Source organism: Cryptomeria japonica, chromosome 5 (assembly GCF_030272615.1).
Source record: "Cryptomeria japonica chromosome 5, Sugi_1.0, whole genome shotgun sequence".
In the NCBI taxonomy this organism is placed as follows: Eukaryota; Viridiplantae; Streptophyta; class Pinopsida; order Cupressales; family Cupressaceae; genus Cryptomeria; species Cryptomeria japonica.
In genome coordinates, this window is record NC_081409.1 from 737602660 (window position 1) to 737674748 (window position 72089).

Genomic DNA, 72089 nt, shown 5'->3' on the forward strand with positions numbered 1-72089 from the left:
AACCTAGTCATCCTCCAAACCTCCATATGTGCACATCCTTACCTCTTTTCCCCTTTTTGGGGAAAATATCCTATTTTTGGGTGGCTTTGCCCAAAATAGACATGTGTCCTCATGGACACTTGTCACCCCTTCCCCTCTAGTTGAGCCACTTGTACATTTTGAGGACAAGTGTCTCCTCTTCACACCCCCTCTCCTTCCTCTCATCTTCTATATAAACCCTCCATTTCCTATGCAAAGCATCCACTTTCATTCACTTGCATCGTTACTCTGTCGAAATCACTACTCATCCTCATTATCACTTTTATAATCACTCATATTTGCATCCATGGAGCATAATCGAACATCTGTTAACGTCATGAGCACACATCAAATCCTGGAAGAATTGAATCAAAGTGAGGATATTGGTTTGCATTGCTTGTTATTTGTGTTCTTCGTTTTGATTTTAACATTCTTATCTCGAAGTGTTGATTTTAATGGCTTGTTTGGTTGTTTTCTTCGTTATTTCAATTATTTAGTTTACCACGCACATTTTACCCTCACACATTCTAGCATGCCCGGTGGGACCCACTTCACGGGTCATTCTAATGCTTTTGTTGTTTCAGTGCATTTTTTGACAGATTTTGAGAACTTGTAGGCAAAAAAGTGGATCTACAACCTGATTTCCGCCTAGGTGGAAGTCAATTTTCTCAATCATGTGATTTCACAAAATAGCGGGTTTGCACCCTGAAACAGCGAGTTTGCGCCTTGAAACCATGGGTTCGCTATTAATATTTTCACACAACAACGGGATCACCATTATCATTCCCACGTGGAAGGTAAAATTTCCATTTTAAGCTTCGGGTTTTTATAAATGATTTTTGGCATCTAAATACACAAGAGCGGGGTCACGTTTTAGACAAGTGGGATCGCGTTTTAGACAAACAACAGGAACATGTTTTAGACAACCAATGGGTTTGCTTAAACCAGTGGTTTTGCGCCTTGAAATAACAGGTTTCCACCACACAGTGATCGCTAATTATCATTTACATGATTTTCCCGATTGCTATTTTGGTACTAATCAGCTAAACTGTGTGTTAGCATTTTAGACAAACAACGGGAATGCGTTTTAGACAACCAACAAGTTTGCTTAAACCAGCAAGTTTGTGCCTTGAAACAACGGGTTTGCGCCACACAGTAGTGGGATTGCTAATTATCATTTACATGGTTTTTCCATAATGCTATTTTAGTTTTAATCAACTAATTTGTGTGTTGTTGGATGGTTTTTCTAACATCTGTGCAACATTTTGAGCTCTAAGAAAACCCCTAAGCGTTTAAACACTAACATTTTGCTTGTAGGATCGCTAAAGATAAGGTTTCGTTGGAACAAATTTGCTCATTTCATTTGTTTCATTTCCTTCTTTATTTTGTGTCTTATTGCATAATTAGATACACTTCAATTCAATTAAGAGAAGGACATTTTATGTCCTTTGAGTAATTAGGCACACTACAATTAAAATAAAGGAATAGACCCCATGTCTTTCGTGTCTTGCACATTTGTACATCTATAGAGTGGTCCTACTGCTAACACAGACTATCCTCTCCCTCTAACTCTTGTGGTCATAGGTGCAAGAGAAAAGCATTAGCGACACTTGATTTTACTTTCTGAGTAGGAGAGCTTGTCCCCCCGAGTAGCCTATACGGTCGGGTGAGGGGAGAATGACCCAAGAAGTACTTTCTTTCCGTCCGCTATATAAATATTTATGATTTTAGCGAAAGCTATAAATCAACTGGTAATGTTGTGTTATACCGATGATTTCCCTCAGTATCATTATGTAAATACCTTTGTGGTCTTGACGCAAGTCAAAATCCCTTGGGGCTTGTGTGGTAGATGCGTAAAATCCATGTTCTACGACCTAGGATATCTCTTAAATGAGCTATCCACTGCATGAATGACTACCTTATTCACCCTGAAAGTTCCCCCACTACGAGCCAATTGTTGTTTAGCATCCAAAAATCCTTCTATGTGTTGACTCAGGTGTTGTAATACGCACATACCGAAGAAACTCCTCATGTAACCCCCAATTCGAGATACAAAAATCACTTGAAAGTGATTACCCAGGAATTTGAAGCTTGAAATGCCTAAGAAGTGTGTGCCGAGGGTGGAGCCAGTGTTGTCAGGCTTCTATCTATCCAGTTGGATGTGGTATTCTGGGGAAGGAGATTTAACACATACTGTCACTTGACTATCCATAGGGTTGTACTTAATTGATTTTATCTGTTTTATGGTCAGATCTTCATGCTTGATGTGTTTGGTGTCAATTCTTTTGTCAAAATACCAGTCTAGCGGGTTTGAAGTCAGTTCTAACAGGTCTGTGGTCTATTGCAGCAAGTTTGCAGTCTTGCATTAGCGGGAATGCTCTCAACTTTGAGCTAGAATTGACATACTTAGCGCAGCCATTGTCATTTTCTCAACCATCAGGTTTTCTCTTTGTTCTAGCGAGTTTGCACCCTGAAACAACAGGTTTTCATTTTTGGTGTTGTTATGTTGTCCAAAAATAATTCAATCTTGCCTATCTTGTTCTAGCGGGTTTGCACCCTTGTCCTGGCAAGTTTGCTTCATCTTGTCCTCTTTGGTTAGTTTGGTCTCATTATGTTGTCGGATTTTCGTTTCGTTGATTTTCAATCTTACATATCCCCAACAGTTAGCATCTATATTTTATGATCTTAGTCTTAGATGTCTATTGCATTGTCGTTATGTTGTCTACATTACATTATACACTTCTTGATATCTTGGCAGTTTGCATCTATCTTTTATGGTCTTGGTCTTAGATGTTGTTATGCTATCAAAGTGTTGTCCGTGTCATGTCAAATTTTCCTTGAGCTATTAACATTCAGAGTTCACCTTGTTTGACCTTGGTTTATACGTTTTTACCTTGTCGTTATGTTGTTCACATTGCATTAGACATTTCTTGATCTTTCAGCAGTCATGACTTATCTTTCGTGGTCTTGTCCTTAGAAGTCATAGCATTGTTGTTATTCTATCTGCATTGTCTTAAAAACCGCTTGATCTACCAGCTTTCAAGATCTATCTTTTATGATCTTGGTCTTTTGATGTTGTTTCATTGTCATTATGTTGTCTGCATTGTGGTGGAAATATTTGGATTATCAACAATTGATATCTTTATTCGTGCGTTTCTCTGGTCCTAGATGCCCTTGGTCTAGGTGTTATGATGTTCGCGAGTCTCTAGATTCTTGTTTGTTTAGTATCCTTTGGTTCTTGGCTTCGTGTGGCGTTCAATCATTATGTTTCATTTGCATCCAGATGCTGCTGATTTTTTATTAGATCACTTTATGTCTCATATCTCCTAGCATCAGGATTATTGTCTATCGCCATATCTTGTCTCCCAATTTGCATCATCATTTCCTTCTTCCTAAGTTAGAGGTTGAACATCAAATTTCATCCTCTTTCCAACTTCTTCAAATTCAGTCCCCATCTCATCTTGGTCTTTGGTCTATCGTCTATTCTCATCTTTCATCTCTCCAACTCATCAACTAATCATCACATGTTGCAATTTTATTATGATGAGTTTGGTCCTCTTTCATTTTCTTCCACTTCTCCCTATGTCAATGATGACAAGGGTATGGTTTATCAACGTCATGACACAGATGTCCAAGTCATATCTCAATCCTACTATGATGAGTATGGTCATCCCTCATTTTCTCCCACTTCACCCTATGTCGATGATGATGAAGATATGGTTGATTAACCCGATGAGATAGAACTCCAAGTCACATCGCAATCTTATCTCACTTCTCCATCCAGTTCTAATCTTCCATCTTATCTAAATTCTCCATCCAATTCTAATCTCCCATCTTATCTCACTTCTCCATCTAGTTCTAATCTTCCATCTTATCTAAATTCTCCATCCAGTTCTAATCTTCTATCTTATCTAAATTCTCCATCCAATTTTAATCTCCCATCTCATCTCACGTGTCCATCCAGTTCTAATCTTACATCATATCTAAATTCTCCATCCGATTCTAATCTTTCATCCTATCTCAATCTTTCATCTAATCCTAATACAGAATCATTTGTCACACAAGTTATGACTGGGGGCATGAATTACACAATGACATTATCATTTGTACCCCCACCCATCGAATCAGTGCCACAAGTGGTTAGTGCCCCGCAACATCAACCTCAAGTAGCATCACAACCTACTGTTTCACAACCGCGATTCAGTTATCTACAAGCACCACCTTCATCTATTATTGTGATGAACATTCAAGAATTGGCAAGTGGCACCAGTCACATTCCCCAATCATGTCTCAACTCATCATCCAATTCATCCTACCTTAGTTTGCCTTCTTCCACCCCATCTTATCTCAATCCACCAACTTCACTTCCAACCCTCGCATCTATCATTCCTCTCCCACATCCTAACACCATCAAAAACGTCCCATCCATTAAGATTGTCCACCCACAATTCCCATTACCTACTCCTACCATCATTCACACTCAAACCAATGAACCTCCCATCCTTCCATCCACTCCATCTCTCCCAGTTGAGGAACTTCCCATCCTTCCATCCACTCCCAGTTGAAGAACCTCTCGTCCTTCCATCCACTCCATCTATCCTAGCTAATGAACATCCCATCCTTCCATCCACTCCATCTCTCCCAGTTGAGGAACTCCCCATCCTTTCATCTACTCCATCTATCCCAATTCAAGAATATCTCATCCTCCCATCCAATCCATCCACCCAAGTCATTGAATCTTCCATCAATACTTACATTCCCTCTGAAGAGTCTACCCAATCATCCCTTCATCCCTCATCCTTTCATTTCCCAACCACTTCCATAGTGCTTCCATCTGCATCTTTTTCATCCTATCCTTCATCCTTTCATCCCTCCTCTCATATCATTCCACCTACCTCTTTCCTCCCATCTCCATTTCCATCACATCCGCATCTTTTCAGCGCAGTATCCCATGGTACTTGCATTCTAATCAATTTGTATGCTCCTAGCAATCTACCATCACGTGCAAATCTTATCCATCTTCCATAGTTATCTGATATTGTCCATTTGATCATCCAATTGCATCCTTGGTCTTGTTCTCAAGCCTTGATCGCAATCGAGCATCATCATCATCTGGATGCATCCTTCCCAATCATCATCATCAGTATCTCATCGCTTTTCATCTTGACTGGGGAAACATAATGTCTATCCCTGGGTCTTCTTCTATCATCCATATCCCTTGTACATCTTGTATATAGGTATTGTTTTGCATAGGCGTGCATCGGTCCGGTCCTTCGAGATCATATCCTATCAGTTGGTTCTTCAACAATCATCCTTGAGCATCTTTGTCATCCTGATACTATCAGATCCTTTTGTCGATCATGATTAGTCTTTTATCCTGGGGTTATTCCAAGATGTATCCTTCTCACCAACACCCGTGATCTGTCTATGTAGGATGTATCCTTCCTCAAGTCAAACATCATCAAATCCTCATCCAATCAATCATCCTTTTCGCAAAATATATTTGAGGCCCTCGTGTTGGCTTTGATTCTTTTTTATCTTTGTTTATCTTTTTAAGCTCCTAAGGGTTCTTTTTCCTCTTGGTCGCTACGATCTTTTATATCATGGTGTGCTAGGAATAACAAGGCTCAGGATGTGATCTTGTTGCTTTTGGTTTTGCTTGGCGTGTCTTTTGGATGTGTCCCTTGTTGTACCCTCATGGGGTCTTTGTCATCTCATGTTACATTGGGGCGTATCTTTTGCTTGTGGTCATTCTAGCATCGTTTCCTGCAGGGTCTTTGTAACTCTATGTGATGCTGGATTGGCCTACGTGTCTGTTTATACGTGTCAGTCCATGCATTGGTTGTGAAATTCCACCTTGGTTCTCTATACCTTGGTTGACTCATAGATAATGCTATATCAAAATAAGTGCTCACTGCATGGCATCTAGTTTTGTGGGTGCTCGCGCTCCATGATCATTTCATCCATATCATCCCCATATCCATCGTATCTCCTTTTGCATTCGCTCCCTCCATTCCTTTTTGGGATGTGCACATGTTCCCTTGTCAACGACAACTTGTCAGTCCTTTGCCTTTCCTTTCCTCAGCCCCTTGTTCGCCTTTTTGGCAACTTGCTTTCCCTTCTTCGGCGAACAGGTGTTTTTCATCAGCCCATCTAGTAGTCCCTTTTGCGGGATCGCATTTGCCTATGAGGAAAAATTTCTTTTCCCCGCTCCCGTCTTTTTCTTTTTTCTTTTTTGGCCCACTTTTTTTCTTTCTTTCGAACCTGTGAGACGACTGTCTCGTTGGGTCCTTCACCTATAGGGTTGCGTCCCTACTTTTGTGGGGTGGCACCCCTACGTCAGCAGGGTTGCACCCCCACATTTGTAGGCGGCATCCCTGCTTTGGCGAGGTTGCGCTCTCACCAACCCCCGGGTTTTTCTCCCCCCCCACCCCAAACCTTAAGTATTCTCAAAGTAGGAAAATTTCATTAAAATTCATGTGAAGAGTTCTCTAGACCTCGTTTTTAGGTGTCATTTTCGCCTGTTGGTTCAGTTTTTCATCCCCTTTCATTCCGTTGGCTGGGACAATGTCTTTTTTGAGACACCGCTCGGGCCCCTTTTTCCTATGCACCCTCTCGAGGGGGCACCCCTTCCCTCGTCCTTCGTTCTCAGTCGGACCTGGGGCTTTTTCGCTTCTTCGCTCTCAGGTGTTTTTTTTTTCTTCGCACCGACTCTATTTTAGTGCCACCACAAAGAGGGGAAAAATGTAGACACCTAAATTTGGCTAATTAATTTAATCAAATTTAAATCCCTTTCTTGTAATTAATTAATTTCCTTATTATGTTCTTTGAATTCTTAATTAATTAATCCTCGATCGTATCTTTCTAATTAATTAATTAACCCCCAACCCATTTCCTCCTAATTAATTAACCTAGTTAATTAATCCCCTTTTTGCCATCTCATTTGATTAATTACCTTTAATTAATTAAATGACCCTTTTCCCAAAACCTCCATGAATTAATTAATTCAATTAATTATTCAGACTCAAATCCTATTTGAGCACATGGCTCCCAATCAAATCCTATTTGAGCACATGGCTCCCAATCTTAACCCCCCATCTAACCTAGCCCTTGTCATAACCCTAGGGTCCTAACCAACCCTAACCTAGTCATCCTCCCAACCAACCCTATCTATGCTAACCTCCCCCATCCTAGTCATCCTCCAAACCTCCATATGTGTACATCTTAACCTCTTTTCCCCCATTTTGGGGAAAATATCCTATTTTTGGGTGGCTTTGCCCAAAATAGACATGTGTCCATGAGGACACATGTCATCCCTTCCCCTCTAGTTGAGGCACTTGTCCCTTTTGAGGACAAGTGTCTCCTCTTCACACCCCCTCTCCTTCCTCTCATCTTCTATGTAAACCCTCCATTTCCTATGCAAAGCATCCACTTTTCATTCACTTGCATTGTTACTATGTCGAAATCACTACTCATCCTCATTATCACTTTCATAATCAATCATATTTGCATCCATGGAGCATAATCGAACATTCATTGGCATCATGAGCACACATCAAATCCTGGAATAATCGAATCAAAGCAAGGATATTGGTTTGCATTGCTTGTCATTTGTGTTCATCGTTTTGATTTTAACATTCTTATCTCAAAGTGTTGAGTTTAATGGCTTGTTTGGTTGTTTTCTTCATTATTTCAATTGTTTAGCTTAGCACACACATTTTCCCCTCACACAAAAACCTACAAAACAAAGGTCTTATAAATTACATTTTATCAGCTTTGCAATCTAAAAAGCCACAATTTTCTTCCACGGGGCATAGATAAGTCATTTCTTAAATAAATCTACCAAACCTAAATCAAACCTTTCTCCAAAATGGTGTGGATTGAAGGGAAAAAATGGCAAATCCTGAAACCTAATTGAAAGTGGTGTTCCAAAGTGTGAATAGATTAAAGCCGCAATTGCAGGGAGATTGGTTTGGTTCACTTCATTTTGAAATTTTTCAACTGTGGTGCGGTTTAGTAAAACATTTTTGAAGACTCTGGCCACTTTTCATTGGCATTATTGACAACATGACACAATTTGAGGTAAGTCACATGCCATGGTTTCGTAGCCAGATTTTTTTTGGGGGTGGGTGGGTGGGGGGTTGGGGGTTTATTACAGTCTAAAATAATTTTGTGTTATCTATGAAATGAAGGCATTGGTTTTGTGTAAAGTTGTTTCATACCGAGAAAAACAACTTTTAGGCAATTGAAACATTCCTCATGCCATGCCTAAAACCAAAAATTAATTTGTAGCCAGTATTTTCACTTCCAAGACCGCAAAAATCTTGCCTTAGAATCGAGGAGCTGCAAAACTCCAATATTTCTAGATCAAATTTTCATTTATTGTGAATAAATTGAAGTAACAGGTGTAGGGAGATTGGTTTTTGGTTCTTAGTTTTTTAAATACTCTAATAGTAGGGATTTGTAATATCCTTTTATTAGTAATGTGAGTCATAGTGCACCTATAATTACCCTTGCACCATGCTTTGACAAAGCACAAGCCCTTTGCCTCGTATGGCAATTGATAATTGTATATAGATGTTATTTTTGTGATGTAGGCATTCAATGTCTTTGCGTATGTGAAAATGGATGATAAAATGTCCATTTATGTCATGTAGTAGTTGTATTTTAAATCCTATATATTAATTACTTCATTTGCATAGGCTATCAATAAAATTTTATGCAGGTTAGGTTATGGTGCACTCGTACAAATTTGTTGAACAACATGTTGGTCTCTAGAAGTGTTTTAATGATTTTAAATGTGATTAATGTTTGTTGTAGCTTATATTGTGTGGATTAGATTTGAAATTCCTTATAGTTTCCCATTGCATCATGCCACATTGTATGAGGTAGGCATGACTCTACTAATTTTCTGAAATCTATTGAGATTCGTGTTCTTGGATCATTTTTAAACATTCTTAATTCTCTTGAAACGTCCATGCAAAATAAATATTTGTGGTTATAAGTGCTTTTTCTTTTGAAGTGTTGGTTTCTATACAAAAAGTGTCTACTTCATTTGAATTCGGCATTGAATGGTTTTTTCTAGAAGGATGTTTTGTTTGGACACTATCAAAGTTTTCTTAACACATTTATCGTATTTTGTAGGTTACTTCATTTCATGATGAAACTTGGTCTAAGTGATGTAATGAATTGTTCACATTCTAGGTTGAGTCTTACTCCATTGTATTTTACATGTTCTTTTACCTTATGAAAAAGATTGTCCAATTTCATTTATCTTCTAAAGGAAATTATTTTAGCTATTCCATCAGATTGCATACATCTTTATTTTTTTCACATGTACTATAAAATATGTATATTTTACTATCAGCATAACTATTACACCTCCTTTTAATAGAAATACTAGTATAGACAACATAACATTTACCTAAAGTAACATCAAGCACAAAACTGGTCGTGGCTAAACTGGTTCCAAAAAAGCATGAAAAGTCAATAAAACGAAATTATCAAAAATTACAGATCATTGATCGTGATCATCAAAATTAACTACGATTTTAATTTTCGAAAATCTCCAAAATAATCAATAACACGAATTTTATAATCCTATTTTGAAACCAGTTTAACACCGTCCTACAAAACTAGTCCTTTGGCCTCTCACTTTGGCCTCACAAAGTTGTGCTCCAAACGAACAAACGACGAAAGAGAAAACAGAGAAAACATTTAGAGTGGATTATACTAGTCCGGTCTATTGACCTGGATTCTATTAAAGTCTTCGATGGAGCTTCCACGTAAACTCCCACACCATGCGAACTGGGCACGATGAAAGCTGTCTGCAATTGGAAAATCCAAAACACCCATTTTTTCTTGATGATTTCTTTCCGTCTAAGTTCCCAACTGGATTTCGAAGGCTACACGGCAATGGAAATTTACCTATCATTTCTGCTGTGCACCGGGTCGGCTATAACAACTCCCCTGCTTTCTCTGCAATCCATGCTCCAATCCTTTCTCAGTAGTAGAATTCCTCTAAGAAGACTTAAAATGGCGGAATTCCAAGATTTCCTCCCAATTATGGCAGAGAAATTGGGTGGAGCTGGATTAATGGCGGAGCTGTGTAAAGGGTTTCGCTCGCTGGCGGATCCCGAGTTGGGTTTGATTACCGTCGAAAGTCTGAGGAAAAATTCAGCTATTTTAGGGGTAGAATCTTTGACAGATTCAGAAATCGAAGCAATGGTGCAGGAGGGGGATTTGGACGGCGATGGAGCTCTGAATGAGAACGAATTTTGTGTTCTGATGGTTCGGCTCAGCCCTTCTTTCATGGCGGAGGCCGACAAATGGCTGCAGAAAGCCCTTGCCGAAGAATTTGAAGAAACGCTGAAAGATTTGTAAACATTAAAAATTAAGTTACCATTTATGTTGTATCCATTTGTGAAATGTGACTGCAACTGCTTTCGTTTCTATGGCAATATTACAAGGCCTCTACATATATCGGAAGTGCCCCCTGAATTCTGGTTTAACTTAAACAAAATCCACTGATTTTTATTTTTATTTTTTTTATTTTGTCCCTTACATTTTTACATTCATGTATACGGACCATTTATTTTGTCACACATTCTTTAGATTCGCCATATTTATTTATTTATCATATTTAGGTACATAATTCTAAATATATATTACACATTTCAATTTAACTATTTTCATCTTCTACAACAAGTTTACATTATGATAGTTGAAGACTTGTCATTCTCAAATTCAAAGTTTAAAACTCAAATTTAGCTAACTACTACTTACATCCTTGCCTCTAAGGGTCAACTAAACACAAATTTGGGCAAAGCTTTGACATATCATTGTGTTTAAAGACATTCAATGCATTCATTTTGACAATCAAAGAACTAATTTTCATATTATTCACATTGCATATTTCAATTGGAATAGTAAAAGGAATCTAGTTCTACATGAACATTCAAAGAGCATATGCATAACCAAGGAGTGATTTTTTCAATGTTTCATATACATCTTCTAAAATCTTACTTAAGAGATCATGTCCCCTTGTAGTATACAAGCAAGCCTACTAAGGTATTTATAAATGTTTTTAGTCCTCATATATCAAGAAATATAGAAGACATAGACACACACTGAGCAAAGTGGAGAACAAAAGTTTATGAATTTCACAATATAAGTTTGTAAGTACAAGACATGTGGCCATGATGTGTCCCTCATCTCTAGACTCACTTGCACAACATGAAGAAAATGTTTTGATTCTAAGACAAATGTCTGACTATCATACACGTTTTAGATCCATAGACATATATTCAATTTATAACTGCAACATATACTTCAAGGGCATTCGTCACTCATAGAGCTAAGTATAATTGTTCCTATTTACATTCATCCATCAAATAGATGTTGTGAATGTTATCAAGTCAACTAGCATTTAAATGTCTGTGTGCAAGAAATATTTTATTTTATTTACATTTTGGTAAGCACAATTAATACTATGGAACCTTATATTGCACTTTTTGTCCAATTCAAGGTATTTCTAGGATTTGATCTTTATGTGCTTGTAATTTTTGCTTAGGGTTTGGGTATATGTAGTGATTTATCTTTTGTCCCAGGCTCCCATCCTACATTATATGGATTCAAATGAAACATCTCATTGTATATGAAGGATAGTATAGAAGGTCTTGCATACGTCGTGAAATTAATAATGATGTGGCATTGGCAACCTCTTTTTTCTAAAACTTTATACTTTTTATTTGGTAGGAGGTTTATTTTTGTTATCTTTAAGAAAAAAACACACTTATAGCTATAACGATAATATTATTTTAATCAAATATAACAAAATTTCAATGTGTATAAAAGACATATATGTTGTTGGATACAAACCATGAGTACATCTTTATTATATAGTCTTTAAAATTGGTAGTTCCATTTACTCTATGACTATAGTAAGCAATCATAGTTTATGCACTATCGAGAAAAGATTAACTATTGTTTCATTTATCCTAGTTTCATTTAAAATGAATGTTCCATATGATTTGTGCAATCCATCATGAAATAACATTGGCAAGGGTTTTAATATGGAATGACAAGTTTCAAAACATATAACACATAGAATCCTTGCTAGCAATGATATTTTCACATGATTAGTGTCCCACTAGCAATAATTGCACCCAAAAAAAAATGTGGCCATGCTCATATTTTAATGTTTAGAAATATGTTGAGTTATTTTGTGTAAAATATGTTGAATTGTATTTACCATTTGCTATTAATTAGTTCATTGCACAATGTAAGAAAGCCTAATCTATACATGCATGAGTATGGTGTATTTTCTACTCAATAATGAGCTTGAAGATGAATTTGTTTTCACTATTAAATAGGATTTAATATTGGGGTTTTTTTGTAGGTGTAAAATTTGAAAACATTTATGCCAAGTTTTGAGAAAACAATAGGCAAGTGATCTCCTCAAACAAAATAGACAATCTTAGTAGTCATGCACTAACTTCATTATAGATGCTCAAAATTTATAAATCTTACCTAAATTTAAAGAGTATACTCTCATCACGTCTCTAACATCTAGCATGCTTATAACATAAGATCGTGTCATTAAAAATCAATACTATATCAGTTTGTACATACCATATAGCTAAACACCTCTTTAAATTTGAATCAAACAATAATTTATACAAATTATAAAAATTACAAGTCATACTAAAACTACCTGTTCATGTAAAAATAGGCTTAAAAGCCAATCAACTAAAAAATGTGCTCTCTTTGAAGATAATAAAAAATATTAGCAATCATTTGCTTACTTCATTAGAGATGTTCAACATTTGGATCATAATTTTGCTACTCTATGAAATCGTTTGTAGATGAATTACTACTATAATAATTGCAATCTAATTTATAAGTTTAATATGTTTATATATCGTTGCTTGATTGGAATTGAAAGATACGTTTGGCTATATATTAAATATATACGAGAAATCTCAAAATGGAATTTTTATATGGTTTGATTTATGATAAGTTAGTGTATAATAACTTATAGGTAACATTAGTTTATTTTTTGTAATATGTTTAAATTATATATTAAATGTATTTAAACTAGTGAAAGTGGAAAAAAAAGGTTAGGTTGTAAAGACAAATCACATAATATATTTGCTCTCCTAAAACAAAAATAGAAAATCTTAAGCCACTCTTTGCTATTTTTTCTAACTTGTGCCCTCCGGCAATGGCTATGCAGCGGACAGAATGGTCCGCCCCATGCTATGCATCCCACCATCACCTGTACGGTGACTTCTGCGAAAAGGACGGATCCCCGTGCGTTATTTCCTTCAATCATACGGGAAGTGTGCCCTTCCCCACTCTCGTGACATTTTTCATTTTTTTGACTCTTTTTTTTACTAAGTCTTTTTTTGCCCAAGTCCGTGGGGGTGGAGGAAAGTTTTTTTTTTAAATGTATGATTATATTTTTAAATTGAAATCATTTATTTTAATATTTATTTATAATTTTTTATTTATTATATTTTTTCTATTTTTTAAGTTATATTTGTAAAATAATAAATATAATAAATTTATATTTAATTATATATTTACTTATTAATGCATTCTACTTTTATTACTTATTTAGTAAATTTGAACAAAAATGTTATAGTTTGAATTTAAATTTTTATGTGTTTTCTTTTATGTTTGATTTTATTTAAAAACTTTAAATACATTATTAATTATTAATTTATTATAAGTTTTTTTTTTTTTGGTAGGTAATAGACCGAAGCCGTGGTATTTTGAATTATTATTATTATTATTATTATTATTATTATTATTATTATTATTATTATTATGTTTGATTAGATTGACCCTAGACCTTCCCCATTTTTATGGAAGGCCAAGAGTCACAATTTAGAATTCATTTTAGATGTCCCTATTGGGAATTGAACTTGGGTCTCCACAGTGAGAACCCAGTGTTTTAACCAGTTAAGCTCAACCCCTTAGACAATTTATTATAAGTTATTATTTCAAACAAATTAATAAATAAAAAATTGTAAAAAATATTAAAATAAATTATTTTAATTTTAAAAAACTAGATATATAATTAACTATTAATTTATTATATTTATTATTTTACAAATATAGCTTAAAAATAGATAAAATATAATAAATAAAAACTCTAAATACATTATTAATTATTAATTTATTATAACTTATTATTTAAAACAAATTTAAACATATAGCTTATTATTTAAAAAAAATAGATATATAATTAACTTTTAATTTATTATATTTATTATTATTCTACTTTTATTACTTATTTAGCAAATTTGAACAAAAATGCTATAATTTGAATTTAAGTTTTTATGTGTTTTCTTTTATGTTTGATTTTATTTAAAAACTTTAAATACATTATTAATTATTAATTTATTATAACTTATTATTTCAAACAAATTTAAACATATAGTTTATTATTTAAAAAAATTAGATATATAATTAACTATTGACTTATTATATTTATTATTATTCTACTTTTATTATTTATTTAGCAAATTTGAACAAAAATGCTATAGTTTGAATTTAAGTTTTTATGTATTTTCTTTTATGTTTGATTTTATTTAAAAAATTTAAATACATTATTAATTATTAATTTATTTTAACATTATTTCAAACAAATTAATAAATAAAAAATAGAAAATAAATGAAAATAAATATAGATTAAATATTAAAATAATAGATTTTATTTTAAAACTTTAAATACATTATTAATTTTTAATTTATTATAACTTATTATTTCAAACAAATTAATAAATTAAAATAGAAAAAATATTAAAAAATATATAACTTAAATATTAAAATAATAAGTTATTAAATATAAATTTATTATATTTATTATTTTACAAATATAACTTAAAAAATAGAAAAAATATAATAAATTAAAAACTTTAAATACATTATTAATTATTAATTTATTATTTTACAAATATAACAAAAAAAATAATAAATAATAAATAAATATTAAAATAAATTATTTCAATTTAAAAATATAATCATACATTTAAAAAAAAAACTTTCCTCCATCCCCACAGACTTAGTAAAAAAATGAAAAAATGTCATGGGAGTGGGGAAGGAAATTTGGGCACAGTTCCCGTAGGATTGAAGGAAATAATGGCATGGAGATCCGTCCTTTTCGCAGAAGTCATTGTACGGGGATGATGGGATGCATGGTATGGGGCGGGCCATTTTGTCCGCTGCATAGCCATTATCGTGCCCTCCTAGGGTTTTCTTCGAGCTGAGTCTGGTTGCAAGGTTGGAGGCGGCGGCGTCTATGTCCCTTTCAATGTCACAGGGGAAACAAGAACACACAAGGTCTAAATCATTTGTGAAGGTGCTTTCAGATGATAAGGGGGGCGAAGTAAGTTATGGGCCTGGCTGCATCGTCTTTAGCAAAGGATTTCAGAGAAATGTGTTTTAGGGAGCGGAAGGCAGTGAGAAAGTGGTCTCATCTGATGCAAGAGCTAGAAGAAGGGTTTCGGTGGGTGACAAGAGAAACGAAAAGAGCAGGGACTTTCAGCATATCATGATGGAAGAAAAAAGAACAGTGAATTTAAGGGATGAGATTGAAAATGAATTCAAAGAAAGCGAGAAATATTTCTTCGAGTTGGGTTTGATTGGAAGATTTGAGGGGTTTTGGTCGAGTTTGAGTGAACTCCATAAATGGATCACAATATTTTGGAAACTCATATTTGAAGGGTATGTCCAGATTTTCTTAGGGGTGAGAGGGCACTTTGTACAATGAATAGGATCGGAAGAAGGTCTTATGTGAGTACCAATGGAGTTGGGAGGACAAGTTTATGCTGCTTCTGAAACCATGGTATCCATCCTTCAATCCCACCACTGAATCTTTCAACAAAGTTCCAATGTGGGTAAGACTTCCATATCTTCCTTTACAATTCTGGTTTGAGGTGTGTTTTGAGGCTATTAGTGATTTCATTAGGCAAATTATTGGGAGTGGATGATGGGTCATTATTTTTTCAGCATACAACCTTTGCATGTATTTTGGTTGAGATGGATTTGAAAAAAGGCAACCTTGAGGATTTATTACTGAAATCTAGAGAAGGAAATTGGACACAATCGGTGGATTATGAGGGCATACCCTTTAGATACTATCAATGCTTCCGATTGGGCCATATAGCTGCAAGTTGTGAACAAAAAAAATCAAAAAATTAGGGCACATGGTAGAGAGATGTTTCAGATTCCCATTATGTGGTGGAAAAGGAGAGTCAAAGTGATTCCCCTCTCGCCCCAAAGGAGATGAGTGTTGTTTGTGACACATCCTAGAGTGATGTAACTCCTTTCGAACCTGAAGGAGGTTCTAGGGCTTTGGATAACACCAGTGTTGATACTTGCTCTAAAAATGGTAAATTTGGGAAGGGTAGTACTCAAGGATTGAAGGCTATTTCGCTCCCAAATACAAGGGGTTGTGTTGGTGTGGAGAATAATGGAAATCAAGACTGTGCAAGAAGTCTGAAGGCTATGTGGATTCATGGTGTTGAATCCAAGATAGAGGGGCATGAAGCTAAGGTCTAGGAGGAAGGGTGGATAGAGGTGAAGAGAAAGAGAGACAAGAAGTTTAAGGAAGAGGCTCCTTTCAATATACTTCTCCGCTCTCATGATAAGGGTTGGGCCAAATCAATATGTAATGTTTGATCTGTTAATGGGTCTTGCACTTTAGTGCATGGTTCGTTTGGGGAGAGGGGTCCCTAGTTCAGGCCAGGCTCAAATCCTAATATTTTAATAGAAAATCTTACTAATCATGTGTTAACTTCATCAAAGATGCTCAAATTTTCGATCATAATTTTGCCTTTTTGAAGCCTATTTGTACATGAATTGCTACTATAACAATCTCAATCCAATTTTTAAGTTTAATATTGTCTATAAGTTGTTTGATTGGGATTTAAAGAAAGTTTTGACTTTATGGTATATACCAAAAATCTCAAATTGAAGTTTTTCATTTGAATAATTTCTATCAATAGAACAATTACAATGAAGTTAGTGTATAATAACCAATGAGTAGCATATAAGTTTTTGTAGAAGTGTATTTGTGTGTAACACTTAAATTGTATATCAAATATCTTTAGATCAACAAACATTTATGCCAAGTTCTGGGGAAAAAGTTGGCTACGTGTGAATCTTATAAAAACAATCACAAAATTGATTCACTCTCATCAAATAAAATAGACAATCTTAGGAATCATCCACTAACTTCATCATAGGTGCTCAAATTTTACAAGGCATACTCAATTTTGAAGTCCACGGTCATATCATTATTAGGCACCAAATTTGATGGTCTAGTATGACACAATTTGTATTGGAACTAAAATCATATGAATTTATGGTATTCTTGTGTACTAACTACAACTTTTTTTCACAACCTTATCATAAAACACTTTTTTCAAAACTATAGTGCAATTTCATATAGTTCAAGTAGGTTTCTAACTAGATGGCAAAATAGCAAGTAAAATTATTCTACTCAAATCTAATGCATATGTTAGTGTGTTGTAATCTAGGTTTTCCTAACTATAATGAGATAAGAGGTTCTTCAAAGATTGCTCTAATTGAGGTGGCTATGAATTATATTTGTATAGTGTAGGTGATCCTTGAAACATAAAAAAATTAACTATTAAAAAAATTATAATTTACTAATTACATGCTTTGATATTTTTTTTAAAGATATTAGTTATTTGAAAAGATGGAAAAAATATCTTGATAATGTGTATAACTGCATGAAGGATGAACATATGACTAACTTTAAAGTGGTAGAAAACCTAGCAAATATGACTTCAACAACGAAAACATTAAATTGTCATATAAAGTGTCATGAACTTTGTTTAGGTTATGAGCTAACTTGAAGATATTGATGGTTGATTGGAAGACATTGACTCAAGTCGAACATCAAATACAATGTGTATCATGATATATTATTCAATAAATGACCAATGATGAATGAAATTATTGAATGCGATGACACTCACCCCAGTAAAACAAAACTTAAAACACTAGTTTTCAATAATTAAACTCATTATTGAGTAGCAAATGTACCCTACATATATAATATCATCTAAAATGATTTAACTAAATCTAAGGACATAAGGCATTCAGTCTAGCAACACAAATCTTGCATAATGGTAATTTTCTTAGCATGTGACAAAATTTTAGACCAAGTTTTGGTAAGTAGTTCTAGATCTGATTATATCTTTTGTTAAGATTTTAAGACTATGCTTCTAAGTTCATACCACTTAATAATCTAGATAAATCTTCTCAAAAAGTGAAAGGGAAAAAAATCAAAGGGAAAAAAATCAATAAATATCTAAAGTATGTAGCTAACTTCACTATGCCAAGAAAGATAATAGATTTCGTAAGCTATTTAAAATAAATAACTTTTTTCATGAAGTAATCCTTGTTTGTAAATATCATCCAAATTATGTTTACATAAGATACCAACCTGCTTATTCCTAAGAGAAAATAGGTTCAAAATGAAACTTAGGATTTGTCATTAATCCAACAGTAAGATTTCAAGGATTTGTGGAGCTTCTATAATAGAGCTATTTTATTCTCAAATTATAGTGGTAGGAATTGTGCAATGCTAGGTCCATGCATAATTATTTAATAGTACCTCTATATTATACAATCTTAGCTCAACTTAGTATATAGTATATGAATGATGTAGAGATAAAATCTTACTTTTATCAAAATTAATTTTTTTTTTTAATCTCATGATACAATATGTGAGATGAATTATAAACTAAACAATAATTAATGTTAATTTTAATTTGCATTCATTATAATCAAAATCTTAAATGATGATAATTTGTTTAAAATTTATCATAAACTTATGATCAAATAATAAATTATTTTAACCTAAATACATCAATGATCAAATGACATATTGTATCTTTGTTTAGGTAAAGGGATTAAGAAATTGTATAGAAATATATGATTGATTTTGGCTCGTAACAAAAAAGCTACAAAATTATTGTTACAAGCTATATGCTTGGATGTTAATATTAAAACTTGTGATGTGATGTTTTTTGCTTTGTCATTAATTGTGTAAAGCAAAATTTATTTTTATTAGAATCTCATGTAATTGTTTGAAGGATCAAAGATTTATAGTTGAGAGAGCATTTTCTTTTATATCACATTAATTATGAAATTAACTACATAATTTTAATTTTTTGATTTATGTTTATTATGACATACTAAATTAGAAAGTGACTTGAATAAATCTTTTAATTTTTATTATACAAAAATATTTTATTATGCAAAATTCTATAAATTTATTCTTAACCATTGCACCCCTTTGGATACAAATACCAAACAGAAATAAATTCGTCAATTGACAGAGATTACATTAGTCTTTGATGGAGCTTGCATGGAAATTCCCACTCCATGTGAACTGAGCACGATGAAAATCCAAAACACCCAATTTTTCTCGATGATTTCTTTCTGTCTAAGTTTTCCAACTGGATTTCGAAGGCTACACTGCAATGGAAAGTTCATATTATTACATATTATTCATATTACATATTTTGTTGAAACACTAAAATGTATCTAATTCTACATGAACATTCTAGGAACATATGTCTAAATAAGGAGTGTTATTTTCAATCATTCATATACATCTAAAAGTTGAGTTTGGAGTTCATGTCCCCTTCTATCATAAAAACAAGCCTACCAAGATATTTATAAATACCTCTAGTCCTCATATATAAAAAAAAGAAGAAGAAATAAAGGTGCATTGAGCAAAGTGAAGAACAAAAGTTTATAAATTTCATAGTGCAATTTTGTAAGTACAAAACATATGTGGCCATGATTTGTCTGTAATCCCTAAGACTCACTTGCAAACTCTGAAGAAAATAGTTTGTCGTACAATTTTTAGATCACTAGGCATATTCAATTTAGAAGTACAACATATACTTAAGGGGAATTTATCACTCATACAGCTAAGTAGAATTATTTCTATTTACATTCTTCCATCAAATAGATGTTGTAAAACGTCATCTTCTCGGGTGAACTAGTATTTAAATGTTTATGTGCATTTTATTGGATTAGCCTAGACTAAGCTTAAGGAAAATTTTATTTTCTTTACATATGGTGAACACAATTAATTTTATGGAAGCTTATCTTGCTGTCAGGATTTCTAATTAATATTTTTCAGATCTAATATAATTTTAACTTTTCATCCAATTTTAAGGTATTTCTAGGGTTTGATCTTTATATACTTGTATTATTTTCTTACGGTTTGGGTATATGTAGTGATTCATTTTTAATCTAAGACTCTTATCCTACATTATCTAGATTCAAATGAAACATCTCATTGTATATGAAGAATAGTATAGAAGGTCTTGCATACATCACATTAATAATGATAAGGCATTGACAACCTCTCTTTTCATAAACCTCTATACTTTTTATTGTGACAAGGTTTGTACTTGTCATCTTTAAGAAAAACTATACACTTATAGCTACAATGATTATATCATATTATTTTCATCAAATATAACAAAATTTCAATGTGTATAAAAGACATAAATGTTGTTGGATAGAAACTATAAGTGCATCTTTATTGTATAGCCTTTACAATTGGTAGTTTCAATTGCTCTATGACTATAGTGAGAAAACTTGGTTTATGCATTATCAAGAAAAGCTTCAATTTTGTTTCATTTATTTTAGTTTCATTTAAAATGAATGATCCATATGATTTGTACAATCCATCATGAAATAACATTGGCAAGGCTTTTAATATGGAATGATAAGTTTCAAAACATATATAACACTTAGAATCCTTGCTAGCAATGAGATTTTCACAAGATTAGAGTCTCGCTAGCAATAGTTGCACCCAAAAAAATGTGTTTATGCCTATATTTTAATGTTTGGAAATGTGTTAAGTTATTTTGTATAAAATATGTTGAATTGTATTTGTTATTCACTATTGTTTAGCTCATTTCACAATGCGAGAAAGATTGTTCTATACATGCATGACTATGGTGTATTTTCTACTCAATGATGAGCTCGAAGATGAATTTGTTTTCACTATTAAATAGGGTTTAATATTGGGGTTATTTTGTAAGTGTAAAATTTGAAACACATTTATGCCAAGATTTGAAAACAAAAATAGGCAAGTGCTCACCTCAAACAAAATAAACAATCTTAGTAGTCATACACTAACTTCATTATAGATGCTCAAAATTTACAAGTCCTACTCAAACTTAACGAACACGCTCTCATCAAATCTCTAACATCTAGCATGCCTATAGCATACCGTCATATCATTAAAAATCAATACTCTATCATTTTATCCATACCATATAGCTAAACATCTCTTTAAATTTCAATCAAACAATAATTTATACACATATTTATAACTTTCAAGTCATACTAAAACTATTTGTTCATCTAAAATAGGCTTAAAAGACAATCACAAAAAAAAAATGTGCTCGCTTTGAAGAGAATAAAAAATATGAGCAATCATTTGCTAACTTCATTAGAGATGCTCAACATTTGGATCATAATTGTGCTACTCTTTGAAATCATTTTTAGATGAATTGCTACTATAATAATTTCAATCTAATTTGTAAGTTTAATATGTTCATACATTGTTGCTTGATTGGAATTGAAAGATACGTTTGGCTATTATATATGTTAGAAATTTCAAAGTGGATTTTTTATATGGTTTAATTTATGATAAGTTAGTGTATGATAACTTATAAGTAGCATTAGTTTATTTTTTGTAATATGTTTAAATTATGCATTAAATGTCTTTAAACTAGTGAAAGTTCATACTAAATTTTCTATAAAGACACACAATATATTTTCTCTCCTCAAACAAAATTAGAAAATCTTATTGATCATATGTTAACTTCATCAAAGATGCTAAAATTTTGGATCATAATTTTGCCTCTCTAAAGCCTATTTGTACTTGAATTTCTAGTATAACAATCTCAATCCAATCTGTAAGTTTAATATGTCCATAATTTGGTTGATTGGGATTTAAATAAAGTTTTGGCAAGTTATGGTATATACCAAAAATGTCAAATTGAGGTTTTTCATTCGAATAATTTCTACCAATAGAACATCTATAATGAAGTTAGGGTATAATAACTAATGAGTAGCATACAAGTTTAGATGCTCAAATTTTACAAGGCATACTCAATTTTAAAGTTCAAAGCCATATCATCATCACACACCAAATTTGATGGTCTAATATGACATAATTTGTATTGGAACTAAAAGCATATGGATTTATGGTATTCTTAGGTACTAAGAACAACTTTTTTTTACAACCTTGCCATAAAATACTTTTTTCAAAACTATAGTGCAATTTTCATATAGTTCTTAGGTTTGTAACTAGATGACAAACTAGCAAGTGAAATTATTCCTACTCAAATCTAATGCATATGTTAGTGTGTTGTATATCTAGGTTTTTCTGAATATTATTATATAAGAGGTTCTTTAAAGATTGCTCCAATTGAGGTGACCGTGAATCATATTTGTATAGTGTACATGCAATCCCTTAAAACATGAAAAAATCTAGCTATTAAAAAATATATAATTTATTAATTACTTGTTTTGATATTTTTTATTTATTTTTTTATTGATAAATGGTAAAGCCAAAAACAAATTATATTAAAGGAAAAAGTTCTAGAATTACAAAAAGTTTATCAGTCTGACTACCCTTCTGGGCCTGTCATAGCAGAAGATATTCAAGTAATGATAATTTCCTAATTCAAACTATTATCAACCCACAAAATAAAAGGAGAGTTTGTCAGAAACTTAGCAAACATCTTATCTACACCCAAAGTTAGAAATTATCAACATTACATCTTGATACATAATTTCAAAAAACTTATCAAAAAGAAATATTTGCAAACAAATTCATATCTTTTTCTTGTATGAAATACCCCTCCTAGGTTGAAGACCCAAGGTGGGAGCCGGATTGTGTTGAACCACAACCTTTGTGACCATGATCATGTTCTCTACCCCGACCCCTTCCTGGACTGCATCCTTGACCGCTTCCCTGGCTACTCTACCCTCAACGACTACCTTGGCCTCTTTGCAAGTGAATTGAAGTGTTTCCATTTCAAATGGGGCTCTCATCTTCTTCTTTAGGAATGAGAAAACCGTTTAAAATAATGAAATATTTGGATTCTTCTTCCTTATTTGTATCCTCAACATAATATGTAGAGAACTTCCATTTTAGAAAAGCATGTGCCACAACAACAATAGCCCTATGTTTCATGAGGGTTAGACCCTTGAGGTCTAGAAGAAAAGGATAGAATGTAATTGATTCTTCTGAGCCTGAGATTGAAGCTAGATCCCCAAGCCACGGAAGGCCAGTCCCATGCACAAGATACATTAAAATTTTACCTAAGCCAACCAACAGGTCCAGACCGAAAAGATGGTTAGCCAACTATTTCACCTCTATCTTAGGCATGTGATTATCCAACAAGGAAGCCACAAATCTTGCGGAAATTTTAGTATTATCCATATAATACTCGTTTTTGTCAAGATGACCCCTTCCCAAGACCATTTTTGTAGCCAAAATGACCAAAGCGTTTGTGTTATGAAGTAGCCTCTCCAATCTCTGATCCATGATTTCCTTAAAATTTGTTTGTCTTTTAAGGCTTGCTAAAGAAACCAGAGTATAAACGCCAAAACAGGAGTCTGGATCCGGAAATATCCTAATGATAAATTTTGAGGAGTTGCCCATTGTCAATTATCCAATGTGAGGAAATTGTTTCACTCTCTTAAAACCAAACCAGTCCTTCGAAAATGAAAAGGTCGGCCAAGGCAGAAATGAAAGAAGAGATGAAAAAAGAACAACCAAATTGAATTGCAATTTTGATGTGATTGCTCTCATTAATGATCGACCATCATCCCTGATGTCTACCTATCACATTAATCGCATTTTGCATTGAGGTAAGTTACCCATCGGTTTAGAAAAAAATTATTAAATTCTCTGCCAAGTGGCCGATTTCAATGCCTTGTTAGTGGATGCATAAAATCTCTTTGCGCTTCAAAAAACACTTTCTTAGATTATTAGAGATCTTGGTGGTCTTCCTAGATGCCAACCATAATTATCATTAAGACTGCTTGTCTGAAATTATTAAGATGGAAAATCATAATCACCAAAGTTGATGAATTCCTCGCCATTTTAAACATAATTTTAGCTAAGTTTTATCAAGTTTAAGTTTGGAGATGACGTGATGTCAGAACCACTAAAAGCTCTCGTAGAGAGTGAGGAAAGTTGGAAAATCTTGGATCTCTCTAGATTTTATGACATTATTCAAGTGCTAGCTTGAGTATTGCCTACCTTATTTGTTATGACCGAGTACAATGTGATCTCAACTGCTAGCTCCTCATTTCGCAGGTCCATATACATATGCAAGATGAGTGGCGAGAAGATTAGGTTTTTCTATAAGAAACCATTAAAATCTACTCAGTGGTTCCTAAATTCAAAATCAAATTTCAAAATAGGATCAACCTTCTGTACATGAGTCTAGTCTTGCAACCTTAATGTTGGCAACAATGCAGCAAACTAAGAGGGGGGAATCAATTTGCTCACAAAACTTTACATAACTCAAATTCAAATTTAGATCTGATAATTAACAATGAAATCACAAATCAATGCCACATCAATATCACACTTAACACCAAGATTTTTGATGTGGAAAATCAGGTTAAGGGAAAAACCATGGTGGGAACATACCCACAATGAGATAATACCCTATTAAGAGTAAATGAAATATTACAATGGGGAATGCACATGCATTCAAGCACACTACCTACATCTCACTGCTCAAATCACATAACAAGAAGGGCTACAACCCTTAGGAAGGCTCACTGCATTACATAAACATTCAGATTACATTCAAAGAGTCATCAACTGATAAGATATCATCTCCTCATGCCTGGTTATAGTTCTGGTTAAACATATAACATAAATTGTGCTCTTCCACACTTCTTCGCACCTCTTCCCTCTGCTAGTGAAAGATCAAATCATTTTTTGCACACACAGATACAACTCTCACATGATTGTTACATATATTTATACAAATCATCAACCTATATTTCAAGGTCAGCTCAACCCTCAACACAAATTACAAAGCAATAACCTCACATGCTACATTAATACATGCGGACCAAAACAATGTCGACTAAGACATAGTCTGGACCCAAATCAATACCGCAAACAAGAAACACCATCAAGAATTAAGCCTCGAACATCAGCAACATGCTACAACCAATAATGTTGCATAACACGAACATGAACACCACCAGATCAAGAAAATGATCAATAATGCGCATAACGATCAATGTGAACTATCAATACGGATAGAGAATGATCTAGAAACATCCACAAGCAATGCAACTTACCACCACAACATCACCACTTAGTAGAATCTTCATCATCGTCACATCGAACCTCAAGAACACCAACTATACTAACTATCAAACTGTAGAATTCGCTTGCAGACCTCCAAATCATGAACCATATGAATTGAGAACACTTATGAACATCCCAAACACTCTACCAAATCCACAAACCAAGATATTGCAATTCTGGAGCAATGCAAAGCAAAATCTGGAACACTGAACAACACAAGCAACTAAAAAAACCAACCACAATACCGGACCTCATAACTCAATCAAATTATCATGCAGACCTCTACAAATGGGAATGAACCATCTACAGACAACATACCAAAAACTCTTTAATCCGCAACAACGTATCTACAACTGACCAAACCAACTCTTCCGATTTGACTGTAACACTGGAACACAAGGATATATTGACATCAATGACAACACATTATTCTAGCAAACTTCTCAGCAATATCCAACACTTAGTAACCATTGGCAATTTTGAATTCAAATTTGCAATGGTAGGAAGACCTATAGAAAATTAAATTCTACTATTTTCTTGAGAAGAAGGTGAGCATTGATTCTCTTGAATCATATATTCATCCGCCTGCCAACTAAGATCCGACCCTTCTGCCGCTAATTTAGAGAGAGAGTTTGCCTTTGAATTTGCCTCTAAATATATGTTTTGATATTTTTTTAAAGATATTAGTTATTTACAAAAAATGGAAAACCAATCTCATAATGTGTATAACCATGGAGGATGAACATATGACTAACTTTAAAGTGGTACAAAACCTAGCAAATATGACTTCAACAACAAAAACATAAAATTGCCATATAAAGTGTCATGAACTTATTGTTTAGGTTATGAGCTAACTTGAAGACATTGATGGTTGATTGGAAGACATTGACTCAAGTAGAACATCAAATACAATGTGTATCATGATCTATTATTCAATAAATGACCAATGATGAATGAAATTATTGAATGCGATAGCACTGACCTCAATAAAAAATAAATTAAAACCCTAGTTTTCAATAATTAAACTGATTATTGAGTAGCAAATGTACCCTACATGTATAGTGTCATCTAAAATGATTTAAATAAATCTAACAATATAAGATATTCAATCTAACGACACAAATCTTGCATAATGGTAATTTTCTTAGCATGCGACAAAATTTTAAAACAAGTTATGTTAAATAGTTCCATATCGAATTATTTTTTTGTTAAGATTTAAGACTATGCTCCCAAATTCCTACCACTTAATAATCTACATAAATCTTCTCAAAAAGTGAAAAGAAAGATAATCTATAAAATATAGATAAAGTGTGTAGCTAACTTCACTATGCCAAGAAAGACAACAAAGAATTCATGATTTTTAAAACTAATGATAGATTTCATAAACTCTTTATAAGAAAACTTTTTAATGAAATAATCCTTGTCTATAAATATCATCCAAATTATATTTCCATAAAATACCAACCTGCTTATTCCTAAGAAAAAATAGGTTGAAAATGAAACTTAGGGTTTGTCATTAATCTAATGGTAAGATTTCAAGGATAGTGAAGCATCTATAATAGAGCTATCTTATTCCCAAATAATTATACTGGTGGGAATTTGTGTAATGTTAGGTCCATGCATAATTCTATATTATACAATCTTAGCTCAATTTCTAATATACATGAATGATGTAGAGATAAAATCGTATCTTTATCAAGTTTAATTAATTTCTTTAATCTTGTGATACAATTTGTGAAATGAACAATAAACTAAACAACAATTATGGTTGGTTTTAATTTGTAATCATTATAATCAAAACTTCAAATGGTGATTATTTGTTTACAATTTACCATAAATTTATGATCAAATAATAAATTATTTTAACCTAAATACTTCAATGGTCTAATGACACATTGTATCTTTGTTCATGTAGAGGGATTTAAGAAAATGTATAGAAATATATGATTGATTTTGGCTTGTAACAAAAAGCTATAAAATTATTGTCACAAGCTATATGCTTCGACTTTAATATTAAAACTTGTGATATTATGTTTTTCACTTTTCTATTAGTCTTGAATAATTGTTTGAAAGATCAAAGATTGATAGTTGAAAGAACATTTTCTTTTGTGTCACATTAATAATGAAATTAACTTACATCATTTTTATTTATTGATTTATGCTTATTATAACATACTATAAACAATTATCGCTACTAAATTAAAAAATGACTTTAAATAATATCTTTTTATTTTTATTATAGAAAAAAAATTAATATAAAAAATTCTATTAATTTATTCTAACCATTGCACTCCCTTTGGATACAAATACCAAACGGCAATAAATCCATCAATTGACAGACATTATATTAGAGTCTTTATGGAACTTGCACGGAAATTCCCATTCCATGCGAACTGAGCACGATGAAAGCTGTCTGCAATTGGAAAATCCGAAACACCCAACTTTTATTGATGATTTCTTTCCGTCTAAGTTTTCCAACTGGATTTCGAAGGCTACGCGGCAATGGAAAGTTACCTCTCATTTCTGCTGTGCGCCGGGTCATCTATAACAACTCCCCTGCTTTCTCTGCAATCTATACTCCAATCATTTCTCTGTATTACAATTCCTCTTAGTAGACTTAAATGGCGGAATTCCAAGATTTCCTCCCAAATATGGCGGAGAAATTGAGTGGGGCTGGTTTAATGGCGGAACTGTGTACAGGGTTTCGCTCACTGGCAGATCCCCTGTTGGGTTTGATTACTGTCGAAAGTCTGAGGAAAAATTCAGCTATTTTAGGGGTGGGATCTTTGACAGATTCAGAAATAGAAGCGATGGTGCAGGAGGGAGATTTGAACGGTGACAGAGCTTTGAATGAGCACGAATTTTGCGTTCTGATGATTCGGCTCAGCCCTTCTTTCATGGCGGAGGCCGACAAATGGCTGCAGAAAGCCATCGCCGAGGAATTTGAAGAAACGCTGGAAGATTTGTAAACATTATTTAAGTTACCATTAATCTTGTATCCATATGTGAAATGTGACTGGCACCGCTTTCGTTTCTATGACAGTATTACAAAGCCTCTGCATATATCAGAATTTCCCCCGAGTTCTGGTCAACTTCTACAAAATCCACTGATTTTCTTTTTACAATATTCATTTTAATTTTTAATTTATTTTTTAAATGACCATTGTCATGTTCATATTACTTGTAATTCTTAATTTCAGAGTTTAAAAATCAGATTTAGTCAACTCCTACCTATTTCTTTGTTTCTAAGTATCAATTTGGGCAAAGTGTTGATCTATCTGCGCATTCAATGCATTCATTTTGACAATCAAGAAAATAATTTTCATATTATTCATATCACATATTGGATTAGCCTAGACTAAGCTTAAGAAAAAAATTATTTTCTTTACATTTTGGTGAACACAATTAATATTATTTAACCTTATCTTGTCTTTAATATTTTCTAATTAATATTTTCAAATCTAATATAATTTGAACTTTTCATCCAATTTAAGGTATTTCTAAGGTTTGGTCTTTATATACTTGTATTTTTTTTGCTTATGGTTTGGGTATATATAATGATTTATTTTTTATGTGAGGCTCCTATTCTATATTATCTAGATTCAAATGAAGCATCTCATTGTATATGAAGAAATAGTATAGAAGGGCTTGCATACATCACATTAATAATGATATGGTATTGGCAACCTCTTTTTATTTATAAACCTCTATACTTTTTATTTTGTAGGAAGTTTATATTTGTTGTCTTTAAGAAAAAATACACACTTATATCTACAATGATAATATCATATTATTTTAATCAAATATAACAAATTTCAACGTGTTTAGAAGACATAAATGTTGTTGGATACAAACCATTTAAGTGTCTTTACTATATAGCCTTTACAATTGGTGGTTTCATTTACTTTATGACTATAGTGAGCAAACTTAGTTTATGCATTATCAAGAAAAGCTTCACTGTTGTTTCATTTATTCTAGTTTTGTTTAAAATCAATGCTCTGTATGATTTGTACAATCCATCATGAAATAACACTCGCAAGGGCTTTAATGTGAAGTGACAAGTTTCAAAACATACAACACAGAGATATTTTGACATGATTGTTTTCCTACTAGTGAGAATTGCACAAAAAAATTATGTGGCCATGCTCATATTTTAATGTTTGTAAATACATAGAGTTATTTTGAATGAAATATGTTGAATTATATATGACATTCACTATTATTTACTTCATTGCATAATTTAAGAAATTTTAATCTACGTATGCATGATTATGGTGTATTTCCTATTCAATAATGAGCTTGAAGATGCTTTTTTTTACTATCAAATAGGGTTTAATATTGGGGCTTTTGTAAATGTAAAATTTGAAACACATTTATGCCAAGTTTTGAGAAAAAAAAATGCAAGTGCTCTCCTTAAATAGAAAAGACAATCTTTGTAGTCATATGCTAACTTCATTATAGATGCTCAAAATTTACAAATCCTACTCAAATTTAAAGAACATTCTCTCATCGTGTCTCTAACATCTAGCATGCCTATAGCATACCATCCTATCATTAAAAATCAATATTCCATTAATTTATGCATACCATATAGTTAAATGTCTCTTTAAATTTTAATAAAACAATAATTTATACACATTTAAAACTTACACGCCATACTAAAATTGCATGTTCATATAAAAATAGCTTTAAAAGACAATCACAAAGAAAATATGCTCTCTTCAAAGAGAATTAAAAATATTAGCAATCATTTGCTAACTTCATTAGAGATGCTCAACATATGAATCATAGTTGTGCTACTCTTTAAGATCATTTGTACATGAATTGCTACTATAATCATTTGAATCTAATTTGAAAGTTTAATATGTTCTTATATTGTTGCTTTATTGGAATTGAAAGATGTGTTTGGCTATATATATTATATATACCATAAATCTCAAAATGGAGATTTCATATGGTTTAATTATGGTAAGTTATTGTATAATAACTTATAATTTAGTTCATTTTATAACATGTTTAAAGTATATGTTAAATGTCTCTAGACTGGTGAACATTCATACTACATTTTAGAAAAAAAGAAGGTAGACTGTAAAAACATATCACAAAAATTATTTTCTTTCATCAAATAAAAATATAATATCTTAGTGATCATATGTTAACTTCGTCAAAGATACTCAATTTTGAAGTCCACAATCATATCATTAGTAGGCATCAAATTTGATGGGTCCAGTATGACATAATTTGCATTGGAACTAAAAGCATATTGATTTGTGATATTCTTGTGTACTAACTATAAGTTTTTTCACAACCTTGTCATAAAATGGTATTTTCAAAACTATAGTGCAATTTTCCTATAGTTCTTAGGCTTGTAAATAGATGACAAACTAGCAAGTGAAATTATTTCTACTCAAATCTAATGCATATGTTAGTGTGTTGCAAGTAACGTGCCCATTGTTCTACCCATTCAATTTAATAAGTTTTAACCCACAAGTGAAAGAAATTAATTGTCAACATACAAGTAATAAACAATTTCTTTTTTTCATTTCGTAAACAGGTTGCATATTTGAAATAAATCCCATTTCAACTTTTTCATTGCATCGTAATTCATATACAATATCCTATTCATAAAAATATGAAAGCATTTACATTTTCCTTCTCAAATTTTCATTTACTTTAGGAATGCTTGACTACATACATGACCTTAATTAAACATAAGAGAAACAAATGGTCTAGATGTTCGTGTTGGCAAACATCCTCAAATTTTCCTTTGCATTGCATCATAAATTTCGTACAATCTACATCATAACTTTTCCATTGCATCATAATTCATATGCAATATCGTACATTCATAAAAATATGAAAGCATTTACATTTTCCTTCTCAAATTTTCATTTACTTTAGGAATGCTTGACTACATACGTAGCTTTTATGACCTTAATTAAACATAAGAGAAACAAATGGTCTAGATGTCCATGTTGGCAAACATCCTCAAATTTCATCTGCCAACTGCATGAGGAAGAGCATCACTCAAGCGTTTTTTCACCCAACCAAGACTTTATAGTCTCTCATGCCTCTTCTAACTGAAGCGGCCCAACCCTTCGACGAAGAGATTGGTTTGGTGACCTCATAATAATAGCCTTGTGAGCATAGTGTTGTGTCCTACATATCTAGAGCTACCATACATTGGCTACAACCTACATGTATGGTGTTCCCTCTCTAGTATGTAAACCTGGATGTCAGTGAACCAAAAATGTAGATAATGGTAACCTACACTACTTTGGCCAAAGAATTCATCACCCAATAATTCAAGTGTGAGTCGTATGTCCACCCACTTCATTGCTTAATTTGGTATACTAACCATTTATTCTTATTCCCCATATCTTTCCCATAAAGTGAATAATATGATTACTAACTAAGTTATTCTCATCCACGGATTGACCTAACCCCAGGATTAACCAAATCAATCATTCCTACATACCAAGGATTCACACCTTTGCACGGTTCTAACTTAGCTACTATATACATATACACAAATCCAATCATAAAGAAATAATAACAAGTTTTTATCAACTCAAGAATGCATATTCTACAAGTAACCATAATTTCAATCATTGCATCGCTTAAGATTCTACAACATCTCACTATAAAATAACATATTTCAATATAAAAGAAAAGATAGAATCCTCATGCATAGATTATAGCTTCCACACAAATATCGATTCCTAATCACAATCATGTTGACTTCACAACTTATCCACAACCATAGAATCTTACAAGCTCTCAAAGATAACAACGATCCTACTTCCTCACAAAACTTGAACTATCCTCTTTTTTCTCACAAATGAAGAATAATGAATAAGTCATGAGCAAATTCCAAAAGTAAAAGAGATACCTCAAGAAGGAAGAGAGCTCCTCTACATATACACAAATTTGAGAGAATTAGTACTATAATTAAGTTCTCAAATTCGCCACCACTATCTCTCTTAATGCCACCACTAAGACTGTGGCTCTCATTCAACTACAAAATTGACACATAGAGAATCCAACTTAATTCTACTATGAATCACTCAATGATTTCCTAAGTCAAATATGATTAGTTATCCTTTATTAGTTATAAACAAATTGATTTATATCTCCTAATAACACATGCTTATCGACTAAGTCCTCCCTTATATTAGGCATAGTTTCTAACTATATTGCCATGCCATGTAATAGAGTGCGCTTACACATAGGTGCTTGCCCTATTAAGGGGGTCGATGTTGGTCAAAGCATATATATATATATATAAAAGGAAGGGCTTATTAATATTTAGCGCTTACAATATATATATCTTTTTAAAAGGAAGGGCTTATTAATATTTAGCGCTTACCATATTCTAAGCGATCCCCTCACAATGACCAGTGCTTCCTCCTTTGACATGGTCGCGCTTAATACTTCATGTGCCCACTATAATATGGGGTCGACCAAACAAGGATCACATGCACTTTTACTTCAGCGTTACAAATAGTTTTAATCTCCATACTCCCTTGGGAGTCGGGTGTGCTCCAAGCAAGGTGGTCGTTCCACCTCACTACCACGTAGCAAGGTGTTTATATATATATATATATATATATATATATATATAGTCTAATATTTCAAATAATTAATCAAAATCAGAAGCATTATTTAGCAATAACTAATCAATCAAAATAATAATAGATACATATATATATCATTATGTAACTAACTTTTATTTATATATTCATCGATCAATATATATACATTAATCGTGTATACATTCATTGATTAATAAATAGTTATGATTTATGAAGATTTAAATCTATCTTAAAGATTCAATCAAACATTTCAATCAAGGATATTCAAACCATAACATTATGAAACATCACCAATTTGACAGAAGGCAACTTACCACTATCCCCAACTAGTTTAACTTAACTTGACCAACTAGGATGTGAGTGTGTGATAGCTCAATAAGGCACATATTTAAGATTACCAAACCAAGTTCTTCTCATGAGTGATACTCTTCCTCCTTTTCTAAGGCTTGTTCATTTCTTGCATCCAACTTAGCAACAATAGTTAGTTGTTATCAAAACATACATACATATATATCATAGATTTTTACCTCAAAATATCACATTGATTGCACATCCATTCATTAGATTTACAATCAAGATAAAGATATTCAAAGCATATTCATGTGTTAAAGTATTTTAACTAAATAAAGTAACAGTAAACAAGTAATACCACAATGGGGTGTAATACACATATCTAGGGTTTTCTGACTATTATGAGATAGGAGGTTCTTTAAAGGTTGCTCCAATTGCAATATCTATGAATCGTATCTATATAATTTAAGTGATCCCTTGAAACATAAAAATTCTAACTATTAAAAAAACATAATTTACACATTTCATGCTTTGATGTTTTTTAACTGGGATTAGTTATTTGTAAATTTGGAAAACCTATGTCATAATTTGTATAACTGTGTAGGATGAAAATATGACTAACTTTAAAGTAGTAAAAAGCCTAGCAAATATGACTTCAACAACCAAAACCTTAAATTGTCATATAAAGTGGCATGAACTTATTATTTAGGGTATGAGCTAACTTGAAGATATTGATGGTTGATTGGAAGGCACCAAATCAAGTAAATGGTGAACATCAAATACAATGTGTATCACGATATATTATTTAATAAATGACTGATGATGAATGAAATGCTTGAATGTGTTGGCACTCACCTCAATAAAATACAACTTAAAACCCTAGTTTTTATTATTGAACTCATTATTGAGTAGCAAATGTACCCTACTCGTACAATGTCCAACACAAGAGTTGTGGTTATAATAGATACCTATTGTTGAAATTATCTCAACATGTTTCAAATTTTACACCTACAAAAATAAGACAAAAAACAACAATAAAGCCTACCTAACAATAGAATCAAATTCATATTCAAGCTTATTATTGAGCAACAAATATGCCCTACTTGTGCATCTACAACTTGAGCTCCCCTATGTTGTGCAATGAGCTCAATAATGGTGAAAGACAAAGTCATGTAAAAATTTGTATAACTAAGCTCAAGAAAGTGCTAACAACATGTTTTGTTCAAAATGACAAATGTCTTTCATGGCATGATTGAAATAAAATTATAATGAACATTCTTGTCAATGAAAACACCAACCAAATGATATTTTTAAAACTATTCAAATCATGATAAATAAATCCCACTAATACTAATTCATGACGAAGACAAATAGAGATTTTATTTTATTTTATTTTGTATTAAATCAACGCTTAGAGAAAAAATACAATAAAGAATGGTAGTTCAAGGATTGTCACAAGATATAACAAGTGTCAACATAGCACTACTAGTGACCAAATGCATATACAAAATTTTGCTCAACAAAAAGCCCCAAACAAGAGATGCAAAAGTTTGTAGCCAAACATGAAGCCACAAACAACATATACAAAGTTTTGTAGCCCAGGAAGAAGCCCCTAACAAGAGATACAAAAGTTTGCAGCCAAATAAGAAGCCACAAACAACATATATTATCATACTATAGACTAACTTTTAAAAAATAACACATAGCAGAAAATTACACTTGAAGACTAAACTTGAAAAAACTTTGAAGTTGTCTTGAACATGGAGTGACTTTTTCCTAATGTTGGAGAGCTTGAAACTTAATGTAATTCAAGAAGTAATTGATCTTGATGATGTTCTTGGTGACACCTGCAATTGAGAGCAAATAAAGACAATTTGAAACAAGGTGTAAGAGTAAAACTTTTAAAGAATTTATGTCACCTGGTGAATAAACTGATTTGAAAACATTGATAAACACTCACATCTCCATATATTAAGAAAAACGAATTGTCTCATAGAATTTGCTACCACATTATTATGCAATCCAACACTAAACAAATCTTTTTCGAGGTCAAAGATCGATTAAATAAGAAAGAAAAAATGATTAAAAATAATATTCCATTTTTTTTTTTGGCAATAGGGGAAGAGCACCAATAGATAAAATGGTTCCAATAACCGTCACCTTATTATCATGTTGACCCCCCAATAGCCGTCATAGTGAAAACATCATTAATAAATTTGTTTTGTACCAATAGCTAATCATTTTTTGTAATTAATTGGCCCATTTGTGCACAACTATTGGAACATTTGTCCCATTTGTGTACCACTATTGGAACATTTGTGCACCACTATTGGGGCATTGGTCAATAAGTACTAGCGATTTTGAGTTGATGGTTACTGGAACATCTTTAGTTAGGTATCAGGGGACACTTTGAAATGTGTACTTTTTGACCTTTGTGCGCATAACTGATTCCACAACGTGCATCGTTACTACCCAGAAGCCAAATCAATAGTTATAAGTAGTTAAGTCGCATACGAAGACAACTGAAAAAAAAAAATCAAAATCTGAAGTACCGTTTAGAATTTGTGGGTGCGCGAAGTTAGCTATGACGGCTACTCGTGCTCTTCCCCTAGGACAGTCCCAAAATATGTGTTTTAGGCTTTCATTAATTTCGCAAAATGAGCATTTAATGGGATAGATCATAGATTTCAATCTAGCAATTTGTAGTATAGAACTTTCCAAACTAAAATCTGAGCATTGGCACAGCTTTGGACCTCCAAATTTGCCCACTCAAATTCCTCCACTTCCTTTCACTAGACTTACACCTCCAGTATTGTTTGGAGTTCAATGGCAAACCAGAAAGAGGTTTTAAATAGATCTTTTAAGCAAACTGATATTTAGACAACCAACACCAATCCCTTGTAAAATTATAGAACAATAGGATGCAGAGTTTCATAACAAGATCCACACGAACCATTGATTTCACAAAAATAAGAAAACCTTCTCTTTTTTTCACCTGAAAGCCTCCTATCCATATGAAAGTTACCAGTAAATTCTTATGCTAGAAATATGCTTCATTGCAGCATGGGTTTTGAAAACTCTTCCATCTGATGGAATATACAGGTGCAATATCAAAGTTTGCCTTATTACTTTTCATAAACATGCTTCTTATTGTTTTAAGAAAGGATTTGGCGATGTGTGGAATTCCTTTGAGTGGACCTCATGGCATACGATACGATAATAGATAATAGAAATAGGTTAGATGATAATACCTCTAATAGAAGCTTAGCTTTTCCCCAAGTTGTGCTCCGCACTTTTGCAATTACCATCATAGACGAACGAGGAAAGTAGTTAAGCCAATTTTTCAAAAAGAAACAAGAACCTCGTGCTGAAATATGAACAGGGCGAAATCCAAAACGGCTGAATCGAAATAAATCCGTCAATTGACATATATTATATTATAGTGCCTTCGTTGGGGGTTTCAAGGAAATTCCCATCTCTTGCGAAATGTGCACGCTGAAAGCCATCTGTAATTTTCAATTCAAAACGGCTACCCTTTCTTGACGATTTCTTCATAAGTTTCCAACTGGATTTTAAAGGCTGGCCGGTGATGCACACCTTCCTAATAATTTCTGTTCTTTAACTTGCCCTCGACGATTTCTTTGAGGTGTCGGCGATGGATGCTATAACAACTCCCTTCATTTCTCTCTGCAATCCGTACTCTAAACCCTTCTCAGTATTGGAATTACAACTTCCCTCATTTCTCTGCAATCCATACTCCAATCCTTTCTCAGTATTAGCATTCCTGTTAAAAAACCTAAATGGCGGAATTCCAAGATTTCCTCCCGATTATGGCCGAGAAATTGGGCGGGGCAGGTTTAATGGCAGAGCTTTGTAAAGGCTTTCGTTCACTGGCGGATCCACAACGGGGTTTGATCACCGTCGAGAGTCTGCGGAGAAATTCGGCTGTTTTAGGGGTGGAATCTTTGACAGATTCAGAAATACAAGCGATGGTGCAGGAGGGAGATTTAGACGGCGACGGAGCCCTAAATGAGCACGAATTTTGCGTTCTGATGGTTCGGCTTAGCCCTTCTTTCATGGCGGAGGCCGACAAATGGTTGCAGAAAGCCCTCACCGAGGAAATGGAAGAAGCGCTGAAATATTTGTAATGACAATTATCTTGTAGATTATATATAAATTCTGTTTTTCTCAATATGGAGTTTATGGTGTTTTAATGCCGTCGCTGTATCCATTTGTGAAATGTGGCTGGCACCGCTTTCGCTCTGCATATTTTGGGTTTTTCCTCAGTGAATTCTAGTTATGATTTCATATTATTTCTTACTAAAACATTCTTAACAACAATAATTTAGAACTGGTTACAAGATCCATCGAACCACCTTTAACTTCGTTTTACCTTTAATTTCACAATATCTTCAAACTTAATTTTTTTAAATTAATGGACAATTGTGTATATTCATTTTCATTTATTTATTGGTTTATTTGGAGAGTAGTTTCTTGAACATTAACACATTGAGGAATGGTTCAATCTTGTGTAAAAGTCAAATCTCTTAGTTGATGTTACCTTACATTCATATGCACCTACCATCTATCATATCTTTTTGCTTGCACATTTTTATAAATTCATCATATGTGTTCATTTGTCATACCTACAAACACGCATATCTTCATAAATGCATTACCCACTTTGATTTGACCACTTTTATATTCCAAGACAAGATCATAATCATAGGATCATCTTTCAATCATATGCTTGTCCTTCCCAAATTCAAAGTTTAAAACTCAAACTTGACAACTCTTATGAATACCCTTACCTCTTAAACACAAATTTGGGCAATGCATTGCTACGTCTTTGTAGTTAAAGACAGTCAATGCATTCATTTTGATAATTAAGGAAATATCAAGACAGAATGAGGTGAAACCATCAGTAAAATATCTTTAGTTGATAATCAATCTAGACTTAATATAAGTACCATGGAGTATTTAAACCAATTAGAAATGAATTTATTCATAATACAACCATCAAATTTCACTACCCAAATCTTATTTGGATGTTATGTTTCTTCCAATCCAAGGTGGTCCAAATAACTTAGATATTATTTCATGTGAGACTCAAAAGAATAAATTATAATATCCTTCTTGGGCGTCCATGGTTGCATGCTATGAGAGTAGTTTCTTCTACTTTACATAAACATAATAGATGTTGACATGAAGGGAAACTCTACCACATACATGTAGATCTTAAACCATACAAGAAGTATGCTCAAATAGATAGATTTAACAATTACACATTATATAAGATAAACCTTAACAAATGCTTCTTGAACCTTACACTGCTTATTGGAGTTTACTTCATTATATCTTGACTAGTGTTAGTGAGTATCATGTGATCTTAACAACCCCTCTATCTATGGTAAAACACCTTAGGCCACAAGTATGCAAAGTAAAAATGTGCATGAAATTGATCCTAAGTATGACATAGTCTACATTGCCACCTCCTCCTCCTAAGCCATTCTTAACGAAATTTATGTTCTTGGATATAATCATATGAAAAAGATTTGGATATAGAAGAATTGGACTTAGAAATAACAAACAACCTATTATAAAAAAATCGTTGAACCAAGTGAAAATAGAAGATGCCATGCAATAGGCCATCAAATTGAAGACATGATTGGATGCTTAGAGAACAATAGAAAAAAGAAAAAGAACCTCACATTATATTGATTGTAACTATAATGATGTTTATTGTTTCTTTGTGTTACAAACTCCAATCTATTATAGCTAATAAATATTAGTTAAAATTATATTGGGTGTGTATTCTTGTGAGTTACCAATATAGTAAATAAAAATAAAAATGTTTATTCTATGTCTATGAAATAGTATTAGTAGTCTTTATCAAGACTTTTTATATTGTATTAACTTTTCAAGTGAGTTATCTTAGATATTTATAATCGAAGGGTATACTTTATTGGAAGGTTGCCACTTGAAGTGGTACTAATGACAATAATACAAATCATTCCATTGCTCTATTTTATATGCATATCTATGTGCATTATCTTTTTTTCTCTTGTAGGTTCCTTTCAAGTGGTACTAGAGTTCTTTCTAGGGAAATATGTTGAATTGCACCAAAACTTTATGTTTCCATGCTCATATTTTAATGTTTGGAAATATGTTGAGTTATTTTGAATAAAATATGTTGAATTGTATTTGCCATTCGCTATTATTTAGTTCATTGCACAATGCAAGAAAACTTAATCTACACATGCATGAGTATGGTGTATTTCCTACTCAATAATGAGCTTGAAGATGAATTTGTTTTAACTATTAAATAGACTTTAACATTGGAGTTTTTTGTAGGTGTAAAATTTGAAACACATTTATGCCTAGTTTTGAGAAAAAAAAATATGCAAGTGCTCTCCTTAAACAAAAAAGACAATCTTTGTAGTCATATGCTAACTTCATTATAGATGCTCAAAATTTACAAATCCTACTCAAATTTAAAGAACGTGCTCTCACCATGTCTCCAACATCTACATTAAAAATGAATATTCCATCAATTTATACATACCATATAGCTAAAAATCTATTTAAATTTCAATTAAACAATAATTTATACACACATTTAAAACTTACATGTCATACTAAAATTGTATGTTCATGTAAAAATAGCCTTAAAGACAATCACAAAATAAATGTGCTCTCTTTAAAGAGAATAAAACATATTAACAATCATTTACTAACTTCATTGGAGATGCTCAACATTTGGATCATAATTGTGCTATTCTTTAAAATCATTTATTCAAGAATTGTTACTATAATAATTTCTATCAAATTTGAAAGTTTAATATGTTCATATATTGTTGCTTGATTGGAATTGAAAGATGTGTTAGGCTATATAGTATATATACCATAAATCTCGAAGTGGAGATTTCATATGGTTTAATTATGGTAAGTTAGTGTATAACAACTTATAAGTAGCTTATAATTTTTTTGCATTAGTTTATTTTTGTAACGTGTTTAAATTATAAATTAAATGTGTTTAAACTAGTTAACATTCATGCTATATTTTGGAGAAAAAGAAGATAGGTTGTAAAGACAAATCACAAAATATATTTGCTCTCCTCAAACAAAAATAGAAAAACTTAGTGATCATATGTTAACTTCATCAAAGATGCTCAAATTTTGGATCATAATTTTGTCTTTTTGAAGCCTATTTGTACATGAATTGCTACTATAACAATCTCAATCCAATGCATAAGTTTAATATGTGCATAATTTGTTTGATTGAGATTTAAAGAAAGATTTAGCTATATGGTATATGCCAAAAATCTCAAATTGAAGTTTTTATTTGAACATTTTCTATCAATAGAACATCTATGATGAAGTTAGTGTATAATAACTAATGAGTAGCATATAAGTTTTTGTATAAGTGTATTTGTTTGTAACACTTAAATTCTATATTAAATGTCTTTAGATCATTGAACATTTATGCGAAGTTTTGGAGGAAAAGTGGGCTACATATGATTATCAAATAGATTCACTCTCATCAAACAAAATTGATAATCTTAGGAATCATACACTAACTTCATTAAAGATGCTCAAATTTTATAAGGCCTACTCAATTTTGAAGTCCTCGGTCATATCATGATTAGGCACCGAATTTGATGTTCCAGAATGACATAATTTGCATTGGAACTAAAAGTAATTATGGATTTATGGTATTCTTTTGTACCAACTACAAGTTTTTTCACAACCTTGTCATAAAACACTCTTTTTTTTTCAAAACTATAGTGCAATTTTTATATAGTTCTTAGGTTTGTAAATAGATGGCAATCTAGCAAGTGAAATTATTCCTACTCAAATCTAATGCATATGTTAGTGTGTTGCACATCTAAATTTTTCTAAATAGTATGATATAGGAGGCTCTTCAAAGGTTGCTTCAATTGTGGTGGATATGAATCATAACTATGTAGTGTAGGTGATCCCTTGAAACATAAAAACTTTAACTATTAAAAAAATTATTATTTACACATTACATACCTAGATAGTTTTTTAAAAACATTGTTTATTTGTAAATCTAGAAACTTGTCTCATAATTTGTATAACCATGGAGGATGAACATAGGACTAACTTTAAGGTGGTAGAAAACCTAGCAAATATGTCTGCAACAACCAAAACCTTAATCACCACATAAAGTGTCATGAACTTATTGTTTAGAGTATGAGCTAGCTTGAAGATATTGATGATTGATTGGAGGGCATTGACTTGAGTAAATGGTGAACATCAAATACACTGTGTATCATGATATATTATTTAATAAATGACCACTGATGAATAAAAGGCTCAAATGCAATAGCACTCACCTAAATAAAATACAACTTAAAACTCTAATTTTTAATTATTGAATTCATTATTGAGTAGCAAATGTACCCTACCCATACAATGTCATATACAATTCCCAACTAAAAAGAATGAGCACAAGAGGTGTTGTTATAACAAATGGTATTGTTGAAATTTCCTCGACATGTTTCAAATTTTACACCTTCAAAAATAAGGCAAAAACCTAATATTAAACCCTACTTAACAATGGAAACAAAATCATTTTCAAGCTCATTATTGAGCAACTAATATACCCTACTTGTGCATCTACAACTTGAGCTTTGTTATGTTGTGCGATGAGCTCAACAATGGTGAAAGACAATGACATGTAATAGTTTGTATAATCGGGCTCAACAAGTGGCAAACAACGTGTTTTGTTCAAAACTACTAGATATCTTTGTGGACAATAAAAGATGGCATGATCGAAGAAAAAAAATTATCAATAAAAACACCAACCAAATGAAAATGAGATGCTTATTATGAAATTTTTAAAACTATTCAAATCATGATAAATAAATCCCCACCAACACGCATTTATGATGGAGACAAATAGATAATACAAATCAAATAAAACATTATTTTAATGATGCAATAATAAATAGTAGAAATATGTTAGATGATACCTCTAATATGAAGCTTAGCTTTTCTCCAAAAGTTTTTTTTTAGTTGTAGAAGATTTGAACTTAACACTATTTAAGGGAAGAGCACGAGTTACCACCCATGTTCCAATTACCATTCACACCTTGTTCACCTAGCCCCCCAATTACTAACTTTAAAGAAACAAAAAAAATGATAACTAAAAGTCCATTAATAAATTTCACATGTACCAATAGCTGCTCACTTTTTAGCTTTTTTGCTCCATAATTGGCCCATTTGTGCACAACTATTGGGGCATTTGTGCATGAGTAATGTGGCATTTGTACATAAGTATTGACAATTTTAAGTGCACGGTTATTGGGGCATCTTTAAGTAGGTATCAAGTGAAACTAAAAAATATGTACTTTTTAACCCTTGTGTGCATAATGGATCCTACAACGCGCGTCATTACTACCCAGAGTCAAAACAATAACTATAAATAGATAAAATAGGATACAAAGAAAACCTAAAAATAATCATCAAAATCAATATACTGTTTCAGATGTAGATGCCTAAAATTAGCTATAATGACTATTAATGCTCTTCCCTTAGATACCTTTACCGTTGAACCAAATACCTTTACACACTTTACCCAAAAGTTTAGATATCTTTACCGTTGTACCAAATACCTTTACACACTTATCCCAAAAGTTGTGCTCCGCACTTTTGCAATGTCCATCATAAACGAACGAGGAAAGTTATTAAGCCAAACTTTTTTTAATGAAATAAGAAACTCGTGCTGAAATATGAACAGGGCGAGATCCAAAACGGCTGAACGGAAATAAATCCGTCAATTGACATGGACTATATTATAGTGCTTTCGTTGGGGGTTTCAAGGAAATTCCCAGCTCTTGCGAAATGTGCACGCTAAAAGCCGTCTGTAATTTTCAATTCAAAACACCCATCCTTTCTTGACGATTTCTTCAAACTTTTCCAACTGGATTTTAAAGGCTGGCCGGTGATGCACATTTTCCTGATCATTTCTGTTCTTTAACTTGCCCTCGACGATTTCTTTGAGGCGTCGGCGATGGATGCTATAACAACTCCCCTCATTTCTTTCTGCAATCCATACTCCAATCCTTTCTCAGTTTTAGAATTATAACTTCCCTCATTTCTCTGCAATCCATACTTCAATCCTTTCTCAGTATTAGAATTCCTGTTAGAAAACCTAAATGGCAGAATTCCAAGATTTCCTCCCAATAATGGCGGAGAAATTGGGCGGGGCAGGTTTAATGGAAGAGCTCTGTAAGGGGTTTCGTTCACTGGCGGATCCACAACGGGGTTTGATCACCGTCGAAAGTCTGAGGAAAAATTCTGCTGTTTTAGGCGTGGAATCTTTGACAGATTCAGAAATGCAAGCAATGGTGCAGGAGGGAGATTTGGACGGCGACGGAGCTCTGAATGAGAATGAATTTTGTATTCTGATGATTCGGCTCAGCCCATCTTTCATGGCGGAGGCCGACAAGTGGTTGCAGAAAGCCCTCACCGAGGAAATGGAAGAAGCGCAGAAATATTTGTAATTACAGTTATCTTGTAGAGTATATATAAATTCATTTTTCCCAATACAGAGTTTATTGTGTTTTAATGGCGTCAATGTATCCATTTGTGAAATGTGGCTGGCACCGCTTTCGTTCCTATGACAGTATTGCATGTTTTGGGATTTTCCTTCAGTGAAGTCTTATGTTTTCATATTATTTCTTAATAAAACATTCTTAATAACAATTATTCAAAAATGGTTACAAATCTATTGAACCACCTGATTTTGTTTTACCTATCAATTTTACAATTATCTTAAACATTTTTTTTAGCTACAAGAACACGAGCTTTAGGCTGAAATCTCATCAATAGCCAAGGATTGAGGGGTATTCATTCCACCAAATTCACCTCGGGCATGATCCCTTATAATGCCCTTGGTGGGCTCATTAAAAAAACTTAAATTTTTTAATAAATGGAGAATTGTGTTATCTATGCCATTTTCATTTGTTTTTGTGTTTATTTTGAAAGTAGCGTCTCAATACATTAACATATTGACAAGTGGCTTTATCTTGTGTAAAAGTCAAATCTCTTATTTGATGTCACCTTGCATTTGTATGTTTATCCTATACCTTGGCTTGCACATTCTTATACATTTACCATATTTGCTTATTTGTCATGTCTCCAAACATACATATTTCATACATGCATTACACACTTTGATTTGACCACTTCTATAATCTAGGACAAGGTAGAGAGTCATAGGATCATCTTTCAACCACATGCTTGTCCTTCCCAAATTCAAAGGTTAAAAGTCAAATTTGGCAACTTTTGTCAATATCCTTACCTCATAAACACATATTTGGGCAATGCATTGCGATGTCCTTGTAAAGGCATTTAATGCATTCATTTTGATAATAAGGAAATATCATGGTAGAATGTGGTGCAACAATCATTAAAATATCTTTAGGCTAGGGTCCCATGGGAGGGGCTTGGGCTCTATTTTTAAGGAAGAAATCGTCCCATGAGCAAAAAAAATTTCTCTACGGGATTAATTGGAATCTTTCCCCCAAAAAAGGAAGCCCCTACTTTTTAGGAAGCAAGCAAAAAAAGGGTGGGGCTAGAAATTGCCCCACCAACTTAGGAACTTTGTTTGCCACTTGTCAATAATCTACACATTGCATTTCCCACCAAAATCAAATGAAGAGGGAAAATGACATTTATTTAATTAATTTTACCTTTTTTTGTGCGCAAACTTCCTTAAATTTAGTAGTTCAAAATTTTAAGCTGGTTGCATAACAAAACTCATGAGACTGCCATGTTTAAATTTTTCCTAAAAATTCTCAGTTGCCCCAGCTCTATTTTTAAGGATGCCCCCCTCCATGGGACCCCAACCTTAGTTGATAATCAATCTAGACTTAACATATGTACCATCGATTATTTAAACCTATTAGAAATTGACTTATTCATCATACAACCATCAAATCTTACTTTTCAAGGATTTGATAATATACCCAAAACTTATTTGGATGCTATGTTGCTTATAATCCAAGGTGGCCCACATAAGTTAGATATTATTCCATGTGGGACTCAAAAAAATGAATTATAATATCCTTCTTGGGCATCCATCATTGGAAGCTATGAGAGTAGTTTCTTTTACTTCACATAAATGTATTAAATATTGGCATGAAGAGAAACTTTACCACAAGCCTAAAGATCTTAAACCATACAAGAAGTGTGTTCAAATAGATTAATTTAACATTTACACCATACAAAATGAACCTTGACAAATGCTCTAAACTTTACATAATGATGATTGGGGTTTACTACATTATATCTTTTGACCAATGTTAATATCATGTGGATCCTAACAACCCCTTTATCTATGGTAAAATACCCAAGCATACAAGTATGCAATGTAGAAATGTGCATTAAATTGATCCTAAGAGTGCTACATCTTCGACATTGCCACCTCCTCCTCCTAAGCCATCCTTTAACCAAATTTATGTCCCTATGAAAAAAATTGGACCTAGAAATAACAATCTATTATAAACAATGTGTTGAACCAAGTGAAAATAGAATATTCATGCAATAGGTCATCAAATTGAGGACATGATTAGATTCTTAGTAAGTAATAGAAAAAAAAGAAAAAGAACCTCACATTGATATTGATTGTAACCATAATGAGGCTTGTGTTCCTTTGTATTACAAACTCCAATCTATTATAGCTAATATATATTGGGTGCATATGCTTTGTAAGTTACCAATATAGTAAATAAAAATAAAAATATGTATTTAATGTCCATGGGATAGCATTAGTTATCTTTATCAAGACTTTTTATATTGTACTAACTTCTCAAGTGAGGTATATTAGATATTTATAGTCAAAGTGTACACTCTATTGGAAGGTTGCCACTTTAAGTGGTACTAAGAAGATACTACAAATCATTCCATTACTCTCTTTTCTATGCATATCTATGTGAATTATCTTAATTCCTCTTGTAGGTTCCTTATCTTAATTCCTCTTGTAGGTTCCTTACTAGTGGTACTAGAGTTCTTTCTAGGGAAAGTTTCTATAATAATATTACAATTTAGAGCTTTCTAAAATTGTCCAATATATAATCTCACCTTTCTCTCTCAATATCTTGGTGATCAAAGGGTGGCTATATAAGTAGAAACACTAACTATCTTGCCTAAGATCTACCCAATTTATTCTTGAAATTAGTTTTTTAGGTTCTAATAGTTATACTAAACACACCCTATGGAAGCCTTCTTTCTTATACCCTACTTTGTGTTATTAGATTTGGTCATTGGATGTTAGAATATAAGAGAATTGAGTTTGTTGATTTTCCCAGGTTTTATTGGATGTATTTTAATGTATATATTTGATTCAATCTGATACTTGCATTCTTGGAATTTTATGTGTTCTCAAATTGAATAACAGTATACTATATATATTCCTTTGGAGAGGCATGTCCTTGAACAGACATGTCTCTCCTTTAATTATAATAATTTAATCAATATTATAATGTTTCATCAATCAATTATTAATTTAGAATAATATAATAGATTAATATTGAATATTAAATTTTATATGATTAATAATAATATAACATAATAATATATTATTATTAATCAACATATATTATATGTATTCTAAATGATCATTCGACTGAAGCTACAAACATTAACACTCCCTCTTAGCTAGGGAGGATGATCAGACAGAATGTGTAGTGATCTCCCATGTCAACACTTATGGCCCTCACCATAGCTACACAAAACATAATTAACACTCCCTCTTAGCTAGGGAAGATAAAATCAATGCAAATACATTAAGTCTAGATTAATTATGGAATAGAGAAAATATTATCTCACTATGATATCAGGAAGTATGGTATAAACAAGAATATCAAGGCACATGATATTCACCATAACTCAAAAATATCATCTCATGATATTGGGAGTATTTGCATCAACCATATGATGCTCATCACATAGGACCATAGTCTCAAGGTGTGAATTTGCCTCCGTCGGTGATTCTATTCACAAGCTCTTGTGTGGATTGCCTTTGTCGGCGATTCTATCCATAAACTCTTGTGTGTATTGCCTCAGTCGGCGATTCTATCCATGAGCTCTCACGTGGATTACCTCAGTCGGTGATTCTATCCACAAGCTCTTACGTGGATTGCCTCAGTCGGCGATTCTATCCATGAGCTCTCACGTGGATTGCCTCAATCGGCGATTCTATCCACAAGCTCTTATGTGGATTGCCTCAGTCGGTGATTCTATCCACAAGCTCTTATGTGGATTGCCTCAGTTGGCAATTCTATCCATGAGCTCTCACGTGGATTGCCTTAGTCAGCGATTCTATCCACAAGCTCTTATGTGGATTGCCTCAGTCGGCGATTCTATCCATGAGCTCTCACGTGGATTGCCTCAGATGGCGATTCTATCCATAAGCTCTTATGTGGATTGCCTCAGTCGGTGATTCTATCCATGAGCTCTCACATGGATTGCCTCAGTCATCGATTCTATCCACAAGCTCTTATGTGGATTGCCTCAGTTGGCGATTCTATCCATGAGCTCTCACGTGGATTGCCTCAATCGGCGATTCTATCCACAAGCTCTTAAGTGGATTGCCTCAGTCGGCGATTCTATCCACAAGCTCTTACGTGGATTGCCTTAGTCGGCTATTCTATCCACAAGCTCAAGTTATTATAAGATCGTCACCTTCCAATAACCTCAAAAATACAAGTGGAAATCATTTGGAAGTCGTCACTTCCTTAAGATTTACATAGGACCCATAAGGCATTAAATGATTTCATTAGTATAATAATCAATTGAATCAAGTTTTACCTCATAAGTGTTTCACCTTTAATAGTGAAAATCCCTCTTAATCACTATGATCGAAATTGTCACAAGTTGACTGAACCATCTGCTCCCTCTGAAGCTCAAGTTCTTGTATCAACCTCGTCCTCTTTTGAAATGTCAAACTCCCTCTGCATCTGGTCTCAATCATCAATTCATTTATAAGCATCAATTTATTTCTCCCTTTAATTCAATTTTATTGTGCTTTCGTCCTAAAGGTATGGCAGAGAGAGATTACAAATAGCTCATAAACTAAATTATCTCGAACAGAAATACCAATGATAGAAGCATACAAGATTTTACTAGCCAATATTATAGCATAAATTACAAACCCAATAATTCATGTGCCTCAATAAAACATGGAATACTTATCTTAAGTTTAAAACATTTCCTTTCATAAGGTGAGCCCATATAAGAAATATCAGACATGAATCATCTCTCATCATAATTCCCTTTGAATGATGTAGAACATTTTCATAATTGTGATCAACACTTTCATTATGATCTGCCACAGACAGTCGTTAATAACTTTTGCAATTTACCAAATTTATCCAATCTCTTCGGTGAGATGTTAGAAAATTTAATTACAAACATTTCCTTCAAGTTATAGCCAGATCCAACGGTTAAAACAAAAGTTATGACATTTTTCCCAAAACTGCTAACCCTGGGTAGGGTTTCAAGTGACCTGCACCAAAGTCTTCATATCTTTCACAAAACTGAATCAAATTTGATAAGATAAACATATTTGAAAATTAGAAACACAGATCTTTCCATCCATATATTATAGTCCTCATTTTGAGGCCAACCAAGGGTCGTACAATGGCATATTTCAGACTGAAAATTCTATAAAAAAAATGAATTCTCCAACCCTCTCCAACCTCCAAATTAAACTTCACAAGCCTGAGCTCTAATACCATGTTGATTTTCCCAGGTTTTATTGGATGTACTTTAATGTATATATCTGATTCAATCTGATACTTGCATTCTTGGAATTCTATGTGTTCTCAAATTGAATAACATTATACTATATATATTCCTTTGGAGAGGCATGTCCTTGAACGGACATGTCTCTCCTTTAATTATAATAATTTAATCAATATTATAATGTTTCATCAATCAATTATTAATTTAGAATAATATAATAGATTAATATTGAATATTAAATTTTATATGATTAATAATAATATAATAATATATTATTATTAATCAACATATATTATATGTATTCTAAATTATCATTCGATTGAAGCTACAAACATTAACAGAGTTGTTTTAAGATATAAGACTAGTGAGACAAGACACCAATTTGTTCAAAAAGAAAAATCTATTCTACAAGTTATAGATCATTGATTGACTTAGTATAATAGGTTCGAATCCTATATAGTTTACAATATTTACAAGTTTTAATACCAGTTTCTATCAATCCAAGAATAAATCAACCAATCTTAATACAAATCTTGTCTAAAGGATATTAAAATTTAAAAACCCTAATTTAAAAATTTCACTCTTCTACATAATTATTTTGTTGTGATCATCTTTCGAGCCTATTGTTCTAATATATAACTCCACAAACTCTTTTCCATTGATGTCATTATTCACATCATCTAAGCACCTACCCCATAATAAAAAACATTAGATTAATCATTTTTCTATATAACTTATCCTCCCTCAAAATCATATTCAACATGTGTCCAAAGGGAGATCTTAACTTGATTAAGCTGGCATACAAGGCATTTATGCTTCCTTGTTGAGAGTGTTAATAACATTTAGCAAGAATGTGTAGGACACAAATTTTAAGTCATGAGGGATCATCTTGATTGCTTAGAATGATATCCCTTTATTTCTCCTTCACAAATTTGAAGGCATCACTTTATGAGAATTTTTCACCTCTCCCAAGCCCAAATATTGACAATCTCGAATTTCATTCAAGAGTTGTGACTAGTTAGGTACAAATATTCATTACCAAGTTATTTCCAAGGACTATTTAATCAATATAATCACATTTTTAGAAATTCAAATGGAACATGACTTGTTATAGGTCGCATAAGAACGTAATTTCCCTCATTCTTGGTAGTCAAGTTCTACTAAATAGTCAACCCTATTGCTATACAATTGAGCACATGATTGAAATTAAAAAGATAATTAAGAAGTTGTAGGAGATAACTTTCATTAAATCTAGTGTTAGTTGTTACTCCCCCCTATGGTAATGTTCACTAAAAAGGATGGTGTAAGTGCATGTACCCTAATTTTTTGAAGTTATATAAATTGATCATTAAGAGAAAGTTCCATATTCTTGTTATTGGTGATTTGTTATATGAGATTTGTATGGATTTGTTTTACTAAGATGAATATCTATTCTAGAAATCAACAAATGTATGGCAAGTAGAGGATATACTCAAAACATATATCCAAACACATGAAGGTCGCTATTAATTTTTAGTGATATCCTTCAACTTGACTAAGGTTCCATCTACATTTCAAAGTATACTACATAAGGTAACTCATGACTATCTTCGCAAATTTATTTGTTTTTTACGACATTATAACTTTTGTCACAATTGCACAAATAATCTTTAATCGTGGGGAAATTTCCCCCAAAATTCTACAGGATTTGTCTATTTTCATTAGTCTCTCTAAATGTGTCTTTTAAGTTCAACATATGGAGTATCTTGGTCATATTGTTTCACACAAGGGAGTGTAAGTTAATCCAAAGAAAATCGAGGTGATGCAAAAGCAACCTAAACTCAAATACATTAACTAATTTTAATGATTCTTAGGTTTGATGAGGTATTACCACATGTTTGTGCATGATTATAATATAATTATAAGCCCTTTGATAGTATACTTTAAAAAATAATTCGTTATATGAAATGAACAAGTTAATATGTCAACATTTACACTCAAATTTGCTATGTGTTTCGCTCTAGCCTTAGCCATGATATAATTCAACAAATAATTTTCTCCATAATGTGATGCATTGGTCATAGATATGGGTATTGTTTTAATGCAAGAAGGTTGGCCATTGGCCTTCACTAGCAAGTAATTGATAGGGCACAATTTGGTTAAATACCCATATGAAGGAAAATGATGGTTAATCTCTATGTTTTCCAACAATGACATCCTCATCTCAAGTAAAAAATTCTAAAGTAAAACTAACAATCATAGCTTGAAATATTTTTTTAAGAAAAAAGTGTCCTCTCTTGAACAACAAATGTGAGTTACTAAAATGCAAGTTTGTGCATTTTATGTTTATGATATTATGTATAATAAGGGAAATAAAAAAGTGTGGCTAATGGACTCTAAGGAGGAAGGTAAATTACTTTCTCTTTCAATGCTCGTACCTAACTAGATAAAAGAGGTTAGTCAACAATGGGCAACTAATCCAAAAATTCAAGCTATCATACACTGGTTTGAACAAAACTCCTAATTTATGCAAAGGTTTCAACATTTAAAAAGAATAAGTAATAAAATACCATGATATTTTTTATTTATGCACCAACTCCTAGTTTAATCCGTAGTTGCTCTTGGAACTTCATGAACTTTCGTTATTGTAGGTCACTTAGGATTAATAAAGATATATGAATGTTGTAAGTGGAATTTATTTTGTGTGAATTTAAGCAAGATGTAAAAACCATTGTTGAACAATGTGATGTGTGTCAACGTAACAAAATGGAAGTCATCAAATTATTAGGATCTTTACAAATACTTCATGTTTGAAACATGGCTTCGGGAGATATTTCTATAGTTTTCATTATTGAGCTTCCAAAGTCATTGTAAATAGATCATTTTGGTCATTACTAACCAATTGAATTTGCATGCTAAATTTTTGTTTTTCCTCACTGTTAGACAAGCTCTATTGTAACTTAACACTCTATGTAATACACCTTCAAGCTTCACAATATGCCTTGTTCCATCGCCAACGATCCTAATCCTACTTCAACTAATAAATTTTGGCAAGAATCACTATTGGTCAAACTAAGATCTTTGACAAATATCTCAATAGTTACCTATGTTGCTTTGTATCCAAGAAATGAGTTCAATGGGTCAAGTGGTTGCCTGTCACTAAGTGGTGTTGTAATACCACTTATCACAACTCCAAGACAACCATATTCAAGGCCCTCGATGATCATCCCCCACTTTCTTTTGTCATGTATATTCCAAGCTCTTCCAATGTTCAAGTGATTGATAGTTATGATGCCAAATGAGAAGAAATTATCAAGGCCTTGAAGAAAGAAGTTGGTATAAGCACATAACTATATCAAAATAATAGGTGCATTAGCATATAAGTGTACCTTTATAGTTGGTGATTAGGTATATTTGCATATCTAGCCTTATAATTTAGACTCGAATGCAAATTAAATACAAATACATGTTTATGCAATCATAGAGCTTGAAGAAAATGAATGTTCTACTTGCAACTTTAGCGGTATCCATGTGTCTATTTTGCGGTGATGTTTACAAAGATCCAAAACATTGCAAGCTATGACAAATAGAATATGAAAGAAAAAGTAAACAAAAACATTAATTTCATGAACTACTTATGCAATATTCATTTGATGAACTTCCTACCAAACAAATTACCCAACATAAGAACATCTAAATATTAGAATACCAAATAAAAAGTGTATACAATCGAGTTTGATTGATTCTAATGTTTTAGTTAACAATAAAATAAAATAAAAATCAATCAACATATCACAAATCAACTAAATTTGAATAAAAAATTAAAACAAATATTATATTAAATTTTCAAAAGAGAAAAACACATTGTTGGTCCGCAATTTGACCTCAAAAGTTGTGCTCCTGACTTTTCTAATAACTAAACGAAAAAGCTTCCCAAAACAGATTTACAAAAACCCTCGTGTTGATATATGAAAAGGTCCAGGTTCGAGTCGCTTTAAGAAATTCCCTCATGTGGAAACTGTTTGCAATCTGCATATTCAAAAGACCCATTCTTTCTTGACGGCTATTTTTTTATAGTTTCCAACTGGAATTCAAAGCCTGGATGGCGATAAACAATTTCCTTATCATTTCTGGTGTTTAACTTGCATTACACGAGTTTTTTGAGGCGTCGACAATGGAAGCTATAATAACTTCTCCCGATTTCCCTGCATTCCACACTTCAATCCTCTTTCAGTATTAGCATTCCTTTTAGCAGACTTAAATGGCGGAATTCCAAGATTTCATCCCAATTATGGCGGAGAAATTGGGCGGACCCGGTTTAATGGCGGAGCTCTGTAATGGGTTTCGGCTACTGGCGGATCCCGATTTGGGTTTGATTACCGCAGAGAGTATGAGGAAAAATTCAGCCATTTTAGGGGTGGAATCTCTTACAGATTCGGAATTACAGGCGATGGTGCAGGAGGGAGATTTAGACGGCGATGGAGCCCTGAATGAGCACGAATTTTGCGTTCTGATGATTCGGCTCAGCCCTTCTTTCATGGCGGAGGCTGAAAATTGGCTGCACAAAGCCCTCGCCGAGGAATTGGAAGAAATCCTCAAATAGTTGTAAACATTGAAAATCAAGATCGAAGAAATGAAAATCAAGATCGAAGAAATGTTTATTTGCGCATTTCTTGTAAAGATTATATCCATTTTTAATCAACACAAGGTTTACTGTGTAAAATGTTTAACAGTCACTTATCATGATGTGAAATATGTTCAGCACTGCTTCCTTCGCAGGGCAGTATTGCAAAGCCTCTGCATATTTTGGAATTTTCCCCAATGGATTCTGGTCAACTTTTCATAGTATTGCGCACCAAAACATTCTAAGTTACATTTGGTTTTAAAATGGCTTCAAAATTCATAGAAACACCTAATTTGAAAAAGTTTCAATTCTTTGAAAAAAATTAAACATATTATGAAATTAAGATAAATTTTATGAATTAAGTATAAGTAGTGATATCAAAGTTGAAAAATAATAGCATATATATAGAAATTATCAAGTTTAGCAATATAAGCAAGCTATAAGGTCGTATATACAAAAATTCTCAAAAAAAAAGAAATGGAGATGAAAAGGATCTAATAGGTTGTGAACCCTTTTCTAAGGAGAACAGACATGAGGACAAGTCCAAAAGAAATGCTCAAAAGTCTCAATTCTATGGCATTTATTTAGTTTAAACATTACCCAAAATGAACTAGCCTTTAGCCTAAAGATAACCCTTAATAGTACAAATACCATAAAAGAAGGAAATTTTAGACATGAACTAGGCTTACAAAAAACTTTAAAGCCTAAATAGACACACGGAAGAAGAAGACTAGAGTCTTCAAAATAGGTTAAGCTTAGTGGGAGCTAGAAAAAAGGTTTGATCCCTTTGTAAAGCAAATTCCTAAAGGCTATATCATGATTGTTAAATCTTTTCATCAAACATGTGGGGTTGAACTCCAGCTTGTATAGCGTGACTTTAGAGGTGAGCTCTTAAATTCTTAGAACAAATAACAAGCTTAGATTGGAAAGCTTAAAATTATGTTGCAATGTTTTCCAAGGGGTCCAATCTCTAGAAGAGACAAGATCCCTTATTGTGTGAATATCTTTGTGAAAAATTTGTAGAGTTATAATCCCTATAATCTTAGCCAAAGGTAAGTTGAAAGAATTAATAATGGGAGACCACTAAAGACTACGGTTATTAAGGATACACTAGCCTTGAAATCATCACCAACCCACTTGAGAGGGTGTTTCACACTCTTTAAAAAAAAATGCTTTGAGAAACAAATGAACCTTAGATTTTAATTAGAGTCAAAGCATTGAGAAGAAAATGAAAATCAATGCCTTTAAAACACTTTTTTCCTTTAGAGGTATCTTCTCAGTAGTTATGATAACCCACTTCACACAAAGTGTTTGAATCTATCTACAAATATCAATAACTGTCATACACCTTTGTCATAGGGAAGGCAACAATTATCCTAGGCAAATTTAAGGAAGGTAGGAGATTGTTACCCATTGGCCAACAAAGAATCTCTGAAAAGTTGGGCTAGCTAGTCATAGGTAACTTTAGAAGGAGCCCAATAGGAAGAGATACACATGGATAGATTTGGAATTTCCCTACTAGAGAAAGAGGCTTGAAAATCCAAAAAGAAATATTTTCTATAGAATTGACATATTGTTAGAGCACACTAAGAGAGCTTTCAAATGTAATGGGAATGCCTAGAAATTTAAACATCTATTTTTAAATTTGTCATTGAAAATATTAACACCAATGAGGAATAAGAAAAGGACTTTATCTATTACACTACATCTTATTCCATTATAAGTTATAGCCAAGATCTATATAAAATGTGTTGAGACAAGCCATGGCCTTGTGGAAAGAATCACATTACGCAACTAGCATAAGAAATTATTCATTTAGAAAGAAACCATTAACAATTTGTTAGGTAGAGGAATGGAGGGAAATATACAAGTGCCCAAATCAAGAAAAGTTCTATGTACAAGTAGATAGACTAAAGCTTCCATTATCAACATATATAAAGAAGGAATCAATGGACAACAGTATATTATGGAATAATATCTTGAAGACTCAACCATTAATAGATAAACACGATGAAGCATTAGAAAATAAAGTTTGAACAACTTGGAAAAAAACCATTTGAAGTCAAGAACTTTGACCATAACGAGAACAAAATGACACTTCATGAATTCATAGGTCTTCACAAAATCCAATTTCAAAAACTTGAATTTGTTGCTCAAAAACCCTAACCCATTCCCTATCTTTCAAAATAGAAACAACATTATCAAGGATGTAATCGATTTGAATGAAACTAGTTTAGTCCCTGTGTGATGAAAAATGTGTGTGTGAATACTAAGGGCTAAAAAGAAAGATAATTAACCGAACAAACACAATGCATCATACACCTCAAGTTTAGAATGATAAAATCAAAACAAGCATGAAAACAATAACACAAATGCAAACCAAATGCCCGCTTCGATTTGATTATTCTGTGATTGGATGTGTGCTCATGACGTAGCTTTGGATGTTCGATATTGCTCCATGATAGCAAATGCAAATGATAATGGATTGATGGATGAAAATGATAATGGATAGGTTGAATAATGATTTTGGAAGAGTAATGATATGATGTATGAAAAGTGGATCAGAGAGGATTTAGTCTAAAAATGGAGGGATTAAATAGGCAAGATGACGAAAGGAAGGGGAGGTGAATAGGAGACACTTGTCCTCCAAAAAAGGACAAGTGGCTCAACTAGATGGAAAAGGAATGACATGTGTCCATGTGTCTATTTTGGGCAAAGCCACCCAAAAATAGGAAGACTAACATGTGTCCTTAAGGACACATGTCTATTTTGGAGAAGGTCACCCAAAATAGGATATTTTCCCCAAAATTAGGAATTCGTTAGGATGTGCACACATGTGTGGGAGGTTAGAAGGGATAGGATAAGGTTAGTTGGACGGATGACTAGGCTAGGGAAGTGGGTTGGAAGGATAGGGTTGGTTAGGATAGGATTGGAAGGAGGTTAGGGAGAAAAGTTAGGAGTCATGTGCTCAAATAGGAATTTGAACCAAATTAATTAATCCATGGGCTTGGAAAGGGGATATTTAATTAATTAAAGTAATTAATCAAAAAAGGCGGGGAGGGGGGGGGAATAAGGATAATTAATTAATTAGATTAATTAATTAGGAGGATAGGATTGGAGATTAATTAATTAAGAATTAATTAATAGGATAGAATCAAAGGGGGATTAATTAATTAGAAATTAATTAATAGGAATGGGCTAATTAATTAAAATATTTAATTAATTAAATGGCTAAGAGAAATAAATTTGATTAAATTGATTAACCAAATTTAAGTGTCTACATTTTGCCCCTCTATGTGGTAGCGCTAGAATAGCGTCGGTGCGAAGACAATAAGACACTTGTGAGAGAAGAAAAAGAAAGGGGGAGCAAGAAAATGCCCCATGTGGATGAAGGAATGGTTAGGGATGCCCCCTCAAGAGGGCGCATGGGGAAAAAGGAACCAGGTGGCGTCTCGAAAGAAACATTGCCCCAGCGGACAGAATAAAAGAAAAGAAGCAGAACGGGAAGAGGAGAGAATGCAAATGCAATGGATGAAATGATCATGGAGCGTGAGCACCCGCAAAATAGGACGTCATGTACAGAGAACTTATTTTAATTTAGAAGTTCCTGTGAGTCACCAAGGTATAAGGAACCAGGGTGGAATTTCACAGCCAATGCGTGGACTGACACATATAAACAGACACACAAGCTAATCTATCACCACACAGAGTTACACGGACCCTGGAGGCAACAATGCTAGAAGAACCCCAAGCAAAAGATATGCCCCAATGTAACATGAGATAACAGAGATCTCATGAGTGAACAACAAAGGGACACGTCAAAAAGACACGCCAAGCAAAACCAAAAGCAACAAGATCAAATCTTGAGCCTTGTTATTCCTACCACACCATGATATAAAATATCGTGGCGACCAAGAGGAAACAGAGACCTCGGGAGCTTAAAAAAGATAAACAAAGATAAAAAACAATCAAAGTCAACACGAGTGTCTCAAATGTCTTTTGCCAAAAGGATAACTGATTGGAAGAGGATAGGATGATGTTCGACTTGAGGAAGGATACATCCTACACAGACTAATGATGGGTGTTGGTGAGAAGGATACATTTCAGAACAACACCAGGATAAAATACTAATGATGGTCGACAAAAGGATTTGATAGTATCATGATGACAAAGAAGCTCAAGGATGATTGTTGAAGAACCAGCTGATAGGATATGATCTCGAAGGACAGGACCGGTGGACACCTATGTACAATGACACCTATATACAAGATTCACAAGAGACTATGGATGATGGAAGAAGACTCAGGGACAGGCATGATGTTGCCCCAGTCAAGACGAAAAGCCATGATAGATTGATGATTGATGGATTGATTGGATTGGTGCTTGACCTTGGATAGATGAGGAAGAGGGATAAGAGTCAAACGCGATAGCAGAATGCGAGGAGCAAACAGATTAATCATACGAATGGGCGAAGGAGAGTTTCAAAATCGACAAAGTGGTTTTGCGATTGGAAGAAAAAAGAAACACGTAGCATTTTGGAGCAAAAATAGGGTGCCAAAAGGGACGAGGGCAGGATTGCATTCTCGTCGTGGCGGGATTGCATTCTCGTCGTAGCGGGAATGCACTCCCACCACAAGGGAGATAGCGAGAGAGTGTTCTCGTCATGGCAGGAATGTACTCCCACCCACGAGGAAGGTGGTGGGAGAGCATTCCCACCGTGGCGAGACCGTGTTCCCGCCACCAGAAAGGGTGGCGAGAGAGTACTCACGTCGTGGCAGATATGCACTCCCACCCATGGGGAAGGTGGCAGGAGAGTGTCCCGCCACCAAAAGGGGGCGCGGGAGAGCGTTCTCGTCGTGGCAAGAATGTGCTCCCGCCCACAGGGAAGGCAGTGAGAGAGCATTCCCACCACTAGAAGGGGGGCGCGAGAGAGCGTTTCTATCATAGCAAGAATGTGCTTCCGCCCATGGGGAAGGCAGCAGGAGAGCATTCCTGCCATGGCAAGATCGTGTTCCCGTCACCGGAAGGGGGGCGTAGGAGAGGGGGAGAATGCTCTCCCGCCACCCGAAGAAAGGGGGACGGGATGGAGGATACCAGACCGCATAAGGGGGAGCCAAGGGAAAGATACCAAGGATAAGAGATGAAAAAGGTGATGGAATGATATGATGGGAAGGTTTGAAAGGATGAAGGATAAGATGAAAATGATTTAAAGACGAAAGCATTGTGGATGTGGACAAGAGATGAAAGGATGAGGGACAAAGGAATGAAGGAATGGGGGACATCAATCATGCGAGGGGAGCCTAGGGTGAGATACCAAGAAGAAGGGATAAAGAGGTGATGGAAGGATACGATGGGAGGAACGAAAGGATGGAGGATAGGCAGAAAAGGATTTGGAGATGGAAGCATTATGTTGATGATGGAAGTACATCTTGTTGATTGATGATAATGTATATCTCAAGTTTTGATCTAGATATGGTTTATGATTGATATCCACCCTCTTAGTGTTGATACACAAGCTTAGGATGTTGGATGATGATGTATTTCCATTAATGATCATGGAGATGCTTTTCATTGGTTGTTCATCTTTTTGGTGTTGATCTCTATATGCTATGATGATGTTGATGATGATAAAGTGTATCTTGCAAATGTTGTTGATGAAATGTGTCATGATCGTTGGATGATATGATTGTTGAAGATTGATGTTATCAAGTATTAGTAAGATGTTATGCAGATGAATGTATAGAAGGTTGAAGAAGATTCAAGATGATTGAGTAGAAAGGTTCTTTGTTGTGGATATCCACCTTCTTGGTGTTGATGTCTACACTCAATTCTTGTAGTGATGTTACTCAACAATGATGATGTTGATGCTCTTGGAAATGATATCATGTGATATCATGTTAAGATGAGGATTAGAAGCATTGAGATGAGGACTATAAGTATTAAGAAGAGGACTAGAAGCACGGTGATGAAGTGATGTTTTTCAGACAATCCAATCCATACTATAGGTTGTTATAGTATCTTCTTTGTTCCTCCTAAGTGAGCAAGTTGTGTCTTGGTATCTAGAAGTTGATGAAGAGTGATATTTGTAGGGAGGTGTGTTGAATGTTATCTTGAAGAATGCTTTGCATTCCTCGGCATTTGAAGATGTGGTCTTGTGGTTTTGTATATAATGTCTATGCCTTGTGTTCATTGCACTCCTCTCTTTTCAAGTTCTTGGTGTTGCAATTAATGTCTCTGGTGATGGTAGTATGTTGGCAATGTGTTGACTAGTTAAGATTGGTCTAAATAATGCTTCACATTTCTTTGCATTATGGTTTCTATTTTTCTGTCTTGGAGGGTCTATTTATAATTTTTGTACAATGTCTCAATTTAAATTTGAGATGAAGTTGTCTACAAGTGTGTCTATTGATGTCATATCTCATGACTGTGTTTCCTAGCATTTTGATAATGAATTTTTTTGTGTTTGTTTGGTTTTACCATCTGATTTTGGCTTGATAATTTGGAATGATTGTATAAAGATGTTGTTGAGCATTCATGGAATGCCTCTATGTGGTCTACATGATGTTGGGTAGTCTGTTTGGTGTTCAATTTGGTGTGGTGTTGTTTTTTAGATTAATTTGTAGTTATTTGGCCGACAATGCTTGTTCTCTTGCTTGTGGTGCATCTTTGGGGGTCTCTGCTACCATCGGAAGATGTGTTGATTTGTATTTGGGTCCTACTATGGCTTGTGGTGTTCTACATTGTGAGAATTCATTTGGATCCAAAGTGTTTTTTGGTTGACTAGTTATGCGCTACACATTTTGCCTACACGTTACCTTCTTGCTAACCTTGGAGGATGTGTGTCAGTGTGTGAGATGATTCAGACAACATTGAATGATGGGTTAAGTTATTTTAGGTCCTCTCTATCTCTTGGATAGGACCGCTTTCACCATAATTGTGTTTTTTGGCTGACCTTGTGGGATCAATTCTTATTCCCTGTTCTAGCCGACCTAATTGATGTTTTAAGATGATGTGGATAGTATATAAATAATATCGAGTTAATTGCAAGAGTGGGGTTGAGTGTGGAATGTGAAGTTTGTGGACGTGTACCAACAAGAGTGTGTGGTGGAAGTATTGGAATGGTTTCTTGAGGCAGTGAGTCAAGAGAAACTACATTTTGGTGAGATTATTGGATGTTGTGATGTTGAAGGCATATTCATTATAACTCATATATCCAATTATCTTGCTCAAAGATAGTGAGCCTCTTAAGCAATTTCTTTGTATATTTCTCTAAGGAAGTGATCCTCGGTCTACAAGTCCTTCCGCAATTAGTGAGCTTCCTTTAGCAGTGAGCCCTAACAAATTGTAATACTATTTATATAGTGTGAGTCAACTCTCGCCATGCTTTTTCCCATCTTTGGTTTTCCACATTTTCTCTTCAGCTTTGCAGGACTCTTGATGTATGTCTTCGGTAGAGGAGGTATGTTTTGAATATTTTCATACACAACCTACATATGTTCAGAAACATGACATTGATACAAGTTAGCATATAATTGTCACTGATAATAACAAATTATATTTACTAATCAAAAAATAAAATAAACACACATGTACTCGAGGCATCTCTTCTTCTTCTTCAGGTATACTGGGTGTAGTCATCAAGGATGTGAAGCCAAGAATTCTCTGTATATATACACAACAAGTATATGAAATTATCAATCTATGTCTAGACATGTATAATCACTATAAGTTATTTAAACTATTCATTCAATCATATTTGCATTCAATTACCTTTCCCTTGTCTCCAACTGCACTACCAGATCCTAAATCACACTGCCCCGCACTCGTGCTGCTTGTGCCCTACAAGAGTAAAATAAGATATACATGCAAGTTACTACATAATCTAATTAATATCAATATAAATGATGAGCATGTATGTACAATAAAATACAAACGACTAGGTGCAATAATATATGTACCATCAAGCTATCAAGGCCAAATGAAATGGCCGACAAGGTGCCCTCCTGAATCTGTCTCAACTCATCCTTGGTCATCAACTATTAAATAGACCATGTAAATAAAAATTAGTACTTAATATTATCTAATTTATAAATATTTAATTAAAATATAACATGAACTGTGAAAATACAAATCTTACCACTACATCATCAATGTATGATGATGGTGCCTCCTCACCTCTAGCATGTGAGGACTCCCCAGGGCATCCTCCAATCTGTGTAATAACATCTGGTGCATCATGCATCTCATGCACCTCATAATTTGCACTGTCCACAAGAGGATCAATGGGTTGTCCAACTGGACCCAAGCATACGTGCCCACACATGACACAACTATGGGGCACGCATATGTGTGGAGCCGAGGATGACGTGTCAACAACAGCAGATGCACCGCTACCATCAAGAGTAGGCTGAGCTACTGACGCAGCCTAAGAAACCAAAAGGCTACTCAAAGAGTGAATAGTCGATATGGTCCGTGAACCCGCCTCACAAATGATATTAGGATGATGCACTGCAGGTGGGGGATCAACAGGAGGAGGGGGGACATATGGGCCCTGGACTACTCTGACTGCCCCAGGTCTATTTTGGGGCATACCTAAACCTACACCCTAGAAAGGTTGGATGTCAAAGTAGTTCACATGTTTGCATAAAACAAACTCAGCATACAATTTTTTTATGAAATAGAAGGGGATATCAAGATTGTTGTTGGGTGGTTTGTCGAAAACCATGCACCAACGATCCCAAAAGTTTTTCACAATCCCATCATTTGTGCACCATTTAATAGAAAGTTTTGTTTTTTTGGGATCTACAAGCTGACCAAAACGGGGATTGACAAACAATGAGGCGATTTCGGCTTTGGATATCTCAAGATCCTTGATATCCTTATACGACAAGCCATCTGCATATTTTTCTCTCATAGAATATTGCCACAAAAGGGCGGCATTGTGCTCCTCAGTCATGGTTTCCATACTTTTTATGATCAACGTGAGAGGATCAAACATTGGGTTTAGACGAGGGATCCTATTATATACTTCTACAATCCCCCTCAATTCATTCAATTTTTGTGCAATCAAATCCTGAATTGAGGGGGGATTTGGCAAATGAGGGTTTGGTTGTTGCAGTTGTGGTTGGTCAGTGTTTTCATTGTTATCCCCCATTTTTATCCTAATTGAATGTAAACAATTAAATTTAGTTAATAAATTTAAACAATTAGGTATTTGATTTTTAAAAACCTAGTTTTCATGAAAAAAACCATATTTTCAATGAAAAATCAAATAAACATTAACAAAAAATACAAAAAATGAATGAAAATGATTCAAAACGATAAAATTCTTACCTCTAAATCTATTTTTTAGCAATTTTTTTATCAAAACACCGGATATTGAGTGCAGCAGATATCAGATTTTGATGAAATCGCGCGGCCCGTGAGTTAAAAATGACTCACAGGCTGTCAGTGTCGAAATATAAAAGTCTCAGAAAATCGGATATCCGATTTTTATACTTAAATTATTTTTTAATAACATATATAATATAATAATATATTATATAATACGTATTGTATTATATTATATATATTATAATATATAATATAATATAATATAATATTATATAATACAATACGTATTATATAATATATTATTATATTATAATATAATATAATATAATAATGTATTATATAATATATTATTATATTATAATATAATATAATATAATAATGTATTATATAATATGTATTATATATTATATTATTACATTATATATATTATATATTATATAATATGTAACATATAATATATTTTTTAAATTAAAATTACAAATAAAAATCGGATATTTGATTTACATAGGTAATTACCAGGCCAAGCAAAAAGTCAACACGGATTTTCGCGTTTTTAGGCGAGTGAGGAAGGCTATTTTTTTCACATCGCCACTTTTTGGCCCCCCTTGATCTTGCACTAACCCTTATCTTTCTTTGTTGTTGATTAGATTAATATTTAAATTTGAATTTGAATTGCTATAAAGTGTTAAATTTGTTCAAGACTGATTCATCCCCCCTCTCAGTCTCGGGATGTGTTCAAGAATTGGTATTAGAGCCAAGTTCCTTTGAGGAAGCTTAACCATTTGAGGAAAGATCTGGGATGACACAAGATGTAGCTCACAAGAAACCTAAGTTTGATTGCACAAGTTTTGCTTTTTGGAAATTCATAATGGAAGGTTACTTGATTTATTTAGGGTTTGGATTCTGGAACTCAGTTAGACATGGTTATACATTTCCTTCTACCCTCAAATTGATTCGGCTTGTAGACACCCAAAAATGGTCAACGCTTGCGAGGTCATACTTTAACATTTGCGCATTGCCTCATTTTAGGTTTTTGCGTCGCATTAACATTTCTCCTATGTCACGCACTTGGTCTTTATCATTTGCGAACATCAAGTCATTCTTCTACATTATTCAATCATCTCGTCCTCAAATTTGGTCTTCTCGACAACATTATCCAGTCATGATTTTGATCAATTTTATCCTGTCGCATCAATGTGTGTATTTATTTGTCATCATTTTGGACATCGTCAATCCTAATTAGGGTTTTGTCCTCCTAGCAATCTTATCAATCTTATCATCAATCTTATCATTTTGGACATCGTCAATCCTAATTAGGGTTTTGTCCTCTTTTCAATCTTGTCGATTTATCATCAATCCTTCAATCTTGTCGTTTTACGATCAATTTGTCATTGATCGTGGTCATGTCTAATCTTGTCATCTTGCAATCTATTTTGTCAATTTTGTCATTTTGCAATCAATTTTGCTATCGATCATCGTCTGTCTCAATTATGTCAAGTTGGATCAATTTGTCATTGTTCCTTGTCAATTGGCGCATCTATCAATCAAATCATTCTGTCGCATTGGTCCTTTATCAATTCAAAATCATGACATTAATTATCTCTAATCAAGACCTAATTGTTATCTTCGCATTTCTAATTCGTCTTCTAGGGTTTTATGATTTAGTCATTTAACCTAATTTGTCATTTCTTCCTTTAGGATTAAATAAATTACTTATTTGTCCTAAGTCTTCTTATTACAATTAAATCTTTATTTAATTGGCTAATTATTCCTCTTTGTGAATTGATTAATAAATGAAAAATTATTAATTAATTCACTAATTCACTAAATCCTATTTTTCATCAATTTCTAATTCCAATTTCCTAATTGGTCATCAATTTCAATTTCCTAATTTTCAAATTTCTAATTCTTTTTCCCTCCTATTTCATCTCCTAATTCTATGGGAGTGGCATTTCAATTTGTCATGAAATTGTCATAATTGATTAATCAATCAATTTTGACATGAAATGTGTCATAATCAATCAATCAAAATTGTGCATGGAAAGTGCATAATTTGCATAATTTGTCATAATTAACATATTGATTTGCAATTTCCATTTGAATTGCATCATGCCAATCTTGTCACTTCTCCAATTTCTCTATAAATTGGATAATTTTTCTTCAATCACTTCATGAATTCTAAATTGCTAACAAACTACTGAATTTTCGTTCTAGTACTCTTGAGCTTTTTGCTTTCAATTGTGAGAGCACTTGTAGGTGAGATCCACAAAACTATTGAAGAGGAAAGAACAACAATGGAGCCGCATGGAAGGAGTATTCAATCTTGAATCTGGTTTGCATAATGTTTTCTTTTGAATGCTTCATTTTCATACCTTCATTGAATGTGCTTTAGAATTAGGTTCATTGCAATGAGTATTTCTTTGATTGAGCTATCATGTTTAACGTTTTGATTGATCTACTTATATCTTGTGATGATTCCTAATTTCTACGCTACATTAACTGGTGAACCCGACGTGAAAGCTAACCTTCTAACCATCTTACTGTGTTTTGGAGTGCTTCTAAGCTGATTTGCAGGTCAAAAACTCAAAAATAGGGCCGTGCAGGGTATTCTGGACACTTCTGCGCCTGTGTTAAGCATCTTGCGCCTGTGTTGAAGAGTCTTGCGCCTGTGTCAAGACATTCTGCGCTTGTGTTTGACAACTTGCGCCTGTGTCATGACTTCTGCGCCTGTGTAAAGTCCAGAACAGAGGTGAAAAATGCAGTTTTTACTTGAAAAATTTTATATGTTTTAGTAAATTGCAATTTTGAGGGTCTTTGGTGCATTTCTGGACAAATATGGTGCCCGTAAACATGATGAGATATCATTGATGTTTCCAAAATTTGGTTCTAGATTATTTGAATACCTTTCCAACGCATCAAACGGTTTGTAATTCGGAGCTAGGATGAGAAAGTTATGCCTTCTCAAAGTAGACTGAAATTTTGATAGTTTTCATAAATCAGATCATCTGTGCTTTGGATTTTGGTACTAATTATTTGTGCAGGATCTTGGCATACGCATGACAAAGACTAAAAATCAAACTACTAACATGTGTTATGCAGATTCGATGGTCAAAGACAACAAATCAAACTTCTGAGATGTGTTTTGCAGGTTGCCTTGGAGAAACAACCAAATCGTGTGTTTGAGATTTTTAATTAGGCACTTAGTGATTTATAAATAGGTGGAAATGAACCCTTGTTTGCTTTGTTTGTTAAGTATGACATTGGAGTAGGAGAGTATGCTCTCATCCTTCAAAGGGTGATCAGAAATCCAGATCTTCGATACCATGCTTGTGTTGTTGATTGTTTGTCTCCATTAGAGGGCCTGCCTTCCCGACCACTTTGCTTTAGCAAGCGAGTGATAATCGTGAGAAGGGAACGACCCAAAGTGAGTACGGCTAGAATTCCTTGGCATTCTAACTCACTATAAAAAAATACCTGATGAGCGAAAGCTTTGAAGGAAGTGTTACGTGGGAATTGCAGTTACTTGGGAAGTGATGCCCCTTGAAACTCTTTCTCATATCAACATCTAAGTAGGGCCTCTTGGTCTAAATCGCGCTTGCGCGACTACATTTGTTTGGTATCTTGATGGGCTTAATGTCTCAATCATGCTTGCATGACATCAAGGAGTAATGCTTAACAGAAATCCTTACTACATACCTTGTTTTTAGAGGCCAAAAACCCTTCTAGTTGCTTGAGAAGGACAAATTCGGATACTTGGAAGAGATACTAAGTTCGCCATGGGGAGATTCCATGGGAACTGATGCTTGGCTGCCCTGAGAAGTGAGTGCCGTGGAGGGGAGCCCGTGGGGTCAAGCATCTATGTATTCTCCTTGAATCTCATAATGAGTCTACCTCTCAAGTACCTAATGTCTTTGCCTACCATAAGGAATGTGGAAATGAGCATGATTGTCTTGAGTCTAAGTTGCAATATCTTGTATTCTTTGATTGTCAAAAGTTGAATACCATTTCAAGAACAAGCACATTGATATAACATAAGATCAAACACCAAAGACATTCATCCAACAAACATTCAACAAGATTCAAAGATCATATTCCTAAAGCATGGTTATCCAACATTGTTCAAAAACTTGTCTCAACTCTTATGTCACTTGCATTTAGGTTCATCCTAGGTTGCATTTTGCAAAAAGTCATTATCAAGTATCAAGGTTAGATTTCACCTAAGTCATACTCCTTTGCATATCAATAAGAGTCATCCATTTGCATATGTCCTCTTGCATAAGAGTAATATCATTTCATAATTAAACCTTAGGTTTCATCTTAGGTTGACATTGTCATACATTTGCATTTACATATCCCAAGTCTCTTCATTAAGCCTAAGTCATTGTCATATCATATTAAGATCATTTGCATATTAATTGTCCTTTTGCATATAGCATCAAACCTAGGTCTTGTCATACTTGAGCAATTCAAATCTTTGGTAAACCCTAAGTCATTGTTAAGAAGTCTAGACCTCATCAAGTCTTTTGTCCTTTTTGTCATCAATATCATTTCGTCAAACCTAGCTTAGTATCCAAGCATATAGGTGAGACATTGTCAATTTGTCCTTTTGTCACTTGGTCCTTTTGTCCTTTGAGGCCTAGGCATCATTTCAATTTCCTAAGGGTCCATCTCTTAGATTTGCATTTCAAAAGTTTGTCAAAATCTTCAAAAACAACCAAAAACATAGATTGCATTTTCATATATTTAGTTTGCATTTAGTTGCATATCATACATTATCCTTGAAAATTTCCAAAAAAAAAAAATTGCATTTGCATAAGTGACATGCCTGTTGAGATAAGATCAAGATCTAAGAAGATGAGTGAATCAATGTATCAATCCATGGATAACATAGTAAATTCGGAGTTTCAAACTAGTCAAACAGTGCAAGTTGAAGGTTCATTAAACACATCTCTACCACCATATGGAATGGTTCAACTTGGACCACCTCTATTATATGAACCAGTGTTTGTACCTATGAAACCAGGACATGGGAGTGTTCCACCAACTCCAAGAGGAAATGCACCTTTCGATTGGAATCAGTCCAGCTTGCAACAGGAAATACAAACATTGTATGAAAAACCAACTCTATCTCAAGGATTTGGTTCAGATCAAGGCATTCACCAAGAAACAAATCCAAATGTCCAACCAGACTCTTCATCCGATTTCGATGTCTCTGATGATGTTGTTATGTACCTTAAGGATCCAAAATTGACAAAAAAGATGGATAAATTCTTGAATAAGCTCTTTAAGAGGTTCCCACAAAAATATCTTGACATGATGAGTAATGTGACCTCCTCAAGTAAGCAAATTAATGTGCAAAAACAACAAGGCGGTGAGTTGTTAGGTTTCTCTCTACATCCAAATGATGAAAATGTGCAACAAGAACTCCAACCCACCTTGATGAGTAAACGTGCTTCAAAGGCATTGACAGTGACTATTCCTCAAAAGTCCACACTCAAAATAATAAACAATCCATTGTTTAATGCAACACCTTTAACACCAGATCAAATGAAGGCCACACAAATGTTGATGACAGGTGTCCCTCAACAAGAAGTGATTCCTCGAATACCAAAAAGTGGATCCAAATCTAAGATGCAAGAAAGCTTTACGATTGGAATGTCTGATCTTACAAATGTTCAAATTGTCTTTCCTTCATGCCAAAGCATTAATCCCTTGTCAGAATCCTCCATGCATATCCAAAGTCCAACCTCATGTCAAGAGGATAATTTAGAGCACGAAGAAATGAGTCCTAAAGCAAATCAAGATCAAGATCCTGAAACCTTATCACCCCATCCAATTGTTGACCAGGACCCCATCTTCCCACACATTCATAATGATCCTCCTATCACTATCCATTCTATCCAAGAGAACAACACCTTTTCAAGTCCTATTGACACTCCATTCCCCGGGCAAGATCAAGATATCCCAGTCCATTCGATCCCAAAGGATCCCATTCCATTTAATGAGCAAAATGTCCTTTCAAATCCCATTGACATTCCACTTCCTCAGAAAGATCAAGATATCCCTTCCATCCTTTCCGATGATCCCATTGAAAGTCAAGAGCAAAGCACCTTTAAAGAAGATTCCAATGATCTTCCTCCTTGTCAAGATCAAATCATTCCTTCAGATCCTCCACAAGATCCACTTGTCCCTCCATCTCCACGTCCTAATCCCGCATATCCACTCCAAGATTGCATTTCTTTTGACGATCCCATTATTTCTTCCATTCCATCTCTTGAAGAGCCTATCATTGAACCATGTCTACTACACAATCCTAGTCCCCCTCATGATCCTAATCCCCCTCATGATTCTAACGTGGCAGTGCAAGATGTTCATGAACCCCTGACATTAACAATGGGTTCTTCCACTTTGGTCCAATCCGATCCACTTCAAGATCTCATTATTTCTCTCATATCACATCCACCTCATAATGAACTCGCGTCTTCTTCCCAAAGAAAAGAGTATCCTACAAGTCAAGATATTGATAAAGGCAAAGGAGTAGACCTTCACAAGCAAGAACCCTTCCATATCAAAGAAAATATTAAGGGTCATGGCCTCAATAAAATCACTCAAGGCGTTGGTATCCCTTCAAAGTCAAAATCCAAATGTCCACCTTCCCCATCATCGCTTCCATCCATTCTAGGTCCCTATATCCCTCCATCTCCTATGCAACATCAGCAAAGGCACACATCTTGGAGAACCTTCCATCCATCCCACATGCCTCCATATCATTCCCATCCACACCGACATTCATTTCCTCCTCCAAGCAATTTGGATGCCAAGTATAAAAGTCATAAGTCTAAAAATCCACATGTATTCAAGGATCAACATGTCCAATCTAATCGGCATGTCAAAACAAAGAACAATATGATCTATAAAGAAAAAGAAAAATACAAAAGGCCACAAAGGCCCACTGAGCAAAATCAAGCAAAGTCAAAATATATATGGGTTCCTAAATCCCTTGTACAAGCAATGCACTCCAAGGAACCACAAAAGCATGAAAAATCAAAAACCATGTGGATCCCCAAGAAGCTCCTTGAAGCACAAAGAGAAACATCAAACTTGGCATCCAAAATTGCTATTCCTCCATCCAAACCTTCCAAGTCTATTTCTCCATCACCTCCTTCATCCGTTTTGGGCCCTTATGTCCCAAAATCCATAGCCTTTCCTTCATCAAAATCTCAATATCCAAAATACATTTTTCCTCCATCAGTCCATCACCCCTCAAGGTGTGTGCCAATGTCGATCTTGCCTTCATTTCCATCCACTGAAGCCCAATTCTTCCAATACCCTACCTATTATCCAATGCATATTTTCCATCCTTCGATCCCTTTGATCCAATCCTTTGCGTAAATCCTGGCCTTAGTATCATCTCATTTTCCATGTCTTTATCCTACCAACGTCTTTGAGCATACTTTTATAAGGTCATGGTCCATTTTTTTCAAGGCTACTATCCAAACAAAAAAGACGCTTGAGTCCTTCTTCCATCCCCTATCATGTGTCCATCTTCTCTTGAAAAAGTCAAAATACAAAAAAAAAAAAAAAGTGAAAAAAGAAAAAGAAAAGGAAAGAAGTAAAGAAAAATAATTCGTCCACTGGTGAAAACCTGGCAAACAGGCGCCTTGGGCAAGTACCATGATGAAAACCTGGCAAACAGGCGTCATGCGTAATTTATGAACTTCTTGCACACCACACTTGGGGGCAGGTTTTCTCCTTCATATCCTATTGCCCTTCATTATCCTATCATACCCCTGTCATTACCCTCCATTATCCTATTGTCCCTCATGTCCGATTTCCCTTTCCACCTTTGATCTTGACAAGGCTGAGAATAATCATGAGCATCACGCATCTTGTTTGCAGCTTTCAGTCTATCATAGCTTTTGGTCATTTATCCATTTGCTTATTATCACCTTTCATCCATATTCCCTACCTTATTGCAACTTTCTGCCACTATCCCTTAGCCAATCCCGACCTTCAGTCCCTGTCCCTTATCCATTCTTGGTCTTGCTTATCCTATCCATATCTTATCGCTATCCATACACTCTTTTTGTCCCTTGATCTTGATCTGACATAAGGACATGAAATGCAAAACATATTTTTCAAACACCTCTTGACATGTCCCTCATGCCATGTCACTGCTTTACATTGTCATATCCAGTTTCTTGCCCCATCACGCAATAGCTCTTGGAAATTGCATCCGCATTGTCTCCATAATAAAAGGCCTTTATCATCCCTCTATCCACCATCATGTCAGCAAGCCTATTTATTCACCTGTCATATTCCCTGCCTTGCTAGACACTGGGGGCAAAATTTGAGAAAATTCCAAAAAAATCTTTAAAAGTCCTGAGAAAATTCCAAAAAAATCTTAAAAAGTCCTGAAAAAATTCCAAAAAAATCTTAAAAAGTCCTGAAAAAATTCCAAAAAAATCTTAAAAAGTCCTGAAAAAAATTCCAAAAAAAATCTTAAAAAGTCCTGAAAAAATTCCAAAAAAATCTTAAAAAGTCCTCCTGAAAAAATTCCAAAAAAAATCTTAAAATGTCCTAAAAAAATTCATAAAAATTGAATAATGTCCTGAAAAAATCTTTAAAAAATTGAAAAATGTCATCAACAAAATTCATAAAAATCATATAAAGTCCTGAAAAAATTGAAAACACAAAAAAATTGTAAAACATCAAAAACAAAACAAACATTCTGCAATAAATTATTCCCTTTGTGCATCGACAGCTCACTGCGTATACGTCCAACAATTTGCAATCAAACATTGTGCTTTAACTGAAATCACGCATTAACAGATGAACTTTTTCAACTCAAACCAAGCATTCAAACTGATCCAAATTGTCTTATCAATCGAATATCAGCATCAAAATCATTTGTCTTTGTCACATTATCATGGGTCTTATACAGGGTGTGGTATACTCGAAACCAGACTGTGTCCTGTCTTAGACGGGGTACCACATTTCCTGAAACCAGACAGCATGATCGTCCTATCAACACGTTCAACTT

The 72089-nt window shown here is 33.7% G+C and overlaps 5 protein-coding genes across 5 annotated transcripts; all 5 read left to right on the forward strand.

Moving 5' to 3' along the window:
- Positions 1–9826: 9826 nt before the first annotated feature.
- Positions 9827–10539, forward strand: LOC131028769 (calcium-binding protein KIC). Its single transcript, XM_057959107.1, has one exon. It carries the CDS (start codon positions 9835–9837, stop codon positions 10399–10401), a length of 567 nt encoding a protein of 188 aa, XP_057815090.1. The 5' UTR covers positions 9827–9834; the 3' UTR covers positions 10402–10539.
- A 17362-nt stretch (positions 10540–27901) lies between these two features.
- On the forward strand, positions 27902–28671 carry LOC131028803 (calcium-binding protein KIC). Its single transcript, XM_057959152.2, has one exon. The coding sequence runs from the start codon at positions 28069–28071 to the stop codon at positions 28414–28416; it is 348 nt and encodes a 115-aa protein (XP_057815135.2). The 5' UTR covers positions 27902–28068; the 3' UTR covers positions 28417–28671.
- A 7851-nt stretch (positions 28672–36522) lies between these two features.
- LOC131028793 (calcium-binding protein KIC) lies at positions 36523–37547 on the forward strand. Its single transcript, XM_057959141.2, has one exon. It carries the CDS (start codon positions 37134–37136, stop codon positions 37479–37481), a length of 348 nt encoding a protein of 115 aa, XP_057815124.1. The 5' UTR covers positions 36523–37133; the 3' UTR covers positions 37482–37547.
- Positions 37548–43060: 5513 nt separating this feature from the next.
- LOC131028791 (calcium-binding protein KIC) lies at positions 43061–43930 on the forward strand. Its single transcript, XM_057959140.2, has one exon. It carries the CDS (start codon positions 43518–43520, stop codon positions 43863–43865), a length of 348 nt encoding a protein of 115 aa, XP_057815123.2. The 5' UTR covers positions 43061–43517; the 3' UTR covers positions 43866–43930.
- Positions 43931–53005: 9075 nt separating this feature from the next.
- Positions 53006–53882, forward strand: LOC131028797 (calcium-binding protein KIC-like). Its single transcript, XM_057959146.2, has one exon. The coding sequence runs from the start codon at positions 53351–53353 to the stop codon at positions 53690–53692; it is 342 nt and encodes a 113-aa protein (XP_057815129.1). The 5' UTR covers positions 53006–53350; the 3' UTR covers positions 53693–53882.
- Positions 53883–72089: the final 18207 nt, after the last annotated feature.

What these genes read in the sequence shown, in the direction of transcription:
- LOC131028769 (XM_057959107.1), top strand. Translation starts at nt 9,835, where the DNA reads ATGAAAGCTGTCTGCAATTGGAAAATCCAAAACACCCATTTTTTCTTG.
- LOC131028803 (XM_057959152.2), top strand. Translation starts at nt 28,069, where the DNA reads ATGGCGGAATTCCAAGATTTCCTCCCAAATATGGCGGAGAAATTGAGT.
- LOC131028793 (XM_057959141.2), top strand. Translation starts at nt 37,134, where the DNA reads ATGGCGGAATTCCAAGATTTCCTCCCGATTATGGCCGAGAAATTGGGC.
- LOC131028791 (XM_057959140.2), top strand. Translation starts at nt 43,518, where the DNA reads ATGGCAGAATTCCAAGATTTCCTCCCAATAATGGCGGAGAAATTGGGC.
- LOC131028797 (XM_057959146.2), top strand. Translation starts at nt 53,351, where the DNA reads ATGGCGGAATTCCAAGATTTCATCCCAATTATGGCGGAGAAATTGGGC.